Raw genomic sequence first — 60,948 nt, 5'->3', positions numbered from 1 at the left:
CACACACACGCACAAATTGTTAACATAAAGCTCGTAAACATACCAGCAGGCATACAAAAGAGCCATTCCTCATCCCCAGTGATTGAGGGCCAAACTTGACAGGCAACGTCTGTGTTACGTCCATTTTTGTTTTTTTGTTTTTTGTATGTGTGCGTTTTGTACAACAGAACTCACCAGTTAGACCCCACACTTGAAAATGTACATTTGGGAAGTGAAGGTTGACAATATTAGCATGCATGTGGAGTGGAGGGCGATGAAGTGAGGTGTTGGGGTGGGGTGTTGGTTCCATATCATATGAATATCTGCAGTCACCCACGCTAAGCCGCTACACTAGAAACAATGCACGGCAAAATGGACCCATATGGGTCCATTTTGCAGTAACTTTTTGCAGTGTCGATATACCACTGCTTACACTGACTATGCACAAAATGACACGCCGCATGCCAAGTGCCGATGACGAGCGCACGCACATACAACATTCTACATTTTTGTCTCGCGTCGGCCTCTGGCGGGGCACGACAGCCATGGTTCCCTGACATCCTTCTAGGTTTCTCAGACGACTCCTTCGGCCCTATATCTAACGTTGCTACGCACGACCAAGGGATGCTGCCGGAGGGACGAGGGAGGGAGGGAGAGAGAGAGGGAGGGCGCGGTGTGACGTCAGCTCTGTGATGCTCCCACACCCCCTCCTCCGCCTGCGACCCAACCCCTCCCTCAGCTCCATCCAGGGGCGTCACAAGGGGAGGGGGACTGAGTTACTAGGGCCCAAGGTGGAGGGGCCTTACAAATACATATCATTTTGGGGGTCCTTCACATGAAAAGGTTTTAGCACCACTGACATAGAAACAGTTTTTTACAAAAAAAACCTTAGAAGGATTTGAAATATTCAAAGACTTGCACAAATGTTCACAATTTTTCACAAAAATAGCAGATCTACAAGCTCGCTGCCATTTTTCAATAGTTAAAGCACAAAAGAAATGCACAATAATGCGTTGAAGAACTATATGAAGAAACATTCATGGGGGGCCCCACAGTGAATCCTTGTACCCAGGGCCCAGAATTTGGTGCGACACCCCTGTCTCCATCCTCCCTGCTCTTGCTCTGTAGTGGTGGTGGTGGTGGTGGTGTGTCACCCACAGTGATGACAGGGAGCCGCGGTCACGTGACCAGGGTTTTGGAGGGGACATGAAGGAGGAAATGAGTGACCCGGATCAGAACACAGCAGGACAAGACGGACGAGTATAGCCAACTAGCTGCAGACCGGACCCGCTGATTGGCTAATGGAGGTCATGAAAGAGGAAGGAGCGTGGAGCTGTATACACAACGCCATATCCATGTCTACAACCAGAGCTGTACACTGTGCACTGAATCTGTGGTTCCCTCTTACACAATTCTCCGGCTGCATGGAGTATGGTAGCTGCATGTTGCAGATGTATCTACACTGCTTGTATTTCTCTCTCATCCATAGGAGATGAATATTACCCAGTGATTTCCTTTTCACACATGCAAGAGAGTGGATTATGGTTATTGTTATGGATATTATCTTATTACTGGCATTGAAGAATACCACATTGCACAGTCAAATCCTCGGTGCTTGATCTCTGAGAGTGCACAAATGTAACCAATATGGATCAGAAATGCTAACTCTCTCAGAGTTACACCTGGATGAATGAACACAGTGAGGATTGTACTGTGCGGATACTGTGTGCTACAGTTATGGATATAATACTTATTTACATTCATGCTTGAGTCATTTGTCTTCTCTGCAGAATTACAGCTTGCAAAAACAAGCAAGCTGTAATTCTACAGCTGTAATGTAAGTAGAATTCAGGAATATACCCCTCATATGGGGGGGTGGTGTTGCTTAGGAATTTAGGGGTTTGTGTTGAAAACTTACTCCACAAGTCCACATAAATCATTCTGTTGAGGATAAAGACAAATATATATAATTGCAATTGTAGATGTATGAACCATAACAGACTGTAAAGGGGTGGGCAATACATCTACCTTGTCAGTAGATGCCAGCAAGGTTAAATGGTTGTAATGATCTCAAGTCATTACAAGTGTCTCCTAATTGCTTCCCTAAGATATCTTTCTCATCAATATTACTGTCAATACTGATCAATGACATGGCTAGGCATGCTGGACTCCATGAAACGCTTGTGCAGTAACATTTTGCTGCCATTCAGTGTGATGAAGTAACCACATTTAAACCTATATTGTTTACAAATGACTTTACTTATTTGTGAGCAACCGATTTGGGGAAGTTATACAATAATGTGCCCAGTATATCCTAAGTGTTAATTTAACTCTCAGAGCTAAATGAACGGTCAGGATATTACTGTGTGTGTAAGTCAGTACAAAGGTTTGCTTCTGCATCTGTTGTGTAGATATTGTCCTTGTAATATTATTCTGTAGGCCTCTGAAACCATATACATGTCAAATTGTTCAGTTCATCAGTCGACTTTAAGGCTTAATCAGGAGTTTGGCCAGGGGTTAGGCTAGGCGGTGGACATTGCTCTTGTCTGTATGTCCTTATGTACAGTATATGTAATCCTGTTTTGTTCCTTTTGTCTGTCAAATGTGTCTATATGTTTCGCATACTTGGCTGCTATGTCGCAAGACAAATTTCAGTGTGAACTGACAATAAACTACTATATCATATCATGTGGATCTCAGTGTGTCTCCGCACCTGTCACGAAGACAAAATATTACACAAATGGAGTGTTTCTGATTCCTCATTTAGTGATGTGTTTCTGTTCAAAACAAATAGTGGCTGACACCAGTGAGATATAAGTTTCAACTTGGGTGGTGAGAGAGAAGACTATAGTAGTAATCCACCATTATGCAGTGTCATGATGATCTGTACAAACATGAATGCTGAACTTCCAGATTCTACTTCTTCCATACTCTTCTTGGCAACATGCTGAGAGGGATTACAGAGAATGTTGGCAAGCTAATGAGTCAGAGAAGACCCAAGCATCAGAACTCAAGATGATACTCTGGTGTGAAAATCAAACAGATCCCTGTCCCAAGCTAGGACGCCAACAATAGCTCTTATTTGGTGCACACACTGTCACTGCCTGGGACCAATTCTCTTCTGATTACCATGGGCACATGCTGCACTGTGAAATCCTCAGTGTCCGTTTAACTCTGAGAGTGTAAAAAGAAAAATAACACTTAGGGGTCCATCTGGGTCAATTTTTCTACCCTCTCTTGAGTTCAATTGAGACCAAGGGTTTTACTGTGTTCTTTTCTTTCCAAGCCACAAACTGATGGATTCTTTGAATTCCTATCAATGCATGGGAGATGCTTTTCATCGTTCAAAATATTCAGAGAGAGAGAGAGAGAGAGGGAGAGAGAGAGAGAGAGAGAGAGAGAGGAGAGAGAGAGAGAGAGAGAGAGAGAGAGAGAGAGAGAGAGAGAGAGAGAGAGAGAGAGAGAGAGAGAGAGAGAGAGAGAGAGAGAGAGAGAGCACACACATACAGAGGTGCATCTGCGGTTGAACAAAATGTGACCCCTTCTCTTAGCTTCTCTTAACTGGATGGATGGATGGATGGATGGATGGAGTCAAGCTCAGTGGGGAATGCTTTTTGTTTAGTTCTTTAAGTCATGTTCTATACCTGAAGGCCCAAAGTTACAATAGTAACAGTTGTGAAGAACATAGTTGAAACATTGTAGTGCAATGTGGCTCTTAATTTTTTCATGAATTGTGCGGTGTAGCATTTTGAATTAAAGTATTCAACTATCAATTCAAAACAGAGGAATAGTTATAGTATGTTATGTACGATATATATATATATATATATATATATATATATATATATATATATATATATATATAGTTTTAACAATGTCTGGATGAATGAAGTAAAGAAAATTGTCTAATTAAATGTCAATTTGGAAACTAATGCTGCATTCACACTGAGAAGCCAAGCTAATGGTTTGCTTGGTAATTCAATGTATTCTCTATGCAAACCAGCTTTAAAAATGTCCAAGCATTTGTTCCAGCTTGGAAATTTTAAAAGCTGGTTTGCATAGAGAATACATTGAATTACCAAGCAAACCATTAGCTTGGCTTTTCTGTATGTGAATCATTTGTCAACGAAAAAGAATGAAAACTGACCATAACATAACTTAAAAAAAAAAACAATAATTGATGCAGTCATAAAACACAAACAAAAACAAAGCACAAAACCATGAGGGTCTGCTGAATTTAGTTTGAAGGAACTTGGGTTGAATGGGTGGAAAAAAACAGGAAACATGAGTCCAAACAAATACCAAACAGAAAATGATGCTTCTAATGACCATTAATTCTTTATTATTCACCAACACTGGAGTAAGAAGTACAAACGAATTCCCTCTTTATTGGCTTGTATAGGTATCCTTTATCAAAGGATAAAGGGGGTGAAAAGGTCACGGTTTGTTAAACAAAATTAAAATGATACATTCCTTAAGAATTATGCAAATTGTAATCCTAAAACACCACAAAAGGCGCCAACAAAAGCAGCACCAGTGTAGCGACAATAAACCCATCCTTGCCGAGGGGCAATCGAAAGTATAGGATGAAAAAGAGAACGCTACAGATTGCAGTTGGATTGGGCCTACTTTGGCAAATATTAGTTTCACTTCAACAATTTAGAAAAGTGTAGTAGCTTGTAAGATACTTAATTATCATGCTTTGCTAGGGCCTCCCTGACTAGGCCTTTACAACACTATTTTTTTCGTTCCCCAAAAGTGGTTATTTGACTCCCTTAACAAAAAAATAAGGTCCAGGGAAGGCCTGTAAATTAGCCTACACAGCCTGGAGGAACACCTACACAAATCAAAATGAAAATGTTCCAGGGAATGTCCCAGTGTTTGTGCGGCGATTGGATTCGTAAAATGAAAATTAAATGATTTACATGCAAAAGACATCAATCAACACAGGCTAGTGCAGAAGTCAGGGAACGTCCAGCAACAGATGTCCATGCACAATTCTCGGTTTGTGTTTGACATTTCACAAGAATTGCGTTTGGACAATCAGCTGCGAGGGTTCAAAAGATCGGAACATTTTTATCACTTTTATATGATCTTTAGAGAAGCCTAGATAGAGCTCGTTGCCCATTTTGTCTATCAGACTTACAGTAAACATTTAAAATGACCATCACGGACTAGTGAATAGTGTCAATCTGAAGCCAACTTGTTAACTATTCTATTACACACTCCATGATTAGGCTATATTAGACGTAGGATATTTGTCAATTAATAGTCACCAATGTGTGTATTCTAATCTCAAACAAATTAGGCTATCAAATTAATCGAAAAATCTAGATTAAGTTGCTATAATATTTATAATTATAAATAGACCTACTACAAACCTAAAATAGCTAGGCCTACGGATAACTTTTCGTTATACCGAAGTAAAAATGTTTGACATTTGAATGTGGTCCACGCTACTTTCTCTTGCATCTGCACAGGAATCAAAGGAATACACTTGTTCAAACGATGCTCTCCAAACTCCTCTCCGCCTGCTGTCTCGCCATGTCTGCACCTGTAAGACGCAGATCTTCGTGACTTTAAAATCCCTCACAAATAGCGCAAACTATTACCCCTCTCAGTTGTTTAGTCTTCACATTCAAATGTTCGGACCGCAAGAGGAGGAGAAGAACATCTTCCACGCCGATGATGACGCCAGGCAAAGCCCTTAGGAAAGCGGTTATGCACGCAGATGCACCTGCTCCTCCGTAGTTCCCCGGCAAAAAAGAAAAAGAAAAAAAGAAACCCTCTCGTACTCCAGCGTGTGTAGCAGAAAAGGGGATAAGAGACGCGCAAAAGGGGGCAAAACGAGAGAAGTCGTGGCTATCCCTCCTCGGCTGGTTATTGATAGGACGGCTGCATGGGAATGGCCACTGGCTCTCACTGTTCCCCCCATCCAGAGGCTTTTTCTTGGGCTCCGCTAACAATAACGGTGTTACCGAGATGGACGGCGAGAGGGAGTGGGGACGGTCTTCTCTTGGTACTGGATTTGAATAACACCACGGGGTGATAAATGCCCATTGTGCTGAAGAAGTAATGAATCTGCACTGTCTCTGATAGCAGCGCGCGCGCGCGCACACACACACACACACACACACACACACACACACACACACACACACACACACACACACACACACACACACACACGCACGCACGCACGCGCGCGCGCACGCACGCACTCACGCACACGCAGGCCAGCAGCTGCGAATGAAGGACCAGCAACCCTCTTAAAGACACAACAGTCTGATTTTCCTCTCACAGGCAATTACAATCAAAACACTGTTAACCTTCCAAAAAACGTATTGTCCACACTAAACGACGTTTTCCTTTCTCTGTTGTGTGCTATAGGGGTGGGCAGGACGAAGAGACAATTAGGCTATGTATTATAGGCTTAATGTTAACAAACTTAAAAACAAATGGGTCTGTTTGTTAGTTCAAGTCAAGTTTGTAGCTATATAGACTCAAGCATTATTTCGAATTTATTTGGGGACAGTATATGACTTTGAATTGACTTGGAGTATTAAGAAATATAGGGCCTAATATAAATCCTTTATTATTATTATTATGTATTTATTTACAGAAGGCCAACATGCACTTATAGGCTAGTAACACACCATGATCTCATTAACTTTATATAATAATAACTAAACGAAGTGTATTGGTTATGTTAAGATTTTATTAAAATATTCTGAAAATAGACTAGGCCTACAAGCCAAGGCCATGAATAAGGGTCATCTCGTACAGATGCCTTTGCCACCATAGAAAACCAATAGGCCTACATTCCCACCCCCAATGCGGAAACTAATCAAGTTTATAATATAGTCCGCAGAGGCCCGAATTTAACACAACATTTGGATATTGCCTATACACCCCCCCCCCCCCCCCAAACCATTAAACAAAATTATAAATAAAATAAAAATGCACACAAAATGTTATTATAACCAATTCATAATGTACAATTGCCTATGGTTATAATAGATGCAATATCAATGGGGAACATTACATGACGGCGGTTGGACTCATTTTAAGGGTTAAAAGAAAAGGCATGTTCAGGTCTATAGGCTCTTTCCATTTTAAGATGGCTCAGTCAGTGATCCCCTCCTCCGTTGCACTCAATGGTAGTGAGTTAACGTTTCCGTTGCTGCTGGGAGCATCTTCTCACGTTGGATGCTCATTTGCCTCTTAAAGGGCAGCGGCGTCAGTTCAGAAAAAAGCTAAGGTATGGCAACATGACTGGTGTCTTGCACGCGCGCGAGGCACCAGTCATGTTGCCATACCTTAGCAACAGGCATGATCAGGGTTGTCAACATTGGACTGTCAGAATCCAGGAGATTTATTTTTGGGGGGCGCGCGGAACTCCCCAACCGGGGTCTGGGGGGTCCTCTCCCCAAAACGTATTAATAGATATTTTTTCCTGTGTTCTGTTGAATTTTGTGCATGTTTGATACATTTATCAGGCTTACTTTACTAGCATGGGTACAATTTCAGCCTTAAAATGCCAAATGTTGTTGTACAGATTTGATGACTGAAGCAAAAGGACATCTTTAATAATGATTTCTCATCTTTAAGTCATTACTTAAGTGAATATCTGTATGATCTTTCTTGCATGCATTGCCCCCACCCCTAAAGAGGGGGGTCTGGGGGTCCTCCCCCAGAAAAATTTTAACATAGTAGATGTAATTTCCTGTGTTCTGGTGAATTTTGGGAGTTTGATACAAAATCCAGGAGAAATCCAGGAGATTTGCCAATCCAGGAGACTCCCAGGAGAGGGGTTCAAAATCCAGGAGACTCCTGGGAAATCCAGGAGAGTTGACAGGCCTGGGCATGATAGGTCTACATTTATTTTAAGAAGTACATTTTATTTCCCCCCCCATTTCTACAGTTTCTTGGGCTGGATATACGTATGGCAGCCTGAAACGGTTGTTCAAGTGCAGCTAAACTTGGCATGTTAGTAGGCCTAAACGTGCCACAATTAACAAAAATGCATTGCACCTGTGCAGCTGACCTGCGGAACCTGGGAATATGCCATTCTGTCAAGATGGGGAGAATATAATTATAATACCTTGTTAAAGTGACCATTTTGTTACATTTTGCATTTGTAGTTATTTTTACTGTAATTTAACAACCATCACAGATAGACACAGAGACATTCATGGATTTATATTTAAAAGTAACTTTTATTTCCCCCCCTTGACCCAGGGTATGGCAGCTGCATACCCCTGCCATACCCATTTGACGCCTCTGTTAAAGGGCCTGCCCGCTGCTGCCTTTTCATGGCCCTGGAAGAATAATTTAGTGCGGGAGGCCCACGATCACCATGCAGAGATTATGGCCATGAAAAGGGAAAGGACGCGTTATTAATGCTTAGTCATCGGAAAAGTGAATGAGAGAAAGGATTCCCAGGGGACTTGATTCACAGTTAACTTATATAGGCTACTCTTTTGTGGCATGCAAAAAACAAGACTAAACTAATACAGGCCTACATTTGTTATTGGGGGGGGGGGGGGGGGGGGGAATAACATAAGAGTGGATTAAAACATATCCATGTCTTAATAAATATATATATATATATATTTTTGCTATATTTTCTTATGCCTGATCTCTCAGTAAACTTGAGATGAGACGAATCGCTGTGCGGCTCAACAACGATCAGGACAAACTAGGTCTCCGTCTCCATATATAGCTCGATGCAGGATGTCACGGCTGACCTGATGCCGTTTGTATTGGCGACTTGTTTCTGCGCACTTACATCTGTCACACGTTTGTGGGTTTAACCTTATCGCACATGTAGGCTACAGCACAAAACAGGGTATAGCCTACCTTAATACCACATGCCACCACTACAGAGAGGTTGCTAGGTAGCCTATGGCGGTTTGGTGACAGCGAGACTCAAATGATCTTGCTGCAGCAGCAGCAGCACTGATTTTGAGAAGAATGCTATGGATTGGATCAGTTCCACCTGCAAAATCTAGCTTGTTCACATATAGTTATTACAGCAGTTCAACGTTTGCATCCTTGCATCCAGAGATATTTACTATTCTGAACCGGTCATCCTCATTGAAGGCAAGTCCGTGAGGCCTTTATTGTGTGTCCACGGAGTTAGCACATCTGTGAGCTTTCTGGAAGACCCCCCACCGGGGTCCATGCATGTTATGTGGAGCTATACGGGCAGGGGTGGGCGAGTGGGCCGGGGGGGGGGGGTTACCCATTCCTGAATAAATTTAGGGCCTTTACTATAATAAGCCTGGTGTCCAGCCCCATGGCTCCACCTTTGACCCCTCTAGAGAAAAGTTATTGAAGGTCCTATAGTGAATTCTCCTAGGCTGACCAGTCGGCAAGGGCTGGGAAAGTGCCCCGGTGGGGGCAAAAGGTTTGCTCGAGGGGGTCATCGCAGAGAAAGCCAGAGGTTCTTCTGGGGCAGGGGTGGGGGGTCTGTCAAGAGTGGAGAAACTCCCTTTGAGCCTCCTCTCTCTTTCCCCACGTCCACAAGTGTTCCTGTCGCCAGGGGCGTCACCACAAGGGGTAGGAAAGTGGGACTGAGTGAGTTACTAGGGCCCAAGGAAGGTGGAGGGGCCCTATAGTAACTTTAGCTGTTGAAAAATAGCAGATATACAAGCTCACAGTGCTGCGCTGCGAGCTTGTAGATCTGCTATTTTTGAAAAAGTCGTGAAAATGTGTGCAAATCTTTGAATATGTATTTTTTAAGCGAACATTTTCGCTTAATTCCCCCCGGAATTTTGCTTCCGGGGGGGTCTCTGGAACTAAATATTTTTAGATGGGGGTCCGTGGCCAAATTCATATCATTTTGGGGGTCCTTCACATGAAAAAGTTAATTTGAGCGTCACTGACATGGAAACATTGGTTTCTTGCACACATTTTCATTTTTTTTCCCAAAAATAGCAGATCTACAAGCTCGCAGCGCGGCACTCGGTGCCGCGCTGTGAGCTTGTATATCTGCTATTTTTCCAATAGTTAACATTCATGGGGGGCCCACATGTGAATCCTTGTACCCAGGGCCCAGAGTTTGGTGTGACGCCCCTGCCTGGTCGCTATTGTGACTCTTTGAGCTACAGGCAGAAGACAGAAGGCTTCAAACAAACCCGTTCTTAACAATGTTTGGTCCCCTTTGTTTCGGTCCTCCCTTTATTCCAGTCCTCCATCGCAATCTACTGGCTCCTTTGTATTGATTTTCCCCTTTCTCTGGGCCAGCCTCTATCTGTAGTTTTATATGCTCTTTTCTCAGTTTTTGTTTGCCCTCGTATTCACTGACGGTGTGAGAACGCTTTACACTTCTTGACTGGATGCAACTCATTAAAGACACTTAATTGATGAAGAGTGTAATTAGTGTGACAATCAGAGGGTGAGATCAATATGTTTTTGCCAAAGAACACATCACCGAGGACAAGGCTAAGAGAGTGGCATCTAAGGAGAACCCATATGTAGCAGTGACAACAAAATGGAAGGAAAGCGCAGGACTGCTATTGACTTTTAGTCGATGAAAAGGGGAAAAAAATCACCTACTATGCAAGCAAGAGCGGCTGTTTTTGTCTGGCTTGCTTCTTCATTCAAGCACCTTGGGAGGATGGTGACATTGTGATGCATCATGACTCCCATTTCCTCCTCAACTAGAACACATACTATTGGAATGCACTTTGGCATACTATTTAATATGTTAAGACATCTTAAATGTATATCAGGGAGAAGATAACGGATAATAAAACCCATCTCCTTATAGAAAATACATAGTGCCTATGCTAGATTTAAAAATAAATAAATAAATCCACTTCAGGAAATATTGCATCATAGTTCAACCATCATTTTACAGCTCAAATACAGTCAAATCAGGTGTTAATTAGTGTGGCAGCCCCCTCTGAGTGAGTGTAAGAGTAAGTCTAAAATATGGATTCAAACACTCAATTGTCATCATACTACTTATAAGTACAGTGTCAAAAATACTTCAAATTGGAGCATACAACACAAATAAATAACATTCTCTTTACATTTCTTGTTGAGGCAGATGTGTTTTAATATAGTCCCAAAGTCTATAGTGTCTATTTTATGCCTCAGCTTTGAACTAGGGTTGCTTCCCTGTCTGGAGAGGCCGAGTTCTCCCTCGTTTTCCTTTTCTTCTGCGCCGCTTGTCCTCCACCTGGTGGTGAAGAAGGGGATTGCATGTCTACTTCCACCAGCCGGGAGAGGAGAAGGTCGACACTTTGTTCCAAAACTCCACTCAGGACCTTCTGCTCCTCTTGGGAGAACCGACCCAGAACATAGCGGTCCACTGGTGTTTTACTGGACGGCCTGCCAATCCCCACTCGCAATCTGGGCATCACCTAGAGGAGAAACGTTAACTCTGTACGTTTACTGAATTCAACAAACTTTGAGGATGTTCATTACTACAGTTTGGGTAGTAAAATGATACACCAAATATTACCACTGAAAACAGGAATATATATACAGTAGGGGTGTAACGATATAGTAACTGAATCGAAAAATTGATTTTAATTTGCAATGATCTACTATATCGTTTGCAGGGAAAATGAAAAAGAGGGGTCTAATTACCTTTCCATTCCATATAGCTAGTCTTGGTCTATCGATAAATGTGTGTAATCATGTCAAGGTGGGTTTGTCCATTTGTGTTGAAATATATATGTATTTGCTAGATAATTACAGCGTTTACTTCCATAATAATAGATTTTTTACATGTTTTACCCAGATTTAATGTCTTTGCTAAATAAGTTACTATATCGATTTTAAATCATTGAATCGAATCGTATTGTATCGCCACGAATGAACCAATATCGTTCATGTATTGTTAACCATGTATCGTGATGTGTATCGTATCGCTGTTAAAATGTATCGTTACACCCCTTATATACAGCATATAACCAGCTCAGTGGCCTTGTGGTTTTGTTAGACTCTAATCTAGACTAAGGTGTCCGGCTGTCCGCCCTGAGACTGGGAGGTCAGGGTTCGATCCCTGGCCGGGTCACACCAAAGACTCTAAAAATGAGACCCAACAATGCCTCCCTACCTCAGTATCAAGGGTTGAATTGAGGTTAAGTCCCTGTGACATACTAACATCATGTCCAGGGGGTGTGCTTGTACATCGAGCTGCCTCATGCTACAGACCTCTGGGCCACATGGCTCTGCAAGGCTTATTTATATAATAGAGAAATCTCCACATTTAAGACTCCTGCACAATCATCAATGTACAGCCTAGGTGTGGGCGATATGGTGATAAATATCGTTGAGTTCATACAATGTCTAAACGATGCGCCTTTTCAGAGATATTGTATATATTGTTATACAGTAAAAAGAAGCCTGTTGAATTGTTGATACAGAGATTCATTGCAGAATCCATTTTGCATTTTCGTCTAAATCAGTAGTTCTCAAACTTTAAAATGTCAAGGTCTCCCCGTAACTCTGACTGTGTACAAATGAAACCAAATGGACCCTTACGGGTGCTTTGGTTTCATTTGTACACTGTCAGAGTTACATATTTCTAAGGATCAATTTAGACCTCCCTGGACCCCACTTTCAGGACCGCTGGTCTAAATGGTCTGTTACTCGTTTCTCTTTTAGTTGGTGTTACCTAAATCCAACATGAAAAATAACCGTGATAAGATTGTGTATTGTGATACAGCTTTGAAAAATATTGTGATATTGTATTTTTCCATATCGCCCACCCCCAGTACAGCCCTGTTGAATATGCATTAACAAACCCAAAACTACTCGCACACAAATATTGAGCTTCATGACGCTTGCACAGAAATATAATGCAACAATAATGACATCAATAGTGGAGGGGTTTCTTACATCAGTCTGAAGACAGTCAGAGCAGGATCGAACACCATTATGGCCCCTGCAGGAAGAGACATCTTGAAGTCAGAATAATGATTATGCAGATAATTGAGTTAACCCATTCAGACACTATATTGTACACTATACTGTGTATCATTATTTTATACTTTAACTATTGAAAAATAGCAGATATACAAGCTCACAGCGCAGCACCGAGTGCCGCGCTGCAAGCTTGAAGCTTGTAGATCTGCTATTTTTGAAAAATCGTGAAAATTAGAATTTTGACCCGATTCTATAAGTGTCTTTTGAATCCTTCTAAGATTTTTTTGAAAAACGTATGTTTCTATGTCAGCAATCTGGCCAGCCATCGTCAAAGAAAAGGTCCTTTTCACTTAACTGGAGCTTAGTTAGTCTGTTCTTGAGAGACTACTATGTCAGTGGTTCTCAAACGGTTTCATGTAAAGGATCCCCAAAATGATATGTATTTGGCCACGGACCCCCATCTCAAAATAACTAGTTCCAGGGACCACCCCCAGAAGCAAAATTTGAGTTACAAACGTTCGCTTTGAAAATACATATATTCAAAGATTTGCACACATTTTCAAAAATAGCAGATCTACAAGCTCGCAGCGTGGCTGTGAGCTTGTATATCTGCTATTTTTCACTGGTTAAATCATTCAATAATTCAAGGTAAAAATGGGTTAAATACACTTTAGGACGTAACTTCATTAAGAAACACACCTTGCGCTTCCTCCATGTTTGAAGGCTATCTTCCCCAAAGGTTTGTCCAGCTCATCATGGACAAGAAGTATGTCTTCTGGCTTGATTCTGTATTTCCCTGCTACAATGTAGAGAGAGTTAAATTGGTTCGTTTAGGGGAAATCTAAATGTGATTGAGTTTAATCAAAATTGTAAAATGATAAAACTATAAAACTAAATTATAAAAGTAGCAAGTGGTTAAGTTTGTCAAATGTTTTTTTTTTTTTTTAACTTTTTTTCCCCTGCTTTTTTTTTTTAAATCAAAAGGGCACACATTTATTTATTTATTATCAATATACATCTTTTCAGACAACTTGCACACAGCCGCAACTACGTAAGCCTCTGACCTCACCTGCTTTGGTCACTGACACCCCATTGACATTCATCAGCAGCTTAGGACGAAGCAGCACCACTTGGGTATCCTGGATCTCTGAAACAATGACCTCACCAGACACGTGCTTGTCACCGCGCCAACGGTCAGCCACCCCGAGCCTGGCAGCGAGCGCACAGAGTACAGCCATGCCCACGCTGTGCCTGGAACCTTCCATGCCGGGGTTACCCAATCCTACAACCTGCCAAGAAACATTACAGGACAACACACATTAGAGGAACACGTTTCAGAGTGCTTTTTATAAGGCGCCGCACAAGATGGGGCCCCATGTCTACATAAGTAGCCAAACTGAAACATACTCTGAAAGTTGAATTCAAGTCGACCAGAAGGGGTGCTACATACATATCTATAAGAAAATGGGGTGGCATAATGCAATTTAAAGTTCCATGTTTGATCATTAGAAAACTTTGTCTTCATCATCTACTCATGGTCATCTTCTTTGCTTATTTAATTATTGTCTGCAATATTTTATATATATATATATATATATATATATATATATATATATATATATATATATATACACACACACACACACACACACACACACACACACATATATGTGTGGGGAGTTATGCTTCATAGAGAGAGAGTACATGATGAGAATACATCCTTGGTATTTTGAGCACAGGCCATGAATGCTGCTCTGTTAACACACAGCATACAGTATATGAGGTGCTGCTTTTAGTAGTGTGTACAGTTAGGCTACAACGTCTCACTTACCAGCCTCCTCCGAGAGTGTAATTCTGCTTCACAGGCCATCACTGGAGTGAACGAAGCACTCAACAAGGCTCGGTTTATCACTCTTGATAAAAGTCGCCTCATTGTGACAAAGTTCAACAGCTTCTTGAAGAAGTGTGATAAACAGTTGCAAAGTTGACTAAAAGTTGTGACGTGTTTCATTGGTTGTCATAACGACATTCACAATGTTCCAACGGTAATACCCATTCTAACTGTAAGACTGTGTCTGCATTGTAGCACCAAAGCTAGCTTACTGTATTGGCAGGAACAGCTCGTCTCATCATCAACAAGCCATCCCAACGTATGTGGCTATAATTTGTTTTGATAAATGGCACTATTAGACACAAATAGTTTCAAGTTCAACTGACTTAGATTTCATCAATATCATAAGGTAAAGGTCTAAAATAAAAAATAAAAAACTAAATACCAGCTACCCTGGCCACCTAACAACAACACCGACCTTTCCACGCTTTTCCAAAGTCAACGAGTTTACATTACAGAGAGAACATACTAGCCGATCTCCCCCACTACTTTTACTGAACAGCGACATCTGGCTTGGAGGTGGAAAACAGCACTTGGGCTCAGTAGAAAACTCATAATTTCTGATCAGTGGTAGTAGTGAAACGTTATGAAAAACTGTTCCACTGTGACAAGATCTAGACAAATGACATTAATATTGATATACATCCTATAATAGTTATTGTTTTTTTGCAGAAATGTTTCTTCTATAAAATGGACTCTGCGTTGTGTCGTGTGTCCTGTGAAGGACCTCAAAGACTTTTGTATGAACTTGGCTGCTATGGAATTTGAAGGGCATATTATTCATGTGTTTTATTTACTGATTTGTTTAATTAATCACTTTAGTTAGGTCTCAACTATAAGACAGGGTTATGCAAATATCAATGGGATTATCATTTAAGGAGATAGACAGGACAGTGCCTGAATACCCTCATAGCTGTCTAAATACTTCTCCAAAGTGAGTTACACCTACAGCCAGGGTTCCCACGGTCATGAAATTCCTGGAAATATTTTGAAATTAGAAAAAATATTTTTCCAGTACTGGAAAAGTTTTGAAATTTATCAAGGGTCCTGGAAGGTCCTGGAAAAAATATCTATGCTTGCATTGTCTTTGGTTATTGATTTTGTTAATACCTCTGAAATGACAAATTAAACATGGGCCAAATTGTTGCGAGGCGTTGTGAGCATGTAGATCTGCTATTTTCACAATATAACCGTGTTATACAAAATTCCTCAACTCTTAGTGCTCGTCAGGGTGGGGGGTGGGGTCCCCAGTTATAACATGATTATTTCGGGGGTCACGGCCTGAAAAGGACCACTGGCATACACTGCATTGCGCACAGGAGTAAGCGACCTGTTATTGAGCTGAATTATTGTTATATAGTCCTGGAAATTGGGTTAAATATTCTGGAAAAGTTTTGGAAAAGTTTTGGAAATTAATTGGTAAAAATGTGTGCGAACCCTGTACAGCCACAACACTAGAGGGAGCGACAATGATCTGGTACCACCAAATTCCCATTCTGCTACTCTGCCACCAACATGTGCGATGCCCTGACACCATGCATTAAAGGACAACTTTGTTTTTTTTTTACAACAAGGGTTCATATTGGGATTGTAATTAGAGAAAAGAAAAAGTGAGTGTTAAAATGTTTTCATTTGCTTCGTTCTATTGTTTTATCGCGTTTACCATGCTAAAATGTGGGGCATGCATACGCATGGGGGCATGCGTATAAGTGGCTAAATAGGTCTTTTTAGACACAATAAGCCAACAGTTTCTTTATTGCTATTTACAGTAACAATTCTAGCCCCCATAAGTCACATCCAACCATTAAAGCTTGCGTTGTATCTTGGGAATGGGCTTCTTCTGTGTAAAATGACATATTTAGCCACCCCGACGCAACCACTGAAATAAGAATCTCTAAAACAATAGAAAGAAGTACATGAAATAATTTTAACACTCATCTTTTATATTCTTTGATTATAATCTAAAATGTGAACCCTTGTTGTAAAAAACTAAAGTTGTCCTTTGAGGTACATGTAATTTGGACATAATAGTGTTGTTGATGACATGTATTGTTGTGTTAATTCTGATGCTATGTTAATTCATTTAATATGTAGGACCACAATGGAAACAAATCCTCAGGACTTTTTTGTGTTATCCTTTTAGACTTATTGTCTTATTGTACCACATGCTGTTTACATTTCTGAATAATAAAGTATTCAGTCAATCAATCAAATTAATCAGATAGGCGTTTAGTGGATTGGTTTGGATAAAATAAAACAAAACAACGAATGAACAATACTACCACAATCACATTTCTTTATTCACTTTTTGAAATGGTTTGGTCCTTTCCAATTACACAATTCTTCTTTTGCACAAAGTAGTGCAATGCAAGATAGAGGGCGCCAGATCCCTTTGAGTCACACCCTACCACTACTTCCTGTTCATCCAGCAGCTTTCTTTTCGCTTTTTTCAACTTTTATTACTTGTCAAAATACATTTTATTCGTCTGCCTCATCTTTTTACCATCCCAAGTAATACAAGTTGAAAAAAGTGAAAAGAATTCTAATGGAGAAAATGACTAGAATCAATGCTCTGTGGATGAACAGGAAGTAGTGGTAGGGTGTGACTCAAAGGGATCGCGCGTCCTCTATCTTGCATTGCACTACTTTGTCCAAAAGGAGAATAGAGGTTCATGCTTGGTGTTCTGTTACTGAAATGGACATCTTAAGTTCATGGTTCACTTTCAGTGAATTTCTGCCTCAGTCATCACTGGGGTAGCACGGAACCGCGTCAGCGACCGGCTGACAGCGCTCCACCACCGCGTTGATCTCGCCGACTCTCACGCCATCGTAGGTTCCCGTGACCGTGGTCCAGCGGGTGTCGCCGTTGTGGTTGGTGCGGCTCAGCCTGCCGGTGAAGGGAATGTCCGCCGTCATCTTCCTCCCGTCCATCCTCACGGCGCACGAGTGGTTGGGCGGAACGAGAAGCTCCACCGAGACGGAGTGGCTGATGGATTCCACCATGGTGGTCCCCTCGGAGAAGGTCACGGTCTGCTCCTTTGACATGTCCACGGTCCCCGGTCCCAGGATTGGCACCTTGGCATTCATGGTGGTCACAGAGCCGTTTCGGGTTTCCCTCCCAATGTCCCAGGTCTTCTCCACGGTGCTGGTCTTCTCGAGATTGATTTTCTTCGCTACGCTGGTGCACTCCAGGTTGGTGACCCTGGCCATCTGCAGGGTCTCTGGAGGGTGGTAGAAGAGCTCCATCTGATCGATACCGTACTCCACATGGGAGATGTGCTGGCTGTAGCTGTCCCTGTTCAAGGCCAGGACCTGGTAGCTTTTATACCAGTACTCGTCACCCTCCCAGGGGAGGAAGAAGGCCTCGTGCATGGTCACAACTTTGCCAAGACCGTACTTGTTCTTGCCCACAAAGATGTCCACATCAGGACAGGTTCTGACTGCAAACCTGGGGACAGACCCGTACGAATCTTCAACCCACTCGAGGAACTCAAAGTGGTCCACGTTGACCAGCACCTCAAACTTGGAGGACTTGTATTCATGATCAGCGAAGGGGTACTGACAGAAGTCACCGTTTCTGGGAGAGTAGAAGCCAGCCTCACAGTTGAATTTGCACACATAGTCAGTGCGCTCGGTGTAGCCATTGAAGATGGAAACGGCGCCTTTCGGAAGGGAGCCTTCCCACTTCACCCATTTAAGGTTTTCATGCTCACCAAACATGGGGAAGGATAGGGAATCTGTGTCCATCTCTCTCAGTTTGGCTGGTTTACTTCTATCCAGAGACGGGACAACATCTTCTAACTGGGGGTTAAGCCAGGGCTCTATATGACAAGAGAGACAATATCTCATTTAAAATAGTGGTATTTTATATCAACAGACAGACAGACAGACAGACAGACAGACAGACAGACAGACAGACAGACAGACAGACAGACAGACAGACAGACAGACAGACAGACATGCAAAGACATAAACATAAACATACAGTATAGTTAAGACAAAACTCTTCCCTGGCATTTTTCTTTGTTTGACCACTCAACCAATTACAGCCTCGATAGACTTAAAATAAACCGGACCTGAGTTGGTTCGGCACTTTTTTCTATCTACATTAAATCTCTTATAGCCAAAAATAACCAAATATACAAGCCCACAATGTTGTTCCCCCCAGAACATGGATGCTGGGGTTCAAGCGATTAATCAAAAACGTCAACTCTATATCCATTGTCTGACTTACTGTTGAGGATTTGCTCCTCTCCCTCCAGCTGTGAGATGTAGAGCAGGGGGTCAGACAGCAAGGCTGGACTGCAGAGCTGCAGGACTGCCAAGAGGACGCAGACACACCACCTCATCTGGACACATGGGGACAGGGATGTGCAGAGAATGTTAGAGAAGCAGGGGCTGACATTTCTAAAAGGGCCTTTTGGCGAGAACATAAAAAAAATAGCAGACCTCCAAGCGCTTGGAGGTCGGCTATTTTCGGTGCTTGATACCAAGCATAATCAAGTCAGTACTGAAGATGTGGCGTGCAGCAAGGATTTCTACACAGAGAGGGCAATTCTTTCAACATAAGATGCTGCATTCAAGTTCAGGAGAGTTTGGACAATTTCTTTCACCTTGGTAAAAACTGCATTCATCCCTGGAGAGGGCACCTTTTTGCAGACGGATAAAAGGGCAGGGGCTCAAGCCTGTGTGCACGTGCCTGCATGGGGACCACACTGATTTATACGTTGTCACCTTGTAACATTCAAGTACTGTAAAGCCAAATATATTTCCAGCTAAATAGATATCTATATAGGACTATGTATAGAGAATATAGGCCTGAATGCAGTGGTAGACAGTAATGAAGTACATTTACGCGAGTACACAATTAAAAGTCTGTTCTGTCTATCTGTTTACTTACTGAGTATTTGTATTTATTGATACTTTCACTGCAATACATTTCCATAACAACTACTTTTGACTCCACTATACTGTATTTCTAGGAAGGGAAAAAATATGTACATTATACCATTGTAGATCTATTATTTCAAATATTGTGAAAATAACAGATCTACAAGCTCAGGATTTTATTTTTCCTAGAAATTAGTTTATTTTTGATTGATTGAGTATTTTATTAGACAAAAATGGAGAACAGTAAAACACCCTGCCTAAAAGGAGCATCCCAATAAGTCATTTTACAGTCTTTTTTTACATCGGAAGTCCTTGGTATTCAATTCATGGACGTTGAATTTGTTTTGAAAAATTGTCTATATTTTAACAAACCAATAATGCATTGATATTAAAATAAAATGTACTTCGTAATTTGTACTTTTGAATACTTAATCATTTTTTAAATGCATTCTCCTATTACTGAAGCAAACTTTCTCTTGAAATTGAGTAAGATTTTACCAGAAGTATATCTCTACTTTGACTCAAGTACTGGGGTTGAGTACGCCTACTTTGTCCACCACTGCCTGCCCTACATGATTGGAGACACTTGCCTGCAAACCGGGGGAGGAAAATGTCATTTGTATAATTATAATAAAATATATATTACAATAAATGAAATTTAACTTTCTGGGCTTTTGAAGTTACATGGTGATTGTAAATGTTTTTCTACATGCATAATAGATACAACACCACAGATGTACAGTTGCATTTTATATTGGTGGCTTTGATACAGAGACATATTTTTCAACCTACACAGTTCCACAGCGTAAGGACTGCATACAGAATGTCTCTAAAGTCTCTAAACAATGACACAGAAATACCATTCACCTTGCCTAGAAGGCACGGTGCCAAATTAGATGGCTTTATACATAATCAAGTCAGTAGTTGTATTGATTTTGTATCAGTTCTAGACAGAAATAGGCCATCACGTTCTTTTAGCTTTAAGAATGTTTTATGGCTATGTTTTCAGATCCAGTTTATCCCAATTCAGAACATCAATCAAGACTTGACATAAGCACATAGAATCATGCTGCAGAGTGAATGGTAATAGCCACAGATTATAGCCCAGCACTTCAATATCCGAGTGTAAAGAAGGTGTTTTACCTTGATAGGTTCCTCCTCCAGTGAGGTGTCCTGCTACGTGCGCAGAGTTTTAAACCTGTTTATGGCCCACAATAAACGTCTAGCTTTAGCAGCCTCTTGGACTGTCCCGTTGTTACGAATAGAGACCTGTCGCAAAACTATTGCACAGGGGTTAGAAGAGTGACAGCAATCTGGAAGGTGGCATTGTTACCTTTTCCTCCACGAAAAGGAAAATGCAATTCTGAATGGGCTTTATTGATTGATTGACTTTATTAGCAGTTCGCATAGGAAAAGCACAGGGCAGGACAGTACAGTTCATATACAAGGGCTACAAATAGGATTTAAACCCAAGTATTCTATTAGTATTCTATAAAATTATCCCTTTCCACATCAAAATCTTAATTTGAACAAGCTTACACTTTCCAAGTATTCGACAATGAATGAATTACACACATATACACAGTATGTTCTGAGCAAACTGTATATGCCTATCCCCAGAACCCAATAAATCAAATTGTCAAAAACATTCTTAGTTTTCTGGGTGTGAATTGGTAAATCTATTACAGGTTAATGTCCAAAGTTTTGTATTTTTATTTTGTTGAGGGGTGAGACCGATACGACATTAGAGGACACTTTGATAAATGCAAGACAGCAACATTATAAAAATAAAGATAATAATAATGACATTCATATTCATAACTATTATTATGAATGTCCTGCCCACTATCATTATTATCTTCATTTTGTAAAGTAATTTTATAAAAGAGTTATAAAGTGCTTTACATAAATAACAGAATAAAACAAGCCACATAATTACATAAAAAGGTTGATCCCCCCCCCCCCCCCCCCCCCACACACACACACACACACAAATATAAATGTTGTAAAATAGTAATAAAGTGATAAGAATTGTGACATTGCAGTTAATTGACATTAACTGCATCTGCTCTTATCAATCTTCTGAAGACAGGCAACAGTGAGTCATCTTACATAACCACTGGAGATGGCTTTCGAAACTACCATTGTTCTCTATGGACAGACCTATCATAGATAAGCACTGATGTCAAGGCCAGCTGAGGACATCCTTGGGAGACAGATAGGTATTATCAGTCTGATGATGCATGAATGCGGACTCTGTGTTGAAATGTATAGAGGTCTTTTACATTGATAGAGAGCTTAATATGGACTCTCTCATCTTTGTCATAACCATGTCACCAGCACTTACACCCTCGGAGCTGTTCTCACATTCAGCTGACTGTGAATACTAGCTATTCAAGGTCAGTGTGATATGTGTCTGTACATTGAGTGCAGTCGCTGAATGTGAACAAGCAGGGACTATTGGACCATTCATAGTTGCCATCATCTGGTCTCTGCTGTTTACAATGATGAGTAGATGAATGTATAATCAGTATACATAGAAGAAAGTGTCATCTTATAGTTAGAGCCTTATAGGCCTAAATAAACACTGCCAGCTCAATGATTTGTTGTCTCAGAGGTTTTTCATTGTACAAGTCAAACTGTAGGTTCCAACTTCATTTGTAGCAAAGCACATCATTATATAGTATTTCATTGCTGAGGCTACTTATTTATAATATTTTATAATATAGGAATGTCATAATAATTAACCTTTTTGTCCACTGTGCTGTCTTGAATATACAAATGCAATGCCAGTGTCTGACAATGTTGTATTAACAGATACATATGTGTTTTGGAAGTATGGTATAGGTATTTTGAGACATCTCAGATTACTAGATAGACGCTTGTGTCCTACATTAACTGTTCCTAGAGTAAAATCTAGTAAGGTGCATTTAGCACTGGTGTAAAGTAACTGAGTACATGTACTCAAGTATGTACAGTAGGTACCAATTTGAGTTTTACTGAATTATTTCCAATTTTCAATACTTTTACTTCAACTTTACAGGGCAAATATTGTATCTTTTTATTACACTACAATAATTTGAAACCTTTAGTTACTAGTTACTTTGTAGATTTGGATTTTTATTACAAAACATGCATTAACCCTCACAAGCTCACAACGCATTCTGCATATTGAGTACTTTTGGTACTCTAAATGCGTTTCGATGCCAACATCTTTGTACTTTTACGAGAGTAAAATGTACAGGGAAGCTGAGACACACAATTATACCTCACTCTTATTATTGTGTGATGCTGTTAGATGGATATAAAGGAATGCTTTGCTGAAATTAAGTGGTGGATTTTAAAAGGTTTTCTCCATCTCAGGGAAAATAAGGTCCTTTCACCATATTGGCAACTAACTAATTAAGCCTACAAGGAAGGATTTGTTCTTTTGTTTTTAAATATTTCCAAAATTGATACATTTTGTCCTCGAAGCAAAGATAAAGTATTCATGCCTGTATTTCAATTTCAATCTGTCTCAATTAATTACTCTAACTTATATTCCACCCTCATGAAACAACAGATGAGACCATGTTACTTGTGTTGTGTTAACACCCCTCCAATGGCTTCCAAATAGTTTTGAAATATACATTAAGATTTTATTGATTGCAAGACATGAAATGGTCTATAGTTCCAACTCTTTCTGCTTTGAGTTAACGTAAGGGCACTAGACATTTTCATTAATATTTCATACAGATACATCTGTATCTTCTTTTACAATGTTGTGTACATTGGTTGGATGGTGTTTATAAATCCTTCTGAGTGCATGGGTGGAGGGTGGGAGTGGGGAGGGGGGGTTACTGTACTTTGCATGTTTGTTGCAGTTTTTGTTGTTGCCTTTAATGAGAAGCACGTTGATATTGCTTTGTGTGAATTGTGCAATACAAAAAAATAAAATAAACATGTCCACATAATATTATCCATACATTTATTGAAATATATTGTGTTGTTACAGTTTTTTCACGATGGCAAGCAAGATATTTTTTGCAACTCAGACACATCTCACAGACACAGATCTTTTTCATGGAGGTGCCAGAGACATCAGAGGTATTGTAATATCAGTGTCTTAAGGGCAGGGCTTGGCGTCGGCCACAGGTTCACAGCGGTCGATCACTGCCCGAACCTCCCCGATCTGCACCCCATCGTACGTGCCTGCAATGGAGGTCCACTGGGTCTCCCCACTGCGGTAGGTCCGACTGAGGCGGGCCGTGTAGGGGATGTCAGCCGTGATCTTACGGCCCTCCATGCGGACAGTACAGGAGTGGTTCGGTGGGACGGTGAGTTGCACGGACACAGAGTGGCTCAGGGCCTCCACCATGGTGGTGCCTCTGTTAAACTGCAGCGTCTTCTCCCCGGTGAACTCAATGCCCCCGGAGCCGATGAGGGGGATCTTGGCAGTGATGCCGGCGGTGATACCCAGCATGGTGGAGCGCCCGATGTTCCAGGTGGTTTCCACCTCAGTTGTCTTGGAGATAGTCACAGTCTTCACCACACTCTGGCACTCATTGTTGGTCACCCCAGAAATGCGCATCGTCTCTGGTGGATACTGGAAGATCTCTACCTCATCAATGAAGTACTTGACATCATAGATATGCTGACTATAGGCATCCCTGTTAATGGTGAGTACCTGATATGATTTATACCAGTACTCATCCCCCTCCCAGGGGAGGAAAAATGCCTCATGCTCAGGTACCACCTTACCAAGTCCATACTTGTTTTTCCCCACATAGATGCCTACTCCAGGACAGGTCCTGACAGAGTGTGGAGGCAATGAACCGTAGGAATCTTCTTTCCACTCCAGGAACTCAAAGTTGTCCTTGTTGGCCAGGATCTCGAATTCAGGGGCAAAGTACTCGCTGTCTCCATAAGGGTAGCGGCAGTAAGGACCCAGGCTTGGGCTGTAGAAACCAGCCTCACACCGGTATTTACAGACGTAGTCAGTGCGTTCAGTGTAGCCGTTGTAAATGGCCACAGCACCGTTGGGGAGGGAACCGTTCCAAGTCAGCCACTCCAGATTGACATTGTCTGCAAACATGAAGGAGCTGGGCTGCGTCTCTGGATCCTGCCGATCCTCAAACTCAGCAGGAGTCAGGGGGCCTGGAATCAGTATGTCACTGCTCACGGGGGGAACCCTCCCCTGCAATTCTGGGTTCAGCAGGAACACTGTGTGGAAGACAGAGAAGACATGGCAGGGTGTTTTATTTGGAATCAAATCTAATTTACCAACATGGAAATAAATCAGAAGAATGAATCTCTCCAAATATCATGGTAATCCTTTAAAGGGTAATTTACCTCTTCTGTGATGTGAGCTCCGCCTCACTATGTCCTGCAGGCTGGCAGAGGCCAGCCCCAACAGGGCTAAGAGCACCAATGCTGACAGCTTCATCTAGGGACAGGCAGAGTGAGGAAATCAGTCTTGATTATATTATTCTTTACATAGCCATAGATCAAGGAAATTAACCAGAAAGACAGTGTTAGGAAGTTGTTTTGAATTAATGCCAAATGGTAAATGGTATAAATCCATCTATCATTGTGGTATGCATCGGCATACTGTACATACTGCCTGATATGATGCCATCACATAGATATGTGTTTTTATGAATATATAATATTTAATATTGCAATATTATAAACATCCTTACTTATATCTGATCATAAACCAGTGTAAGGGAAGATAAGGCAATGCCATCTTTCTATCTCTGTCAGTTACACAGCTAACTGTGTAAATAAGAAATTACAGAGAAATGTAACAATACTGACTCATACTGGGTATTGACTTGTGACTTCCATAAATATTGAACACTTTTAAGTCATATTCCTTGGCTCTTACAAGCAATTCTATCTCTAGCACAGCATGCACAGACCATTCTAATGACAGAGTTATAGAATTCCATTATCATTATATACTATCTCTCTCATGGGCCTAATACACACAACCCTTGGAGCTAAGAATACATTGTACAGGCAGTGCACTCACCGTTACAGCTGTCCCCCTGTGAGTCTACCTCTTGTCACCAGCAGGTTTATATAGTTGCTTTATGGCCATCTCATAAATCACAGCATGTAACTCTCACTCTCTGTTCTGAGCTGGACCAATAAACTAACTGGTACAGTGGATTTGTAGATCATGGAATGGACATGAAAGATTGTTCATCTTGTTGGCTTTGATCAGGATTGGTTGTAATTCCTTTCCCACTGATTCACTGAGTTTTCTTCAGAACAACAAACATGGTATCTATCAAAACATGTTTGTGTTGAACAAAGGGTTTTGTGATATGTGACTTGCTGTTTTAGCAAAGTATGATACTCTACATTTACAGTATCATACTTGTCAACTTAAGTCAAAGATGAACAAGTTAACAGTTGATAAATACATAAATGTTTGGCTATTTGCAAACTCTTTATTCCATAAGAATGACCAGGACTGAAGATTGCCTTTGTGCTAATTTCTCCACCTGTGATAAACCAGTGGCTATATTAAAGATAAGATTTGGGATTATTAACAGGTTAAAGAAAACACGCTGATAAAAGAGCGATAAGCAATGATAATATCAATATCGAGTACAAATTCATCTTCTGCAAGGCCACAGCTACCACCCATCCATTTGCACACACAAAACACTGTATTGTTGCGACCGTAGGTCGCATTTACTACCAAAACCTCCACCGGCTGTCCGTCTGTCTGTCTGTCTGTGAGTCAGTCACACTTTTGCCCTGCTCATATCTCCACAACCGTTGCCCCCATCCATGCCAAATTTTGCACACATACTCCTTACCTGCCAAACTACAACCTCCAAGGACCCCCAGAGCTCCAGGGACCCCCAGGTCCCTGAGGGACCCCCAGGTGTAAAAAAATGTCCCTCCGTCAGTGACACGTCACACGTCACACTTTTGCCCTGCTCATATCTCCACAACCGTTTCCCCCATCCATGCCACATTTTGCACACACACTCCTTACCTGGCAAACTACAACCTCCAAGGACCCCCGGAGCTCCAGGGACCCCCAGGTCCCTGGGGGACCCCCAGGTGTAAAAAATGACCACATGTGCAAAAATGACCAAATGACCACCCCAACGGGGCTGCTCACGGGGAATTCCTGGGGACCACCCACTCCTGGTGCTCCAGAACGGATGCAAAAGTGGTGGCGCCCCCAGTGGAGGACCCCCTCCACTGCAGCTCACATAAAATGCCGTAACTCGGGCTAGGAGCGTCCGGGAGAGCCGGGTCCGGTACCTATTCGTCCGCCAAGGCAACGCGGAGACCCCACCCCTCATTTCTCACATGGCCCTCTTCTAGCGCCACCTGCAGGCCGATTTTTAAAACACATTTTTGGACACTGCTCCTACAGTTTTTGCCCTAAAATCACGCAAATCGCTACACAGTATGTCTACACTCATCCCATCAACATGAATCTGTCCCATATAGCGCCACCTTCAGGCTGATTTTAAAAAACACATTTTTGGACACTGCTCCTACAGATTTTGCCCTAAAATCACGGAAATCACTACACAGCATGTCTACACTCATGTCATCAACATGGATCAGGAAGATTTTGGAAAACCCATTTTTGCCCTATTTGTGGAGATAAGCCGATTAGGGAGTCTTACTGGTGTGCATGTGCATGTGCATGTGCGTGTGCATGTGCGTGTGCGTGTGCGTGTGCGTGTGCAGGGTGATAGCTAGAGGTAGAGCTTCTTCTTCTTCGAGTCCGTAGCAATCTCAGATGTCGTTCTGCCAATATCGAGCACAGGCCACAGCTAGGAGGTAGAGCAGCCGCCCTGGAATCGGAAGGTTCTAGATTCAATCCTGCAGCTCCTGTCCATGAGAAAGTCACTAAAGTTTTCAGGCCAAGGACCCCTTAGTTGAGAGAGAGATGAAGCAGGGACCCCCCATAGAACCTTTTCATAGATTCCATATAGTTTCATCGTTTGACAGCACAATCGTCAGTGTATTTTGGATTCATGTCACTGTGTGTTTTCAGATATTTAACCACTTGAACAGTCAATACTTAAAGGGGTACTGTCACCTAAGGGGGTTGAGGGGCAGATTACACTGTGACATGAGCTTCTCTGAAAACGGTCTGAAACAGTCTGAAGCCCATGTCAGTGTAATCTGCCCCTCGCCCCCCAACAACAGCTGACCAGTACAGTAAGTAGTCATACAGTCAGGTTATACAGACAATTAATTTGATTAGCTTATAATTGCACATCCCCACAATGACATCATAAAAATATTGACTTGTTTTTTAAGATGATTCTTAAAGTGACAGTGACCCCTTAGGTGACAGGCCCCCTTTTAATAAAGTTGAACTTTCACTCTGTACTTAGTCTGCTCTTTTTCCCCTCTACACCAAAGCTCTTTTCCTATTTTTGGCGAAAGTTCTCAGAATATGGACGCTAGGGTTCAAGTGGTTATTATAAAAAAGAAGAAAAAAAGGCTTCTATCACTCAAAGATTTGGAGGACCCCATGTAGTAACTCTGAGGACCCCCTGTTGAAGACCCTTGCACTAAACCCAACTGCTTCCGATGAGAGGGTTGGTGCCTTATATGGACATTTTAAAGTGCTTTTGAGAATTGTTATGAGCCTTTGTGGTTCATGGCAATTGTCATGAATTGTCCTTAACCTTTGTGGCAATGGTCTCATGTGCTGTCCTGGAGAGATGATTAACCTTTTGGTTGAAACATTGAGCTCACCATCAAGGTCACTGTAGCTGTCCCAGCAATGGGGGGGCTAGGCGATTATTTTGTTTTATTGTTGGTTTTCTGGAAATATGTTTAGGGTGATCATTTGTGTATTTTGGGTGACATATTGTGTATTTCTAATGGGGTAATTCAGTGCCATCTGGTTGTCCAGGCAGTGTAATGTGTCACAGGTAGTAGGTGTGGTTACATGACTTCAATCAGTTAAATAGAGGCCACCTGCTGAGGTTCAGGTAGATTGAGCTGATAGAACAGAGAGGAGCTCTGTCTCTGTATGAGAAGAGTCTCTAAAACATAAGAAGAAAGGGCCAACAAGGGTCACTACAAAATAAGAAAGAAACATTTAACTACTCCTAAATACATGGTACAGAAGGCGCACACGGTATGTCACCTTTTATTGTTTGGTTCTCATTTCATTGTTTGTACATGTTTTATTGTTTCATTGTCTTATTGTTTGTTTTCATCAAGTAATTGGTCATTGTGTTTAATTGTGTTTGATTATGTGTCTAAAATATGTATTTGTAATTTTCACAGTTAATCACGGTGATTCATGAGTGTATGCTGCTGGAAAATAAAAGCTTGTGAACATCAGTCGAACCGTAGTTCATCTGTACCAGAAGACCAGTTTAGGGGCCGTTACAGTCACAAATGATATAATCAGCCATATCTCACCCATACCATAGACATGGGAATAGACAGAAATGGTGCCATCTTATTATGAGCATTAGTGAAGACCAATAATATGAAGATATGTAAATGGGTGAAGTTGTCCTTTAACACCCAGAGGACTAACCACCATGCATTCCAGCATGCTCCAAGAGGTTTCAAACACTTCTGGTACAACATCCAAGATTGATTGATTGATCGATTGATTGATTGATTGATTGATTGACAACAAGCATAGGCCTATGTACAAAACAAAATAGCACAATTGAGTCAAAAGGATGTAACACGAATTTCCATTGTTGTCCCATAAATACAGTGAAAAAAACAAATAAAAAAAAAAACAATAAAGTAGCCTACATACAATGCTGTTTAAAAAAATCTATTCCATGTAGTATTTAGAAAACTCTTCAGAAAGGACATAAAACTAGAATTAGACCCAATCAATTTTGTGCCTGTAGGCAAACCATTCCATGTCATAGCTGCAGATTACAAAATGAGGCCTTTCCCATTCTGCTCCTAACTTTACAAGAGACAGAATTTCTCCCTTGTAAAGCGCTCCCCCTAGTGGAGTATTTATTCACATCACAAACCTTTGAAAAATATCTACATACATACTTAGGTGCCTTCTGTGAAACATACACACTTTCAAGAACGACACTCTAAGCACTCTAAGCCAACCAAGCCTATTAAAATGAGTCGGCAGAGTTCTGGGGAGGAGATTGTGGATCAACCTAACCTTGGGAGGTACTGTACTGTATTGTACCATGATGTACAGGTATAGTCAAAATGACACTGGATGAGTGCCGCTGCCAAAACCTTCATTGCTCCTTTATCTATAAAAGTTGATATTCTGGCCAAAAGCTTTACCCTTAGGTTGACCTTGGAGATGACTCTTAGAGCCATGCCTTGTCCAGATAATGTATTATCTAGAATACAACCCAAATAAGTAATATTTTTTATATGAGAGACCAGGAGTGCTGGGAGAAAAAAGCATTTTCCTGAACACCCCTTGGTTGATAAAATGATATAACATGACTTTCCCCATAGAACCCTGAGTGACTAGGTCGTTTTTGAACAAGATCTTTGGCTATTTTAGTGAAAAACATTTTGTGCTACTTCATATTTGTCATGTATATGGGGTTGTTTTTGTTTTCTGTTGTCTTGTTATTTAATCGGTTTTTGCTTTCCTTACTACGTAATCGGTTGACTGTGTTTCCTGCATTTCTTTCTTGTGCAAAAAATAATGGTATGGTTACACATCGCCACTCCGACATGTTTCGAAAACCGTTACCACCAAATAGGTCGCTCAGACCGTAGTGAATAACCCCACTTTTTGCAAGGTTAGATCTGTCAGAAGGTCAATGGTGGTTTGGGAGGTATAGGCCTATCACTAATTCTTGTGGGCTCAGCATAGCAATGACAATGAGTTGATGGAGATCAAAAACGGAGCTAACGTTTTTTAAATCTTTGTAAATGCTGATGTCCTTTTTTTGGATGTTGGTATTTAGATCCCCAATAAATATGGCCTCAGATTTTACTAAATCAACTGTGTTTGAAGACCATAGCTGGTGCAATAATCCAGCCCCTCTTTGACTACGGAGTCCACGTATGGTATCGTGACGCCCCACAAGCCCTTAAAACTAAACTCCAAACAGCCCAAAATAAACTAATTAGGGTCCTGCTTAACCTTCCCTATCAGACTCACCTCACCGCTACTCACCAGTTAAGAGTAGGGTGGCTCAGAGTAGATGACAGAGTACAGCAACTTGCAATGGGCCTGGTGTACAAGATACACCACACCACTATGATACCCAAGTACCTGTCAAAATACTTTATAAACGTTAAGGATGTCCATAATTACAACACCAGAGGCAGTGCCACAGATCACGTTCAACCCAGAGTCAACTCAAAGAAAGGGTCGAACTCGTTCTTCTGCTACACCACAAAAATGTGGAATGCCTTACCGAAGGCCATAAAGGAGTGTGGATCACTAGCATCCTTTAAAAATGCCCTGAAAAACCACTTACAGGCAGCAGCCGTTCGCAACTGGTAAAAAACCTAGCCCAACCCTACCCTCCCTGCCCCTTCCTTGTATATACTGTACATACTGATTGTTTAGACTTACTGTTACCTGCCCCTTCCTTGTATATATTGTATATACTGTACTTACTGATTGTATAGACCTACTGTTTTCTTTTTTTCTTTACATATCTACTGCATAGTACTGTGTTCTATTTGTCTGTCATTCAATGTTATATGAGATACTTTAATGGTTTCCTGTTGAAATAAGCTTAGTCTTTTCATGGATCTCCTTTTAGTAGACCTTGTACCAGTGAACTGTACCGTCATGAATCTGTACATTTTCCTATGCAAACTTCTAATAAAGCCTTCAATCAATCAATCAATTACACAGACCTCTTCCAGGATTTTGTAAAAAATATTTTGATCAGGTGGCCTGTCACTCACCAGGCCCCTATGGCAGTGTTTCTCAACCCTTTTTCTGCATGGGCACACTTTTCATGTCCCAAGAATCCATAGGCAGGGCACACGAACATAATACGGGGGTGTAAATATCGTCACTGTCTGGAAGAAACCTTGTATCTCCAAGTTTCAAATTTGTACGTTTCTTCGCAAAGTAAAAGCCCTGCTTCATCATACAAGGCTGTTGTCGCACGACAGTAGTGAAAACAGCAGATCTACAAGCACACTTGTAGATCGGCTGTTTTCACTAGTTTGAAATCATTTTTAAAATGATAAATACAATACTGGCTTTCAAGCAGTTTCAAGGGGCACACTTGACCCTTCTCAGGGGCACACCAAAGGTCCCCACTCCCCAGGCACAGTGGTTGAGAAACACTGCCCTATGGGTTTAGATTTTGTTAGCAGGATGTACTGCCACACGGCCACGGTGCTCATGATCTAGATCAGATCTGGTGTTAAAAACAATGTCCGATCTCACATAAATACAGACACCATGCACCTCCTTTATGGATCCTAACTTTTCTAATAACAGTGTAACTATTTAAATGGATTTCAGAATCATCCAAGAAAGTTTCAGTAAAACATAACATTCCAACCGTGTGAGAGTTGAACAGTAATCTAATATCAGTCATCTTTTTCAGAAGACTCCTAACATTAAGACGCAAACTATGCAGGCCTTTGGAGGAGAAAGGTCTGTTTCTTTATTGTTCATGCATTTACAATAATGAGACATAAGGGGGCAGCAACTGCTTGACTGAAAAACCCAGTGAGGGAAGACCATGGTACATCTCTTATTCAGCTTTTCCTTGTCCTTGAATAGACATTGCTTGGCTGGGAATATAATGAAGACGTTTGATAGAAACTGCAGAGTCAAACACTGTCATATATGAGCATTATAACTATCTTTCCCTTTCCATTAAACCAAATTCTGTGAAGCAGTTTTTCTTCGTTATTTAAATGCATTTGCAGAAAATATCGCTCAATTTCTCAAAAGTCAACATACTAAGCATTAATGTCAGACTGGTGAGATCAATTTAAAACAAAAACTAAATGCTTCTTATGTGTGCATGGTTGGAGGGTGGGAGTGGGGAGGGGGGGTTACTGTACTTTGTAGACAATGTTTGTTGTGGTTTTTGTTGTTGCCTTTTAATGAGAAGCACGTTGATATTGCTTTGTGTGAAATGTACAATACAAAAAAAAAGTGTTATTATTCCATACTTTTATTGAAATATATTGAGTCTTATGTAACCCCTCACTGTCTCACTCCCAGTAGACTGATGACGCCACAACTTCTCTCAGGTTCACTGTATTTATTGTCAGTTCTGTTAAGACAACAATTCAATCCAATCCAATCTATTTATTAATATAGCACATTTTACAAACACAGGGTTTCCAACGTGCTGCACAATAAAGGTACATAAAAACAATCAGAAAAAGCAGTCAGTAAATAGTAAACATTTTGATAAAATAAAATAAAAACACAAAAGTCAATAAAAGCAGCAGTAAAAACACCAGCTGTCAGCAGGAGATAAAATAATGCAAGATAAAATAAAGTAAAAATAATATAAAGCCCATAGAAGCAAATTAAAGCAGCGGTGAAAATCAACAGGAGAAAGCTAAAGTATTGTTACGGACAAGGTTAATAAAGACTACATTAGAGTGGGGATCTGGGTTCTATATTGGTTGTGTGCACGCCTGTCTGCCGCGTCTCAAGTCCTTAAATAATTCCTATTTCCTTCACTTGTTTCCTATTTCCTTGTCTGTTAGTCCCATCCACTGGGAGTTGGCCTATCAACTGTGATGTTGTCATCAGAAATGGCCAATGGGTCGTCTCCTCTTCTCTATTTCCTCAATGGGAGGGACTAACATACAAGCTAGGAAATAGGATTGATTTAAGGACTTGAGACGCGGCTCAGGTCCCTGGCTGCAGATTCCTGCTGGAGGAGGGTTCCTGTCACTCTGTCAATCAGCCAATCAGCACTCTGTCCGTCCCCTATAAAAGCACCATGAAGACACTCATGGCCGCTGTCACTATGTCTGTGTAGCTATGAGGTTAGCTTAGTGACAGCGTACCCGTGCCACGTTAACAGTGGTGAGCAGGGGTAAGATAGTAAGTATTTCTTCACTGTAGCATCTCACTCTGTTAGCTCACTTATGGGCGGGTTACCACTTTGGACACGTTTTGGTTAGAGTAGATAGTGTAGTCAGGTAGGGAAGTGTTTGGGTGATTAGGAAGTCAGTTAGTTTTGGGGAATTAACCTTTTTAGCTCAGGAGTAGAATTCTGTGTTTGTTTGCTTCCCATGTCGGGTGCCCGCCCCGCCCTGTCTCACCACTGAAAGAAGGCAACCTTAAAATGTACATTTATCTGTATTATCTTCTGCATTATTGTAAATACAGTTTACAGTTACAGTTTAGGCATTTAGCAGACGCTTTTAATCCAAAGCGACTTACAATGAGCAGATACAACATCGCAATAATAAACAAGATAATAGGTCAGTACATTAACAGCAATATAACAATGTAAATGGATATCTATCTATAGAAAACACAATATAATCAAGTTCTAAAGAAACCTAACAAACAAAGTTAACTAGCTTCATGTATGGTCATTGATTTTACTGTAGTGCTAAGGGTTTAGGTGGAGTCTGAAAAGGTGAGTCTTCAGTCCACGGCGAAAGGTAGCGAGTGAGTCCGTTGTTCTAAGTGCGACAGGGAGTTTATTCCACAACTTGGGAGCCAAGAGGGCAAACTGTCTCGGACGAGTGGATTTTTGCCCTGGAGTTTTTAGCGAGGGTTCGGTCAGCATCCCTGTGTTGGCTGATCTAAGTGAACGAGTGGGGGTGTAGGGGTTGATCAGCTTTTGGAGGTATGGAGGAGCCATACCCTTGGCTGCTTTGAAGGTCAGCATCAGTGTTTTGTATTCCATGCGGGCCGTAACCGGGAGCCAGTGGAGGCTGCGGAGAAGGGGAGAGACATGTGAGAACTTAGGCTGGTTGAAGACCAGTCGTGCCGCGGCATTTTGGATCAGTTGGAGAGGTTTAAGTGCACATGCCGGGAGACCAGTGAGGAGAGAGTTACAATAGTCGAGTTTTGATATGACAGATGTCTGAATGAGGAGCTGCGCTGCCTCCTGGGTGAGGAACGGTCTGATTTTACGGATGTTATAGAGTGTGAACCTACAGGACCGGGTGACTGATGCAATATGTGCCTTAAATGATAGCTGGGTGTCCAGGACCACACCAAGGTTTCTAGCAGTCGGAACTGAGGTCACCAATGCATTATCTATGGAAATAGTGAGATCTTGCCTGGGGCAAGACTTAGCTGGGAAGAAGAGTAGCTCCGTCTTGTCCGGGTTCAGCTTGAGGTGGTGGGCTGACATCCACTGTGAGATGTCGGCCAGACATGCAGCAATGCGCTCTTCCACCTGGGTGGCAGAAGGGGGGAAGGACAAAAACAGTTGAGTGTCATCAGCATAGCAGTGATATGATAGATTGTGAGCAGAGATCACAACACCAAGGGATTTGGTGTACAGGGAGAACAGCAGAGGGCCAAGTACGGATCCTTGGGGGACTCCCGTTTGGAGGGTTCGGGGGGATGAAAGCAAACCTTTCCATGAGACCTGGTAGGTCCGGTCCGACAGGTAGGAGGAGAACCACTTTAGTGCCGTCCCGGTGATGCCTAGGTCAGCAAGGGTGTCCAGGAGCAGCTGGTGATTCACTGTGTCGAATGCCGCTGATAGATCCAGAAGAATCAGGACTGCAGAGTGGGATGCAGCCTGGGCAGCATGGAGCGCTTCTGTGACTGCTAGGAGTGCCGTTTCCGTGGAATGGGCCGGTTTAAAACCTGACTGGTTGGGGTCCAGCAGGTTGTTCTGTGAGAGATGGAGAGAAAGCTGGTTAGAGACCACACGTTCAAGGGTTTTTGAAAGAAATGAGAGGAGGGATACCGGTCTGTAGTTCTTAACGTCCGAGGCGTCAAGAGTTGGTTTCTTGAGGAGTAAATAAAACTACTTTTGGCATATACCACCTTGCTTTTGTTACCCCACAAACACCCCTAGGCCCAGTGGGCGTAACAGTATAAAAATGGGTCTTAAAGGAGTAGTTCACCCCCAACATGACTTTTTTTCTATTGATTAGTCACGCCATGGAGAGTAGAGTTCAATAAACGGGTCCCCATCCGGAATCAATGGGGGTACATTTACTCGAATCAAAATTTTGTCTTAGGAATGTGACAAAAACCCAAACATTTTATTGAACTCTACTCTCCATGGCGTGACTTTTTTCAATAGAAAAAAAGTCATTTTGGGGGTGAACTACTCCTTTAAGGCGGCATTTAAAAGTTTCAACCGTAGGGGCCGTTTTACTATGGAGAGGTAGCACGTTCCATAATGTAGGGGCTGCAACCAAGAAGGCCTGGTCTCAATAACAATAACACAGAGACAGAGGTATCAGTCAGTGTCTTAAGGGCAGGGCTTGGCGTCGGCCAAAGGTTCACAGCCGCCGACCCCACCATTACGACCCCCCGCCATTCGGACCACTGACTTCTATGGTTCGAAATGGCGGGGTGCTCCCTCTTTTCTATGCACATGGCCTTTCCAACCCTAAAACATCTCGATTCAGAAATGCAGCCATTTCGAATCGGAATGGCGGGGTGTCCCCGTTTTGCTATAGACACCTCCATTCCGACCCTAGGAAAGCCCTTCTATTTTTGCAATGGCAATGCGCGGCCGCTGCTTCTATATAAGCGAACCATTCAACTGTGCGTAGAGCGGCAGTTCGTAGGGGTGGAAGAAGAAAAAAAAAAAGGAATGAGTTGTGCCCATCTCCCCTCTCTCTCTCTTTCTTTCTCTCTCTCTCTCTCCCTCTCTTTAGCCCCATGCATTCGACCTGGATTAACTTAATCTTTACCCCACGTCCCCTGTGATTATTATGGCAGATTCAGGCGGGATAAGCCATGTCTGTTGTTCCTTTACTTTATGGACATTAATCCATTGCGTATAGCGTTTTCTATGGACAGAGCTCCAAGGCACACAGCTGCTTGCTGCTTCCAAGTTGTCATGTTCGGCACTGGAAGATGACGTATGTGTTACTGATTTGCGTGTCGCATGCACAGTGGTGAAAATGTACTCTAATTATGGAGGGGTCGCGACTTCGAACAGCTTTGGGAAGTATATATGGGTGCTGTGGATACAAATACTTGAAAATAATGTGCATAAGGTTAAAGAGAGGAGGAAAAAAAATTGATGTGAACAATGTCATCTGAATTGTTTTTTATTTTTATTCTTGGGTATTTCATTTCTTTTGTAAACAAGGTGACTTTTAATGGGCATGTGCAGGGGGTAGGCTGTGTGTGTGGGGGTGAGTGAATGGGTGTGTGTATGTACTGTGTTATGTGTGAAAAACAATCAATAAACATAAAACATAAAAAAACAGGTACATTTATGTAAGTACTGTATAAGTACACTTGAGTTAGGCTATTTGTACTTTACCTTTTACCCAGGGGGCAAAGGAAGGTGTGCTGCATTTGCCCCGACATACAAAGTTGTCCACCAGAAATATTATCTATGACCCAGTAGGATCACAACCTATATGGACAACCCGGTCAATTTGTACAACAAAGTCCAATATGGCCGCCTCAATATTAGCCCCTATTAGTTTTAATGGGGGGTGAATAGGGCAAAATTTTAAACTGAGGGATATTTCCACAAAACCTCACAGGTTGATCAATGGTATACATATGAACATTTTTTGTATTGCAAGTTTCCATGAAATCCAATATGGCCGCCACAATATGGCCGCCATAATGTAAGGACCCAGAAAATAGGTTTTGCCTCTAACTTCTGAACCAGATGAGCTAGAAACGCAAACTTGGTGTCTATTTCATGGTGTCTGACCATGGGAGACTCAATGGAATAGATAATTTTATTATTGGGCGTGTCTGGACCTTTATTGTGCATATTTGCAAGATGGTGGACTCCCAAAATAGAGCTTTAACATAATTTCTACCATGATTGTTGACTGCTTTTGCAAATACAAGCAATATGAATCCATTTGCTAAGATTTATGGCACAGAAGGGACTTACCTGTATTATTCTTGAGTTTGCATGTTGTCAAAATGGCTGTAAACAAGATATTATATTTCCTGTCCGATTCTACTGTATGTAGTTGTAGCAATGACTTCAGATAAAATCAGAGACCAAAACAATGTATCTTAGAAATTATTTTTTAATTAAAAAAAAGTAAAAAAGAGAGAGATTATCTCAATGAAATGAATGCAACTGCCTTTTTGGGTCTTTCACACATAGACATGCACATGCTTTCCAACAACTTCAGCTTCAGGGAAATTATAATGAACACATGATTAAAACAGGCTGCATTATAATAATAATTGCTAGTCACTATCACTGTCATGTGTACCTATCCTGCTGCATCTTGTCTCCAGTCCTTGGCAACGACACCCCAAGTAGCATGCAATTCCCTTCTTCGCACATGAACAGTTTTTCTGGCAGCCTTTGATACAGCTACATGATATTGCCTTGTCCATTGATATAGGCCAGGCTGGCTCTGTAGATGGACAGGGGACTGCCTTCCCATCACTGAGAGACCATCCATATTCAGTGAAGCAAGGGATGTCTGGCTTCGCGATGTGTGCAGTTTTATCTATTATGGCTGCTAGAGCAGCTCTTTTCAGGTGCAGGCCAAAGGCATTTTCTGTAGGTGGCAGCAGCTTCAACAGGGTTGATCGGTTATTTAGGAACTTGTACACTCTCAGCTTTGCCAGGTCAAAGTCCTCCGAATGGTCAGCTTTTGATGCATATACAGCTATTGTGAGGTCTCTAGGCTGATTCTTGACATCCTCTGAGAGGGAATAAGAGGAAGGTCTGGTAGGTCTAGAGGTGGGTGGCAGCATGATATAGGCACATGATGATGATGTCTGTGTCATTAGCATGGATGACAACTCTGTCAACTTTGTGAGCCTGGACACTGTAGATGGTGTGTAGAATTACCCTTGTGTCGGCCTCCTGTTGTGTTGACTCTAGTGCAGGGACATCAACAACACACCCCTCTTTGATCACCACACCCCTTGTCTCTTCTTTAAATCCTCCACTCAGGTAAAGATGGATTGTACCAAGAGCAGACTTAAGTGTCTCATTTTGACAAGGCACAGAGCTGTGGGTGAGAACAGAGCAGGATGCATATCTTCCTATCCATCACATGGTCTCAGCCCTTGGACTCGCACAGTGTCGTGCCCTGCCCTTTATTCACAGCCTGAGTGGCAGAGATACCACCAGCTATCCCTTTTTCACTGGAAAGAAGGCATGGTTCAAGACCAGCATGGGTCTAGATCTCCCTGCACTTCAGGAGTTTGGTGAAAATTCCTCTTATTCCCTCTCAGAGGATGTCAAGAATCAGGCTAGAGACCTCACAATAGCTGTATATGCATCAAAAGCTGACCATTCGGAGGACTTTGACCTGGCAAAGCTGAGAGTGTACACGTTATATTTATGCCCATGCCTGGGCAAGCCCACGATAAACGCCCGCGCAGTCCAAGTGACCACAGCCGAGCGCTCCAGACCTCCGCTCCAGCCAATCACAAGCCGCGCCTTCTAATTTATGTAACCCCGTCTCCTACGGTAGGAATACTCGCCACCCGGTGTGCATTTCCGAACGCACCCTTTGATACACTCGGAAGGGAATTGCATGCTACTTGGGGTGTCGTTGCCAAGGACTGGAGACAAGATGCAGCAGGATAGGTACACATGACAGTGATAGTGACTAGCAATTATTTGCATTATAATGCAGCCTGTTTTAATCATGTGTTCATTATAATTTCCCTGAAGCTGAAGTTGTTGGAAAGCATGTGCATGTCTATGTGTGAAAGACCCAAAAAGGCAGTTGCATTCATTTCATTGAGATAATCTCTCTCTTTTTTACTTTTTTTTTTAATTAAAAAATAATTTCTAAGATACATTGTTTTGGTCTCTGATTTTATCTGAAGTCATTGCTACAACTACATACAGTAGAATCAGACAGGAAATATAATATCTCGTTTACAGCCATTTTGACAACATGCAAACTCAAGAATAATACAGGTATAAGTCCCTTCTGTGCCATAAATCTTAGCAAATGGATTCATATTGCTTGTATTTGCAAAAGCAGTCAACAATCATGGTAGAAATTATGTTAAAGCTCTATTTTGGGAGTCCACCATCTTGCAAATATGCACAATAAAGGTCCAGACACACCCAATAATAAAATGATCTATTCCATTGAGTCTCCCATGGTCAGACACCATGAAATAGACACCAAGTTTGCGTTTCTAGCTCATCTGGTTCAGAAGTTAGAGGCAAAACCTATTTTCTGGGTCCTTACATTATGGCGGTCATATTGTGGTGGCCATATTGGATTTCATGGAAACTTGCAATACAAAAAATGTTCATATGTATACCATTGATCAACCTGTGAAGTTTCGTGGAAATATCCCTCAGTTTAAAATTTTGCCCTATTCACCCCCCATTAAAACTAATAGGGGCTAATATTGAGGCGGCCATATTTGACTTTGTTGTACAAATTGACCGGGTTGTCCATATAGGTTGTGATCCTACTGGGTCATAGATAATATTTCTGGTGGACAACGTTGTATGTCGGGGCAAATGCAGGTTTCCTAAAAAAAGGCTGGTTTGCCCCCTGGGTATTTACCTGTTTACCTGTACTTTACCTGTAGATCTGCTATTTTAAAAAAGATTTTTGAAGCGGTGAAAACCACTTCCAATGAGTGGCTTTGTGTGTCCCACGCCCATATATGGTCATTTCAGTCCAGAATGAACAGGTTTTTTCAAAAACAAAATGTGTGTTTAATGTCCATATATGGTCATCTCAGTCCAGAATGAACAGGTTTTTTCAAAAACACAAAGTATGTCACCTCATGTCCATATATGGTCACTCCAGTCCAGAATGAACAGGTTTTTTCTGTCCCGTACGTCCAGAATATCAGTCCAGAATGAGTAGGCTTTTTCAAACAGCAAAATGTGTGTCCCATGTCCATATATGGACATTTCAGTTCAGAATGAATAGGTTTTATCTGTCCCGTCCGTCCGTCCGTCCGTCCGTACGTACGTACGTACGTACGTACGTACGTACGTACGTACGTACGTATGTGTGTAGTGTCCGTCCCGGTCTGATGATTGGATACTTTGAGGATTGGTCAAGCTTCACATGACAATTCGGCCCTCCAGATAAAATCATTAATTCATTCAGAATATAAAGAATGTATAGATCACAGAGTTCATAACTCTAGAACACATAGAATAAAAGTTCACCGCTTCACTTCGAACCGAGGTTTGATTTTTATTTAATACCCAATTGCATTTGGGTCTCCATCCAGAATCAATGGGCCTACAAAGAGTCTCCTCAAATTATTGTCTTAGGAATGCGACAAAAAAAAAAGGAAAATGTTATTCCAAGGGGTGGGTAATTGATAGAAAAGAAGTCATTTTGGGGGTGAACTACTCCTTTAATTAAAGCTATCCTGGGCAACATTCATGCCAGTGGTCTAATTTGGCGACAGCTGCTGGTAGCTTTGTGTCATTACAGTGTTTGTTTATTGCGACCGTAGGTCGCATTTACTACCAAAACCTCCACGGGCTATCTGTGCGTCAGTCAGTCAGTCAGTCAGTCACACTTTTTCCCTGCTCATATCTCCGCACCCGTTGACCCGATCCATGCCAGATTTTACACACACACTCCTTGCCTGCCAAACTACAACCTCCAAGGACCCCCGGAGTCCCAGGGACCCCCAGGTCCCTGGGGGACCCCCAGATGTAAAAAATGACCAAATGTGCAAAAATGACCAAATGACCACCCCAACAGGGCTGCTCACGGGGAATTCCCGGGGACCACCGACTCCTGGTGCTCCAGAACGGATGCAAAAGTGGTGGCGCCCCCAGTGGAGGACCCCCTGCCACTGCAGCGCACATAAAATGCCGTAACTCAGGCTAGGAGCGTCCGGAAGAGCCGGGCCCGGTACCTATTCGTCCGCCAAGGCAACTTGACTGGTAAAAATGTGTGTTCGCTTTCAGCGAGACCACAATTATTAAAGTGGTTGCCTTAGGAAACACACTATTGTACTCGGTCCGAGATTTCTTTTCTCAGCAAAGTGAACGTGTGTTTTGTAAACTTTCGGAGTAATCTTATCCGGCTGCACAACAGAACATTTAAGCTTTTGGTTATGCTTCGCTTGACATCACAATATTAGGGTTGCAACATACTGAACCGAAAGACCCTGTAACAAAATACAATACTACTCCACTTCCACATCCCTGGAACCCCCTCAAGGACCCCTAGGGGTCCGCAGAGCCCACTTAGAGAACCATTAACCTAGAGGGTACCGTATTGTTCAAACAAAAAAATATGTAGTTAAAAAATACATTTATGTCTCAACACTAGCCCTCCACCGCTTGTTGGCCGCTGCCACCAGGGAGCTAGCGAGGAGCTTCCCCAGCGACGCTGCAACGCTCCTGCCGCAGACTCCCCGGCGACACACACAACTACAGCGTCATCTGCCTAGGTTTCCCCCTTGCAGACAACGCGGTCTGTGAGCTCTATGCTGAAACCAGGTGTCTCGAATTTCTACCAGTCCCGGCAAAGGAGACCCAATGGTACTTGCTACCTCCACGTTGCCTGGCTCCAGCCAATAGACCCGCCCACTCTCTGAGTGGACTGCTTCTCTTGGTCTGGAGGTGTCATATGACGCGTCTCTTTCTATCGGTTTCTTGGCGAAATGAAATCAATGCAAGACGGAGGAGGGGTGCGTCTAACAGGACCCACAGCCCGCTCCTTGCGATGCGGCCTACACCTCGTGTTCCAGGGTTAGGGTTAGGGCTGGCAGCGCATGTGCCCTTGGGCCGCCACAAAGTCACGGGGGACGAGGAACCTCGCCACTCCGGACCGCCGCCCTCTAGTCCCAGCCTCCCGGCATCTCCACACGAGGCTCCCCGCATTGAATTCGGGGTGACAGCAGCTGAGGAGAAGGTTTTTAGCCCAGGCCAACAACACACCTCCACCAGCCGAGCCAGCCAAGGAAGAGACAGCACTGGTGGACATGGGCCTCGGGGGCCTACCAACGACACCGCTGAGGTTCCAGCTCCTCTAAAGGAGTGGCAGGGCCTCAACGTAGTGCCGTAAAATGTCGCCAAGAAGAGCTCATTACCTGCGCCAGCAGAGAGCGCAAGTACTGCGTTCGGTGGCAGATGTATATGTCAGTGTCTGTCTGCGTGTGTTTAAGCCCGTAGCCCAATCAGGGACCAGCATTTCTGGCAACATCATCATTAATAACCAATGAGGGACCAGCATTTCTGGCGATGCCAGTGGTGATGTCACTGGCATTGCCCGAGGTGATGCCAGTGGTGAGCGCACCTCATGGCGCGCTCTGCTGGCACACAAGGCGCAATTTGGCACCTCGACTGCGGAAAGCTTTAGCAGAAAACGGCAGATCGACAAGCTTGTCGATAGGATAGGCTATTTTCGGAGAAAGTCACAATGACAGAAAATACCGTATTATTCACCATATTCCTGGCCATTCTATGGAGGCTGCCATTTTCCTTTTACAGAGGGCGCTGGAGCATTTTTCTTTGTGTGCTGCTTCATGAACATCTTTTCACTTCCTCCCAAGTAAGGAAGTGACATGGAATTGTCTGTTGCCAGATTTTTCCAAAGAAATAAGCCCAACAGAAGCAACTACACAGAAGCAACTACAGTAGGCTATACTACTTTACATTCACATTTGAAAATAGCAGATCAGCAAGCTCACAATGTGTCACATTGCGACACATTGTGAGCTTGTATATTTGCTATTTAAAAAATATTGAGGGAGAAAAAAAAGAAATTTGAATATTTTTGAAATAACAACAACATAAATCTGTGTGGAGGTCCCTGACACCACATATTTTCAGATGGGGGTCTGCGACTGTGGCCAAAGATGTAATCAGGGGTCCTTGATATGAAAAGATTTGGGAACCACTGGTTTAAAAAATATTAGAAAGTAAGCCCAATAAGCAACAATTTTTTTAGAGACACAAATTGCTTATTATAAGCAGACATGGCAACCCAGGTACATTCAGAGCCCAGGGCCTAGAACGCCAACTACTGACACTTTAATGCAAGGACAACAGGAAACCAAATGATGTTTTTTAGGCCAGCTTTTTCAGCCTCCGCCTCTTTCAGCATATGAACAGGAAGCCGGGGGCGGGGCCAGGAATAACGTGAATAGAGCCCAGAAGGACTCTGGTGGTCAATGTGGGGTTGAAGTGGCCTAACAACAGAAAGTCCCTGGCAGCACCCTTTTAAAAGCACATTCGGACTGCCTAGTAATCATGGCTACAGGGTGTTTGTTCAGTGCCCAGGGTCTCCGTGTCTGTTTAAAGATGAAGTTACACATCTCTGGACTGGAGTGACCTACTGTACAGTTGTACACATCGGAGCAATTAGCATGACGGATATTGATTATTCATCACGGATGCAATGCACACAGCCGCTCTCAGACTCCTCAAGACAAACTGATACGACTGCTTCTCGGCCTCAAGCCCATCTAATTCCAACACACTTTGATAGTCTGGGCTGGCTCAGGGTAGAAGACAGCCAGGCTTAAGCAAATATCAATGGGATTGGGATTGGTCTATCTATTGTAAGTCCGGCCCTGTTTTGTACTCGGCTTGTCTTCTGTTTAACTCTTGTTTGTTGCCACCAGTTCCTCCTCTGCATCATAATTCTGCGCTCATTCTAAGCCCCTGGGTTCCCAAGCTTAATAGAATGCAAGAGCCCACAGCAGATAGTGTGGAGGGTGGTTCAGGTGTGCTTGAGTCTCACGGAAAGCGGTTAAACGACGAGGCAGATTTTTATGGAGAACCGTCTCCGCAGAATGAAGGCGGCGTCCTCCAAAGGTTCTTCGGGGGAAGTGGCGGAGAAGCGAGAGGGGGGAGTCGGTCTCCTACATGAGGGTGGCTCTCCGAAGACCTCTATTCGGTGTCCAACGTCTCCCGTGACGTGCGTCTCAAGCACCGCTCCGCCGGACCGGAGAACTCCTGCCCGTCTGTGTCCCACCGAGCCGAGAAGAAGTCTCCCCCGGTCGAGTCCTCGAACCCAACCCCCCCGTCGTCTGATGAAGAGTTTCAGTCGGCGCGGCGGGGAACCCGACCCCGGACCCCGACCCCGGACCCCGGTGCCTACCCGTTCCCGTGAGTTTCCCGTTCCTGAGGTGGTCCAGTACGAGCCAGGTTGGAAGCCACGGCCTGGCGAGAGGCGCCAGCCCTTTGAGGAGAGAGCGGTGCATGAGGCAAGGCCGTAGTGTCCTACGAGGCCTGTGAGGCCCATACTTTAGTTCAGTGTTTTCCTCCCGCTGCTTTCAGTTTACTAGTCTAGTGTTCCAGCTGTGCTGTGTTTTTTTTCTTTCTAGTTGTCACCCTGCCGGCTCTCTGAGACAGTGTTTTCTGTTCTGTAGATAGTTTTTTTTCAAGCGTTCCAGCTCCTTGGTAGCTGTGTTTTTGTGTTCTCCCCGTTACCGGCTCTGTGAGCTGTAGTTTTTAGTTTTTTTGGTCAGCTTTGGCTGGGTTTAGCTCCTTCCCGTTTTTGAATTTTTTTATTTTGATTCCAGCTGCCTCACACTCTCTTCCAGTATGCCTCACACTCTCTCTCTCTCTCTCTCTCCCTCACACACACACACACACACACACACACACACACACACACACACACACACACACACACACACACACACACACACACACACACACACACACACACACCGCTCACTTCAAACTTGGGTTTGATTTTTCTTGTGTGAGTGTGTGTGTGTGTGTTTGAGGTTTGTCCGTTTTGGACTGCTTGTGTGAGTTTTCCTGTCCTGCTCGTCTTCCGGTCCCACCCCGCCTCTGTGTGTGGGGGTTTACCGCCCCGTCGGGGGCCCCGGCCGTCCGGTGGTGGTCCACCGGTGCAGTTCCTGTCTCCTTGTTCCTGACTGGTTGACAAGAGTGCTCTCCAGGTTCCCCTTTGTCTACCCTGAAGACGCCCCTGCCCCCGCCCTGAAGATGTTTTTCTCCCCTTTTCGTTTTTGCTGACCTCTCCCCTCCCTGTTCCACGCAGGGACGCCTGGTAGTCGTCCCTTGGGAGGGGGGCACGGTTGTGCCCTGCTCTGTCCATCAGCGCCCCCTGTCGTTTTTCCCCTTTCACCTGACTCTTTTGACTTGATTAGTTGCACTTGTTACCACACAGCTGTGTATTGTTTGCTGTTGATTGTGTTTGTGCTTGCTACTTAAGTTGCCCAGAGTGAATCACACTTCGCTCTTGCATTGCCTCTGGGTTCCCAAGCTTAACATCTCTGGCCGTTAGCGTGGCCCGGGTCTGTCCTGGAAGCTCAGAAAAGACCTCCCTAGACCTAGAAGAGCTCCTTCACCTCCGGCGGAGTCAACACGACCAACACGTAATTTCACAAACGGGGAGCGTATAATACTGGTCATTCTCCCCGCGCGGTGCGATCCATCCATTATATGGATCAAGGATCACAATCACACGACTATTCCATGTCGCGACTGCTCCCCAAGCATATCCACTCCATTTTGCATCTTCTGGAACTATCCGGGCATATAATTTAAAATCGGAGCCCATGCTGGTGTAACTATTCCAAGTCGGTGGTATTTTCCAATATCCGTTAGAGCAATAATACGCAACACAACTCCAACAATAGGTCCATTCTGTACATGTAAAATCTGACGCCGCATTCAACCAGTAAAATAGATAGGGACCTTCACCATTTATGACAATCCCTTGGTCACGAAGCATATCTGTCAGATAGTAATGCTCTGTCATACTCTGTGGAAGTACGAGATCTCCTCCCATTCTCCTGCACTGATCTCTGCCTTCTAGCCAAGTTGAAGGTTGATTCAAGACAAAGAAGTAAGACACGTCATTTCTTTTAAAGGGAAAAACAAGCTTCAACAACTCCTCTAAGCTCTTGTGTAGGTCATAATACCTCTTGCGTAGGTCATCATAACCCCTTTTCAGGGCATCAATGCGGAGATTCAGATCGTGGACTGACTGTTCACATTTGTTTAAGTCATCGTCGCAGACCTTACAAGAATCAGTGAGCTGGGCGGTGATCTGCTCGCAAATCTTTAACAGTTCACGGCATGCGGTGTCGCTCGCCCTGCAGCTGGCTGACTGAGGCATGTCTGACCAATTCTGACCCTTAGAGGTCTGAACCCTCACAGCACTTGTTAGAATCTCCTTGAGTGTGCTGTGATAGGATTTGCTGACCAAGGGTCTATTACTGGCCATTTCAATCAGCATCTTATGATTGACCACTTTCTTTAGGCACTGCTTTCGGCAATCAAATTTGTTCTGCAAGGCATCAACGTCTTTCTTGAACGCATTGTATTTGTCATTGAGAGAATCAAAGCTTTGCGTCAAATTGCCCTCTGACAGCCTGCATGTACGAAGGCCATTGTCGCACAAGATAAACCTTTCCGTGAGTCGTGTGTTGGTCCCTTGGCAAATCCTTAACTGCTCATGACAATCTGAGGGCTGGATGGCGCTCTCTCTCCCGTCGATCAGCGCCTGCTGGATTCCTTGCACAGGCTTCATGAAGGACTGCACGTTCTGCACCGTTTGGGCGTCCTTGAGATTTGATGAAGAAGTGTCCATTTCAAAGGTATCCTGCTCTCCTGGCTCTCTCCCGTCAAGAAGGCCATGGTCCTGCGCTATCCCGGCAAACTTGGTTGTGCCACGAACCAAATTGTCATTCTTCGTGTCTGCGCCAAGTCGAGGGTCAATGTCCAAGTCGAGGGCTCCCATCTTGTCGGCTGTTTGAGCCATTATCAACCCATTGTGGTCGTCAAAGGGCTGAAACTTCACCATGGTCTCGTCGGGCTGGATGGCGCTCTCTCTCCCGTAGATCAGCGCCTGCTGGATTCCTTGGACAGGCTTCAGGAAGGACTGAACGTTCTGCACCGTTTGGGCGTCCTTGAGATTTGATGAAGAAGTGTCCATTTCAAAGGTATCCTGCTCTCCTGCCTCATAGTCATCGGGCTCTCTCCCGTCAAGAAGGCCATGGTCCTGCGCTATCCCGGCAAACTTGGTTGTGCCACGAACCAAATTGTCATTCTTCGTGTCTGCGCCAAGTCGAGGGTCAATGTCCAAGTCGAGGGCTCCCATCTTGTCGGCTGTTTGAGCCATTATCAACCCATTGTGGTCGTCAAAGGGCTGAAACTTCACCATGGTCTCATCAGGCTGGATGGCGCTCTCTCTCCCGTAGATCAGCGCCTGCTGGATTCCTTGGACAGGCTTCAGGAAGGACTGAATGTTCTGCACCGTTTGGGCGTCCTTGAGATTTGATGAAGAAGTGTCCATTTCAAAGGTATCCTGCTCTCCTGACTCATAGTCATGGGGCTCTCTCCCGTCAAGAAGGCCATGGTCCTGCACTATCCCGGTAACCAAATTGTCGGCGCTGTCCAAGTCGGGGGCTCCCATCTTGTCAAGGCGATGGTCAGTACAGCAGGTGGAAATAGCCATCGCCACGGCCAGTAAAAGCAAAAGCTTCATTTTGACGTCGGGCAGAACTGTCAGGTATTTGCTCTTGTCTGATACTCTCTCTGTTGCTCCAACAAAACTTCTCAAAAACCTCTTAAACTTCTGAATTTTGGTTGAAACTCAATGTACTCAAATTCCAACTGCATTTATACCCTTTTGCGCTATGACCTATGCATGATGTTGACATGATGTTGTTGCGTCCATATTTGGAAAGAGCATAGATCACATGGGGGAACCTTGTGTCTGTCGACTTGAATAAGCCTTGTTATGGCCAGGATAAAATGGAGTTTGGTAAAGGCATGCCCAAATATGGGACTCTTCGAGGAAAGGAGGAACGCCAAATCCTCCGAAGTGTCATGTCATGTCAACTCCCTTGGAACTAGAACACACTAGCTATAGAATATAGTAGGGATGGAGCTTGTTAATTTTTTATTGATATTGAGAACCTTATCGATTTATTTATTGAGCCGGGCTTTTATTGAGCCCACTGGGGGGGGGGGGGGGGGGGGGGGACTATAGTACTATAGTACTACTAGACTATAGTACCAACAGAGGCTAGAGGGACTGGGGGGAAGGCCCTCATTCTCCTCATGGTCATGGCCTTGACCATGACCTTGACCAGGGGTTTTCAAAGTGGGTGACGGGGAACCCTGGGGTGCCGTGACAGCAGTCCAGGGGTGCCGCGAGACAATTTGATAATATTTGGAATTTATTTGGACACTTGGACACAAACTTTTTTCAGTCAGTTCTAACCAAAATGGCTATTATCTCAAAACAGCCGATCTACAAGCACACAACGCCTCGCATATTTAATAATAATATTTAATTAGAATACATATAAATTAATAATAATCTTTAAAATGCAGATAATCCAGAGATAGTTAATCATTCGGGGTTGCCATGTCCTGATCAGGACCGAAAACGTTGTGCTGTCAACAAGCAGGGAGGCCTGGCGTCGCCTCACCAGTCTTGAACGACTAGCATGTGATGCGACGCTTTGTGTCAATCAAAGCTCTGTGCATCGCCTGAGAGGCGCGGTTTCCCATAGTGAGTGTCTCGTTCACAGAGGTAAAAGAACCGTGGTTGAGACTAGAAGATGGCGGAGGAGGTAGTATAGGCTGAAAACGAGCTCCCTGAAAGTCGGGAATATAAACCTCACTAAGTGCATTTACCGGTATCTGCTTTAAGTAACATATGAGGGGTCAAACTAGGGGTTTTTCCATGATTCTAAATCCATCGCAAACATCTGTTTTGTATAAAAAAACATTCATTAGGCTAAAATCCCTGGATCCCTTCTCTCTTCCTCCCAGTGTACAGAAACATCCCTCCTGTTCCTGTGGTGACTTCCCCAAAGCTGTTCCATCTGCATTCACTGAGGCCTATTATACTAACATTGTACCTTCTCATCTCCTTGGCTAGTTATGGACATTAATGGTAAGACGAAATTCACGTCACGGCAACCACACTTGCAATTACGAATTGCATCTTTCTAGTTGTCTATTTTTCTCATCATCTGATGTAACCCTTCAGCCAATCAGGCATCACGATACCTTGATATCGTGATGTCACCCTTTTAACCCTCTACGATTGGCTCCCCTTTAGAGTCAACGGCAACCACACTTGCCATTTCCTCTGCTTCTTTTTAGTTTGCTGTTGGCCTTGTCGTCAGTTAGGTCCGACCTTGCACTGGGATTTACCAAATATAGTAAAAGAACGTGAATACCATTTCGAGCGGTGCCAACCGCTCCTACGAAAGGCTTTGTGTGTCCCTATGTCTGTAGTATGAGACTAACGTCATAGAAAGTACTTTGACATCACCACAGCTGACGTCATGGACAGAACGGCCCATACAAGGAGATATGCATGTGCGTCTTGCACAGCACAGGGGCGATTTTGTTTTGTTGTCTACTCACCGTGGGCAGCTGACAGTGCAGACACCTACCTAGCAGTATCATTGATGGGGATTCCAAGCTAATAAAACATTTATTTTCCTGGAAGGTTAGCCTGCTGAAATACAAATCTTATTTAAAACTAGAAATACTGTTCTTTGTCATACCTCCAGAGTAATTAATCCCCCTATGGGAAACATCGCCCCCTGGCGATCAACAGAGGTAAAATCATGAACTCCCGTATGTCAAATTCATTTGTCGGAGGGTTGTCACTCAAAAAGCGAGGCGCCTATAAGAGTGACCTCCCCCAATATGGCGTCCTCTTATTCCTCTCTGACTTGATCACAGACAGAGCGTGAAATCAGCCAATTCAACTTTTAATTCTCTACAACTAGCCTGAAGCAGTGTTTAGTAAAGCGCCCACCGGTTTACTTGTTTACTTACCCGTACGTTACTAAATCAAGGTATTTCTACGTTCCAGTTCGGTGGAGCCTCACCTGTTTCTCCGTTGGAAGTTCTCCGCGTCCATCTCTCAAGCCGGCTTCGTGGTGAGGTTGTTTGTAGCTTAGCCGTTAGCTCCTGCTGCGCTATGTCTGCTAACCAGCGCCCTTCCACTATGAACTTGCTAGCTTTGTTAGCTAGGCTGTGTGGCTATCATGTATGTCAGAACTTGATTGCTCGTGAGGATCGCCATCCCTTTTGTGTTACTTGCCTGGGTGTCCCGCATGCTATTGCTGCCCTCGCCACCCCTTCCAGGGTGGCGGCCGTCAACTGCCCGGTGTGTGCAACCTACGACCTGGCCAGGCTCTCCAGCAGACTCCGTGAGTCCGAGGGAAAGCAGCCATCCCCGGGCTCCGGCCGCGACGAAAACCCAGGCCTGCCTGCTCCTGGGCCCAGCGGCGCTGTACGCCACAGCGCTGCTTCCAGCCCTCAAGTGCGGCCTACAGCTGCTACGCCAAATTGCGGCGCCAGTGGCCCTGACGCTCGCCGGCTAGCACCCCCTCATGCCCAACATTGATAGCCTCCTGGCTCAGTCCCTCGTTGCCAGTGTGAAGCCGGCTCTGAGGAAGAGTGGTCCCAGCGGTAAATCGCCCTTTACCTTGGGCAGCGTCAAGAAGCCTCCGGGTTTTGCCATCTCCGAGGACGCGTAACACTCTGCCAAGACCAGGAATGCGTATAGGTGTGCTGCGTTCGCCGCGCGCGACCTCAACGCCAACCAGCTGCTGCTTTCCTCGGCCAAACGCCTGTTCGATTTTCTCGATCAGGTTCCAGCGGAAGTGGCAGCGGAAATGAACAAGACGTTCAAAATTATGATCGTCATCAATGTTCATGCTATTAGATGGCTGGGACACGGCATGGACTACTCGGTCCAATCCGAGCGGGCCAGGTGGCTGGACAAAGTTAATCTGGTCGGCCAGCCTTACTTAAAGCAGATTCTTTTCACATGGCTTGTCCACTTGGTGTTGTCCCTCCCTATCTTAGCATTCATGTATCCCATAACTATCTGGTTGTCTCTTCTTGGGGACTTCTGTGTCTGTGCTTCCAGTTGTTGGTAGAACTGCTACTTCTCTTCAGTTTCAGCCAGGTTTGTTGGTGCGTAGCACTGAATGATGGTTATTATCTCGGCCCTTAGAAGCGAATCTTGCAGTGATGATTCTTTCAGGAACTGGTTCCCATTCAAGAAGGCTTCTGACAGCGTCTTTGGAGAGAATTAAGCCCACACCATGCATATGTGGATCCCCTTCTCTCTTCCTCCCAGTGTACAGAAACTTCCCTCCTGTGGCTGTGGTGACTTCCCCAAAGCTGTTCCATCTGCATTCATTCACTGAGGCCTATTATACTAACCTTGTACCTTCTCATCTCCTTGGCTAGTTATGGACATTAATGGTAAGACGAAATTCACGTCACGGCAACCACACTTGCAATTTCGAATTACATCTTTCTAGTTGTCTATTTTTCTCATCATCTGATTTAACCCTTCAGCCAATCAGGCATCACGATACCTTGATATCGTGATGTCACCCTTTTCCCCCTCTACGATTGGCTCCCCTTTAGAATCAATGGCAACTACACTTGCCATTTCCTCTGCTTCTTTTTGCCAGACCCATGAAATGGGTAGGCCTACATAAGCAAATGTCGGTCCGGGTTTTCTATATAAAGGGTATATATGATGATGACATGATGATGACATGCCTACAAAAGGCATGATGTCATAAATGATGATGACAGACAGGGGGTCTGGCACAACCAGGTTGACCTGGTCTAGTTAGTTTGCTGTTGGCCTTGTCGTCAGTTAGGTCCGACCTTGCACTGGGATTTACCAAATATAGTAAAAGAACGTGAATACCATTTCGAGCGGTGCCAACCGCTCCTACGAAAGGCTTTGTGTGTCCCTATGTCTGTCTGTAGTATGAGACTAACGTCATAGAAAGTACATGGACATGGACAGAACGGCCCATACAAGGAGATATGCATGTGCGTCTTGCACAGCACAGGGGCGATTTTGTTTTGTTGTCTACTCACCGTGGGCAGCTGACAGTGCAGACACCTACCTACCAGCATCATTGATGGGGATTCCAAGTTAATAAAACGTTTCTTTTCCTGGAAGGTTAGGCTGCAAATCTTATTTAAAACTACAAATACTGTTCCTACAAAACAGTGTGGGCTCACTCGTGACTATATTCTGCAGCGTGCTAACTGTCATGTGAAGCTCAACCAATACCCCAACTAACACCACCCCCAGATTTTCTACACCTCGATTGCACCTCATTGTACTGTCTGCGACGGAACTTGATAAATAAATAATGAAGATAACATAGTGTTCTCGCCTTTCAGGCGAGCCCAGGCCCTGCCTTAGTTTGTACTGTCTGCGACGGAACTCACTATATAATGAAGATCTGCGACGGAACTCACTATATAATGAAGATCTGCGACGGAACTCACTATATAATGAAGATAACATAAACTGGTTTTCCATATGCATGGCCCCACTCCACTCCACCCCACCCCACACACTTGTGTCGTGTTTTCCACTACAAGGAACTGGGTAGAGTGGTGTGAAAGTGTTACTAAACGGGGTACTATTAAGTATCCACTCAAGAGTGGGTCCGGGCTGGGCCAAGCGGTGCCTTAAAAGTGACGTATACGCGCTGCTGATACTGATTGGTCGGAGAATCTGGCTCACTGGCTGAGCTGTGTCTTCATAACAACTTGAGACAGATTTGAGTTTGCAGTCACGGCTGCAAATCAAATATAAAAGCAACACCTGTTTGTTTTATAGGCTATAGGCCCTATCTGTTTATAAAGAGGTCGATTATATGCAGAATTGTGTTCCCCAGCCCTGCAGTTGAGATTCCACAAAGCACCAAGAACATAACCAACACAAACAGCGCCAGCGGACGTACATCTATCATCTCGAGTCGAAATAAACAAGGGCCAATGCGTCGGCCATCTGTTATTTTATATAGATCTCAGTTAGATGTCTCCTGTTTGTATTTGTAACTGCATGTGTTGAATGGGGAAAAGAATCTACAGTACATGTGCTGCCTCTACATTCTAGCATACTTTTGTGTAGTTTGGCCAATAAAGTTATTATTTGACTATGTTCACCCCGACGTTAGTCGTCGCTATAGTTGTAAAGACTCGATGAAGACCTGTGTGAGTGTGTGGCATCTAAAACGTTGTCCACCACATCTCTAAAAATAATTAGCGCAAGTTAGCGTCTCCGTTGTGTTTACAGAGAAAGATCCTATCCGTATGTTGAAAGGGGCGTTGCCGTGTCGTGTAGTGTCGGGCTAAAAACTGGTATGGAAAATCGGCTTAATACAGGTGCAGAAATGCTTACACCGGTAATCTTTTTTTTTTGTGCAGGCCTCACTTGAATGTGGCACTTTAATTGAAAAGTTTCAAAATAATATTTTATCTGGAGACAGATACTGCCATCTTATGAGCATGGACCAATAATATGAAGATATGTAAACGGGTGAAGTGGTCCTTTATCACTCAGAGGACTAACCACCATAAATTCCAGCCTGCTCCAAGAGAATACTTCTGGTACTGCATGGGGAAGACATGTCTTTATTGTCTCCACCAGCCGAAGGCATGGGGGAGAGTATGTTTTCCCCTCCGTCCGTCCGTCCGTCCGTGTGTCCGTCTGTCCGTCCGTCAGTCCGTCCGTGCGTGCGTGCGTGCGTGCGTCCGTGTGTTCGTCCTCGCAGTTTGATACCACCTAATCTAAGTCGCCGTTGGCCCGGTAGCTGCCAAAATGAGCACACAGGCTCCCTGGATGCCAATTCAGAACCTCTGACCCACATTTTTCAAATGGGCCTGTTCTAGCTCCACCAAGAGCTTTCTGTACACTTTCTGTACGCTTTCTGTACACTCTTACAGATTTTGTCCAAAAATCCTACAAATCGGTAGGCAGTATCTCGACAGTCATGTGATCGACATGGATCTGTCCGATTTTGCATATTCCATCCTGATTGGCTAAGATTGGCTTCCAAAGTTTGTAGGATTGAGCCGTTTTGAACAAAATGCCTCAAATCACAAACGCAAATTGCAATTATCATGAAATCGCACACACACATTCCCACTAGGCCGAGGAAAAAATGCCACTTTTTTTTTTTTAAATCATCCTCATGGTGGCACTATAACAGGACGATTTGTGGTTTTACCTCTAACTCCACCGATCAGTGTCAAACTTTGTACACGCACTCCCTAGAGGCCAAGGAAAAACCTTTTCACTGCATTTTTCACATCAGCCTTTTATAGCGCCACCTTTGGGCCGACTTATGTAAAACACATTTTTGGATCTTACTCCTTCAGATTTTCTCCAAAAATAACACAAATCAGTACACAGTATCTCTATAGTCATGTGATCAAGTCTGATCCATCTGATATTTCATATTCCATCCTGATTGGCTAATATTAGCTTCCAAAGTTTGCAGGATTGCTCCGTTTTTGAACAAAATGCCTCAAATCATCAATGTACAGTAGCTTGCGATTACCATGAATGACATTTGCCACACATATTCCCACTATGTCAAGGAACAAATGCTACCCTTTTCACATTGGCCTGTTATAGCGCCACCAGCAGGTAGACTTTAGTAAAAACACATTTTTGGAACACAATGCCTCAAATCATGCATGCAGTGTCCGATTGCCATGAAAGGTCTAAGGTGAAGAACATATGCCACCCTTTTTACATTGGCCTATTATACAGTAGCACCACCAGGACGCCTGGCCTGGTGGAGACCTGTGCTCGGAAGAGCACTGCTTCTAGTTGTTCATGCATTTACAATAAAGAGACATAAGGGGGCAGCAACTGCTTGACTGAAGTGAGGGAAGACTATGGTAAATCTCTAGCCTTTCCTTTTCCTTGAATATACATTGCTTGGCTGGGAATATAATGAAGAAAATTCAATAGAAACTGAGCTGGATATATGGGCAACAGAAATGTCTTTCCCTTTCCATTAAACCAAATTCTAGGGAGCCCACAGATCTTCTCTGCAATTGCATTACAGTTTTTCATAATTATTTAAATGCATTTACAGAAAGTATAGCAACATTTCTCAAAACTCTACAAAGAAACTTGATACGAGTTGTGGCAAAATTCCTCTCTCTTTTCAAATGAAACTCAAAATACTTACTAAGCATTAATTCCATACTGATGTGATCAATTTAAAACAAAAACTAAAATACAATTTAATTTTTAACATTTTCCATCACAATGCAACATATTCAAATGATAAAAGAAGCTTACTGATAACAATAAAATGTATCCATGCCTGCCATCGGCAAACTACAGTATATTTGTTCAGTTCAGCAAGTGTGTGAACAGTAGTGTTTATTGTATATTATGCAGTGCAATGTCATCCAATTCTCTCTCTCTCGCGCACGCACGCACGCACGCACACACACACACACACACACGCGGTGATGTTACTGTTGATGAACATCAACAGTTGAACTGTGGCCAATCATGTTTCTTCTCCATGTGTCTGGTCTTGGTAAGATTTAGTCCCGTCCATAATGAATTACTTCACTACTACTACTTCAGTATTGGCATCAAGTTTCAACAAACTCTTTGAAAAAGAAAACATGACCTTGAGCAGCAATATATCGATACAGAGAACTGATATGATGGGATCAATTACAGTAACCTAATGTACTCATTATGCACAAAACTATTAACCTATAAGAGTTCTTCACAATTGGAAAACAATATTAGACCTTTTCATCCTGACATCGTTGTACTTTTGAACAATTGTTGATAAGCTTACCATTGAGGAATGTCATATGGTCTTTGTAGTGTATCAAGAAGAGGCAGTTCTGAGTTTTTAAGTTGGTTTACTTTATTAACACAAGTCACCTTCACTCTCTCTGAGCTCCCGGCTCTTTCTGAGCTACCCGGCTTTTTCTCCCCTCTTCCTGCTTCCCCCCGCTCTTACTAGCTCTCGCCTCCAGCGCCCTCTTACGATAGCTCCCACTCCACTACATCCCTCCTTTCCTTAGAACTAAAGTTACCAACTTCAAAGGAATTGTCAGAGGTATTCCGCAAGAGTACATAGTGAGTGTTTCTGAATCTAGAGTCCAGTTTGCCATTGTCTCGACTGGCGACGTACACCAGATCTCCCACCTTAAACTGGTGTTCCTTTGCTCTGTTTGTTTTGTCAGCATAGCCTTTCATCTTGTCTGTGTATTCTCGGTGGTGTTTCTGAATGTCCTTTGTCCTTTCCTTTTTATCCATCAGGTCGGGAAGCTTTGTACGAATGTCACGTCCAAACATGAGCATGGCTGGTGTCTCACCTGAAGCTCTGTGGGGCATTGAGCGGTATGCTAAAAGGATCTTTGGAAGGCCCTCCCTCCATTTCTTTCCTTCATTTTCAGCTGCTCTGAAGGCTTTTTTTAGATATCTGTGGAACCGTTCAATTTTTCCATTAGATTTTGGATAATATGGCGACGCACGTATGTGCTTGATCCCACATGTGGTAAGGAAAGATTCAAATAGCTGCCCCACAAACGTTTTGGCATTATCCGAAACGACTTCCAGTGGGTACCCGAAGCGGGAAAATATCTGTGTCAACTCTTTAATGACTGTGGCTGAAGATACGTCATTTATGACAACTGCCTCCGGGAATGAAGTGTAGTAGTCTATTAGAGTCAATACGTAGCTGCTTTCTATAGGGCCTACTATGTCAATGCCCAACTTAGTCCAGGGCCTTGGGGGTAGTTCGAGCGGCTGAAGAGGCTGATCATCATGCAGCGGTTGATTTAGCACACAAGCAGAGCAGTTTCTGACCAGTCTCTCAACATCCAAATCCATATTAGGCCAGTAGAACTTGTTCCTCAGATACTGCTTCGTGCGGACCACACCTTGGTGGGTCTTGTGTGCTATTTTCATTGCCTGTTTCACCTTCTGTTTCGGTAACACAATCCTGTGCCCCCTTAGTATCAGTCCGTCATATGTGGACAACTCACTTGAGCATCGGTCATAAGGCTGCAGTTCCAGTGGAATTGGATTTGGCCAATTTCCTGTCTCTACTATTGTCATGAGCTGTTGTAGAGTTTCATCCTCTGTTGTAGAGTGTTTGATGTCCTCAAGTGTCATGGCTTGTAAGTCATGCATAGTCACAGCAAGCACTTTTCCCACATATGGTTCCACATACCCGTTTTCCTCTGTGTCTGGTAAGGGCAGTCTGGACAGTGAGTCTGCCACGTTAGACTTTCCGACAATGTGTTCAATTTTGTAGTCATATGGCTGTAACCTTAATCCCAATCTTTGAATTCTGGGCGGCAATAGCGTCGCCTTCTCAGGGTTGAACATGTAAATGAGAGGTTTGTGATCAGTTTGAAGTGTAAACTTGCCACCCCACAGATATGTTCTAAAGTGTTCGACAGCCCATACACATCCTAGAGCCTCACGCTCTATCTGGGAATAACGTGTCTCTGTAGGAGTCAATGAGCGGCTCGCATAAGCGATTGGTTTATTCTGTTCCCTCGGTCCTCAATGATTACAGACCAGTCGCCCTGACATCACAGGTCATGAAGGTCTTTGAACGGCTGGTTCTGAACCTACTGAGACCGGCGGTCAGTGATCACCTGGACCCCCTTCAGTTTGCCTACCAGGCTGATATTGGGGTTGATGACGCCATCACCTACATGCTCCATAAGTCTCTCACCCACCTGGAAGATCTGGGCAGCACAGTCAGAATTATGTTTTTTGACTTCTCCAGTGCTTTCAACACTATCCAACCGTCTCTGCTTGCGGAGAAGCTTACGCTGATGGGGGTGGACAAGGGCTTTGTGGCATGGATCACAGACTACCTTTCAGAAAGACCACAGTCTGTGAGACTGCAGGGCTGTCGGTCCGATGTGCTGGTGAGCAACACGGGGGCTCCTCAAGGAACTGTGCTCTCACCCTTCCTGTTCACTCTCTATACATCGGACTTCCGCTTCAACTCCAAGACCTGTCATCTGCAGAAGTTCTCAGATGATACCGTAGTGATCAGCAAGATCTCGGCTGAGCACGATGGTGTGGTTAGGGACTTTGTGCAGTGGAGCGAGGACAACCATCTCAAGCTCAACGCAAGCAAGACTAAGGAGATGGTGGTGGACTTCCGCACCTCCAAGAGAGTCCCCCCGGTGCCAAGCACCATTAACGGTGAGGTGGTTGAGCTCGTGGATAACTACAAATTCCTCGGAGTACACCTGAATAGTTCACTGGACTGGTCGGACAACGCGCAGGCGATTCACAGCAAGGGGAAAAGCAGGCTATTCCTCCTGAGAAGACTGAGATCGTTTGGGGTGTGCAATAGGATGCTACAGATGTTCTATCAGTCTGTCATGGCAAGTGTCCTCTTTTTTGGCATAACATGCTGGGGTGGCAACAACAGAGCAGGTGACACGTTTAACCTAAACAGACTGGTGAAGAAAGCAGGCTCTGTCGTTGGGTCCTCTCTGCAGGGGGTGGAGGAAGTAACCAGGGTGCGCACTGCGAAGAAGCTAGATTCCATCTTGGAGAACTCCTCCCACCCCCTCCATCTAGAGATCACCAGTTACTGGAGTAAGAGAGGAAACGACCGCTTTTCCTACCCAGCACGGAGATGTGAGAGATTAGGAAAATCTTTTGTACCGGCTGCCCTTAAGCTGTACAACGAGACACATAACGGACGCTTGAAAAGGTCTCCCTTCCTAACTTAGACTTACGGAACCATTGCTGTATTGTCTTTTGACCTCTAAGGGACAATTGCTGTATTGACTTTGACCTCTAAGGACCTCCCAGGAAGAGTGCTCATGTGCGCCTTGCGGTGACACGCTTCCTAGTTTCTTCTTTTTTTTCCGCACTGATTTTTTGACACTGCACTATTAGGTTGTTAGTGTTGGTAGTTTCTGAGTATTTTTGCTTTGTTTAACATTGACAGTGAGATACTTGTTTGCACTAACTAGCATTGACTGCTATGGTCTCTTTTGCAAGACACTTTATGTATATATTCTTATATATTATTCGCCCCCTCTATTGATGCACCTTCTCCTTATTGGTACTGTACTGCTCTTGTCTTTGTTTTGTTTTTTCCCCTCTTATCTATCTTTCTTACGTCTCTGTAACTTTGTAAATAACTGTATACTGCTGTGCTACTACTGGACAACTAAACTTCCCCCTTGGGATAATAAAGGTATCTATCTATCTATCTATCTATCTATCTATCTATCTATCTATCTATCTGTCCGTCTGCCTGTCCCTGCAGCAGGACTGCTCCCAGTCCCACCGGGCTTGCGTCACTTATGACCACAGTGGGTGCAGCGATCTTGTAGTATGCTAGGCAGGGTTTACTCACCAGTGCTCTTTTCATATTTTTGAATGACTCCTCCGTCTCTGATGTCCACTCCCATTCTTGATGTTTCCGTGTTAGTCTCCTGAGTGGTTCTGACAAGTTGGCATAGTCTGGGATAAACTTCATCAGAAATCCACATGTACCTAAGAACGAGCGCAACTGCTGCACATTCTCAGGCCTCGGTGCATTACAGATAGCCTCTATTTTCTTGGGGTCTGGCTTTAGGGTAACCCTAACCCTTCCTTTGAGATCACATGTCCCAACATCTCGATCTGATGTAATCCAAAAACACATTTCTCTCTATTCAGGGTGAGGCCCCTGTCCTTGCACCTCTGTAGAACTTGTCTCAATCTCTGTTCCAGTTCTTTTTCATTTTCAGCATGTACAATCACATCGTCCATATAGCACACAACACCTGGCATTCCTGCCAACATTGAGTCCATAGCCTTCTGGTAGGCTTCAGGTGCACTTGATAACCCAAAGGGAACCTTCCTGAAACGGTAGCATCCCCTGTGAGTGATGAAAGTAGTCAGGTGTCTTGACTCTGGTGCTAAGTCCACTTGCCAGAAGCCTTTTCTAGCATCCAGTTTAGCAAATATTTGTGCTCCCTGCACTGCTTGCAGTATGCTGTCTACAGTCGGCACTGGATGTCTTTCTCGAATTACAGCCTTGTTCACTTCTCTGAGATCTACACATAATCTCACTTCTTTTGTGTCTTTCTTTGGTATAAGTAGAATGTTAGAAATCCATTCAGATCCTTCATTCACCTCTTCTATAATGCCGTTCTCCAGCATTTTATCCAGTTCCTGGTTTGCAGCTTCTATCATTGGGTAAGGGACCCTCCTCAAACCCTGAGCCACGTGTGGGACCTTCTCATCAATAGTTACTCTGTGACTGTACCCAGTAATCTGTCCCAGCCCTTTAAAGAGTGACTCGTACTCCTGCTAACTGACTGCATATGTCAGTCTCATCTACTGCATTTACATTCACCTGTCCCCCAGGCATCAATATATTTAATGCAAAGCAGGATTTTCTGCCCATCAGTGTTTCCACATTTCCTTCAATGACATAAATCTTGTCTGTAATGACAGTGTCTTGCCATCCTAGTTGTGCT

At 43.5% G+C, this 60,948-nt stretch overlaps 3 protein-coding genes across 4 annotated transcripts; all 3 read right to left on the bottom strand.

The window, feature by feature from the left end:
- Window positions 1-10,840: 10,840 nt before the first annotated feature.
- ptrh1 (peptidyl-tRNA hydrolase 1 homolog) lies at window positions 10,841-15,152 on the bottom strand. Of its 2 annotated transcripts, XM_080738274.1 has the most exons (6): window positions 14,971-15,152; window positions 14,699-14,821; window positions 13,937-14,156; window positions 13,567-13,666; window positions 12,841-12,886; window positions 10,841-11,354 (listed from the first exon to the last, which is right to left on the bottom strand). In XM_080738274.1, exons 1-6 carry the CDS (start codon window positions 14,998-15,000, stop codon window positions 11,085-11,087), a joined length of 789 nt encoding a protein of 262 aa, XP_080594400.1. In that variant the 5' UTR covers window positions 15,001-15,152; the 3' UTR covers window positions 10,841-11,084. The 2 variants fall into 2 exon arrangements, with proteins under 2 accessions (XP_080594400.1, XP_080594399.1); XM_080738273.1 differs by having other exon boundaries at window positions 14,699-15,152.
- A 2,345-nt stretch (window positions 15,153-17,497) lies between these two features.
- Window positions 17,498-19,107, bottom strand: LOC308295469 (natterin-3-like; the record flags this gene model as incomplete). Its single annotated transcript, XM_080738519.1, has 2 exons — window positions 17,498-18,579; window positions 18,993-19,107. The coding sequence occupies 2 exons, from the start codon at window positions 19,105-19,107 to the stop codon at window positions 17,498-17,500; spliced, it is 1,197 nt and encodes a 398-aa protein (XP_080594645.1).
- A 4,646-nt stretch (window positions 19,108-23,753) lies between these two features.
- On the bottom strand, window positions 23,754-25,073 carry LOC308295255 (natterin-3-like; the record flags this gene model as incomplete). The annotated part of the gene is made up of 2 exons (XM_080738268.1): window positions 23,754-24,850; window positions 24,980-25,073. 2 exons carry the CDS (start codon window positions 25,071-25,073, stop codon window positions 23,754-23,756), a joined length of 1,191 nt encoding a protein of 396 aa, XP_080594394.1.
- Between the last annotated feature and the right edge of the window lie 35,875 nt (window positions 25,074-60,948).

This window comes from Nannobrachium achirus (assembly GCF_963921795.1).
Source record: "Nannobrachium achirus genome assembly, chromosome: 12".
NCBI classification, from domain to species: Eukaryota; Metazoa; Chordata; class Actinopteri; order Myctophiformes; family Myctophidae; genus Nannobrachium; species Nannobrachium achirus.
The sequence above is the reverse complement of the archived record's forward strand: the minus strand, read 5'-3'. Positions and strand labels throughout refer to the sequence as shown.

What these genes read in the sequence shown, in the direction of transcription:
- ptrh1 (XM_080738273.1), bottom strand. Translation starts at nt 14,878, where the DNA reads ATGAAACACGTCACAACTTTTAGTCAACTTTGCAACTGTTTATCACAC. An exon ending in TACACTCTCGGAGGAGGCTG is followed by an intron (nt 14,157 to 14,698) that starts GTAAGTGAGACG and finishes GTTTCTTGGCAG; the next exon opens with GTTGTAGGATTGGGTAACCC. An exon ending in AAACATGGAGGAAGCGCAAG is followed by an intron (nt 12,887 to 13,566) that starts GTGTGTTTCTTA and finishes CTCTTCCTGCAG; the next exon opens with GGGCCATAATGGTGTTCGAT.